General features: G+C 49.7%; 1 protein-coding gene across 1 annotated transcript; it reads right to left on the reverse strand.

The window, feature by feature from the left end:
- Positions 1-36816: 36816 nt before the first annotated feature.
- SPARC (secreted protein acidic and cysteine rich) lies at positions 36817-60704 on the reverse strand. The gene is made up of 10 exons (XM_040498195.1): positions 60575-60704; positions 49948-50017; positions 48586-48648; positions 47957-48044; positions 46385-46506; positions 44447-44567; positions 41523-41656; positions 40686-40834; positions 38467-38615; positions 36817-37999 (listed from the first exon to the last, which is right to left on the reverse strand). Exons 2-10 carry the CDS (start codon positions 50002-50004, stop codon positions 37971-37973), a joined length of 912 nt encoding a protein of 303 aa, XP_040354129.1. The 5' UTR covers positions 50005-50017; positions 60575-60704; the 3' UTR covers positions 36817-37970.
- Positions 60705-60948: the final 244 nt, after the last annotated feature.

Here is a 60948-nt window from a genome sequence, read left to right on the forward strand (position 1 = left end):
CAGGCTCTTGTCCAGCAGAAAAAAGAGTGAGTCACTTCTCCCTGTCACTATAAGCCAAAGTTCCAGGCTAAATGTTAGTTTAGTTAGTTGGCTGTGATCGGGTCACAGGCCCGTCCCTGAGCCAATCACAGTGACCATAGGGAATTCAGGGCTCTGATGGGCAAGGCGGGTCTCAGACCCAACACTGGAGCAGAGGTTGGGTCATCTGCCCCAGACCACTGGTCAAAACTGAAAGTCAGAATGGGCTGGATGTCTCATGGAAATCAGGTATGGAACCAGAGGAAGTGGGGGTGGGGGGGGGTGGGGGTGGGGGTGGACACAGGAGCAGCCAGAGAGCTTTGCAGTTTCCAACACAGACCTGCGAATTAGGAAAACCAGGGTTTCTGGCTCCTTTTTGCAATGGGAAAAACTGTCCTAGAAAGGCAACATGACATGCCCAGAGCCATTTAGTTCATGGGTGGTTAGGATGAATCCTGGTGCATCTGGGCTCCCGGTGTTTCCCCAATCCAAATCCTGAGCTGACCAACAACTGGTCAACCCAGGGACTGTTCAGGAGCCACGGGGCGTGGGACAAACTAGTCAGAGAGACCACCAGGAGAGATCGCTGGTTCCACATAGTCTTTTTTGAAGCTCCTTTACCTCCGTTGTCTTATCAGCTTCACACTACCCTTTGAGGAGGGCAGGCCCAGAGACAGGTCCGTTCTACTGAAGGAGAAGACAAGACGATGAGGGGACACCAAGACAGAGGAGTGCTGGTAAGTTCTATCATTTTTCTAGCACTTACATTGTGCCTGGCCCTGCATTATCTCAGGCATCTCTTCACAACACTGTGAAGAAGTTACTGTTGGCACTGACAGGTAGCTCAGGCTCGGAAAAGTTAAGCAACTTGCCCAAGATCACACAGCTAATAAGAAGAGAGGCTAGGGGCACGTGGGTGGCTCAGTCGGTTGAGCGTCTGGCTTCAGCTCAGGTCATGATCTCAGGTTCATGGGTTCAAGCCCTGCGTCAGGCTCTGTGCTTACAGCTCAGAGCCTGCTTCGGATCTGTGTCTCCCTCTCTCTCTGCCCCCTTCCCTCTTGCGCTCTGTCTCTCTCTTTCAAAAATAAATAAACATTAAAAGGAAGGAAGGAAGGAAGGAAGGAAGGAAGGAAGGAAGGAAGGAAGGAGACTGGGGCTTGAAGCAAGTCTGTTTACAACTAAATGAATGAGCCTCCATTCAAGCTGGGTTCTTAGCAAAAGCAGACCTGCCTACTGTGAGCTGAAAAGCAAAGTGGTAGACATTTGGGGTGCCTGGACAGCCTGGCAAAGGCAAGATGAGTGTCAGGAAGGCAGCCCCAAAAAAGCATCAACAAAGAGTCAGTCCTTTTTTCCTTCCTCATGACCCCTAGAATCATGCCCCCTCTACTTTCCTTCTGGGTCCCCCCCACCACCACCACCTTATCTATTCATGACAGCTTCAGCCCAAAAGACTGTCCCCCAAACTCCTGGGATCAACCCAGGAGAAAGGATTTGGCCTGGGAACCTCGGAACCTGCATTTGAGTCTATCCCTAACTCACTGGGCGAACCTAAGGATAGCCCCCTCTCTGAATCTCAGTTTCCCCACCTGTAAAAAGAGCTAACTGGACTCAGTCATCTCCAAAGTCACTTCTGGCTCCAGCCAGAATCATTGTCTCAGGTTCCAAGATTTCTCCACCCCTTGCCACAGCTTCAGATTTCTTGCCTGGGGGAAGAACCCAGGCAAGTTGCTACAATTCAGCTCTCTGGCAGCAGAGAGGCAGAGAGGCATGGCTCCCAGCCCAGCAAGGAGGTTTACCTAACCTCAGCAAGCTGAGCAAATCCCTGAGAACAAAACGGGGAGAGGACCTGAAGAGGGAGGGGATCCAATGAGTCTATTCCTGCCTTGCTGAGCCAACTTTAACCCTTTCCACTCTCCCCCAGCAACAGGAAGGGGAGCAGAGATTCAGGGCAGGCCTTCAGGGCAGGGCATGCTTGGGCTTCTAGCAAGTGCTCTGCCCCAAAGCCAACTTTCCCTAAGGGAGGCCTCCAAGGAGCAGCTGCTGCGGGAGATAACTTTTGTCCTTCATAGACCGAGCTGGAAAGAGCTGGGAGGAGCCCCCACTCCTTCATTTGCAAGTCAAGAGGCTGAGGCCCAAAGACAGGAGTAACTTGCTCGACTCACAGGGAGGAGCCCAGACCAGCACAGTGCCAAACATATAGATTAATAAGATTCGTTGAATGGCAGGGACTTAGGCCTCCTTGACTATATACCATATTGCCTTTTAGAATTCTTAAATCAAAGTTTCCATCCCCAAATTAGAAGCAGATTGTTGAGGCCTGTCCATAAATTCCTCACTTGAACCTGCAGTGACTAATTCACCCATGAGTGTGGGATCAAACCCACCGTGGCTATTAAAAATTTAATACAAAGCCCCAGTGCCTTGGGGCTGTGATTTCTTATTAGCCCTGGAACAGGGCGAAGCCTGCATAATCAGTCAGGCTGAGCCAAGAATGCAAAGAGTCTCTTCCCTGAGAAGCTCTCTGGGGGAGCACTCTTCCCCTCTGGGGGAGCATTCTTCCCCGCTGGAGGCATCCTGGAGAAGACCTTCCTGAAAAAGGAATATCTTTTTTCTGTATCAGCCTTTAATCACAGGCTGAGTGGGGAGCTCCCCAGCTGAGAAAAGTATGGATTAATACAGATCACACCCCCTCCCTAAACCCCTGCCCCTAACATCTCCTCCGTACAACTGACATTTCACCCTTAACGTGAGGCCGACTCCTGGGTCTCCCCAAAGCCTGTGTGTGACCCACAGGGGAAGAAGTGGATGGGGGCCCAGACTATTGGTGAATTGTAAGCAGGGGGCATATTTTTGAGTTGGGAAAGCAGCCAGACTGCATCGAAATTGGGCTCCTGGGCTCCTAGCGCCAGTGAGGGGGTGCAGACAGGAGGGGGCTCTGGGTGACCTGAAGATGGCAAGGGGCGATGCAGCCTAGCTGCCTTACCTGCTCGGACTGGCGACACATGGGGCTGATAGGATCATAGAGAGCAGGTGGCTTGTGAGCCCTGGGCCGCCTTCCTGGCCCAGCCTCCCTGGCAGGTCCTTGGGAGAGATACAAGCTCTGTGCCTGGCATTGTGCTAGGCATCAGGGGTAAAGTAACAAAAGCCACACGGTGCCTGTCCTCAAGGACAATGACAAGTAGGAAATACAAAGGTCATTTCAGTTGTGCCCAAACCCCAGTGCTGAGCTCTTTGGCAAACCAGCGTCCCACAGGGATCGCTGAGCCTTGTCTGTTATTCACCAGACACATATTAGCTGCATCCCTGTCTCACGAGCACATCCAATCCAGCAGTGAGCGCTCTCGGCTCTACCTCCAAAACGTACACCCGGAATTCCACCAGCCCCTCTGCCCTTGACCCAGATGCCATCTTCTCTCCCGTGGACGGCTGTTTCCTGCCTCCTCTCCTGTCTCCCTTCAGTCTAAGAAGCAGCCAGAATGACTTTTTTCTAAGATGTTAAGTCACTCTCCTCCCCAAACCCACCATGAACATCCCATCGCCCCAAACATGAAATCCACACTCTGTACCATGGCCCCGGACAAGACCTTCATCCCCTACATCCTGCCCACCAGACACCCTCCCCCTCTGCACAGGCCTTCTTTCTCCTCTTTGAAGATAACACACTCGTTTCTTTCTCTGGGCTCCTACCCTTGCTGTTTCTCCCTGAAATCTTTGTCTCAGCTCACCGTCACTCAGATCTCCACTGAAAAGTCACCTCCTCAAAGAGGCTCCCCTTGACTACTCTAACCAAAACCCCTGCCATGGCTCACTCTCCATCACGTTCCCTTATTTTTATTGTTACCGTACTTACCAGTCACTGAAATTATCTTATTTGTTTCTATGTTTATTGTCTGTCAATCTCCACCCACTAGAAAGTCTGCCCCTTCAGGGCAGGATTTCTACCTTTATTTTTTTCATCACTGTTTACATAGCCTCTAGAACCCAGGGCCCAGTAGGGTCTGCAAAAAATGTTGTGACCTCATTAAATGACTTGTGTGATTCTCAGACATACGTTTTGGAAAGGAACGTGGAACTTAAACCCATCTACCTATTTATCAGTCGGGGAAATAGCAATACAGAGAGAGACCAGGATTTACCCAAAGTCATACGATCCATTCAGTCATTCATATAAACTAATACATGGGTAAGAGGAGGCAGCCATGAGGATATGAGAGGGACAGTGAGTGCCAATGTCCTGAGGCAGGACCGGTATAGGAAAGCAGGTAGGAGATGAGTGAGGAGGAGAGACCTGTGAGGTGAGGTGGCCAGGCAGCCAAAAGCCAGGTCGTGTAGATGCAGCTTGGGTTTTAGTCCCCCTGAAGCAGGAGAGGGGGGAGTTATTCCACCCACTTGGGTAGGGTGCTGACAAAGCACGGAATTTGGGAGACCAATCAGGCACCCCCGAGAAGCCCAGAGTGAAGATCCCAGGGCTGGGCAAGTCCCCCTGGTGTGTTTGCAGGGCGCCGCCCATCTGAGCTCCACTTCGGCTCGAGTCTGCACCCAGAACTCAGCTAGTGTGAAGGCAGCGATCCCTGCTCAACCCCATCACCACTACTATGCCCCACGTGCCAAATTGCCACATGGCTGCTTACTCATACCACAGGCTTTGGACCAATTAAGTGAGCAAAGAGGGTGGTTAACAAGGAGTAAACAATCTAAATGCCCATAATTACACCCAGGCTTTGCCGTAATACGTCGAAGCCGAGAGGTGGGAGGGGAGCCAGAGGGAAACAGGGGGTCTCCTCTCCTTTGTTCTGTATGGTCCGCCCCACTGAAATTTCTTGCCCCCAGCCCACCCCGTCTCACACTCTGATATGGCAGTCTGCGATTTTCTTGTTTCTTCATTTTTTTTTTTTATTCTGGTGGAAGAGGGTGTGCATGCTAGGTCCCGAGCACTGGTATCACAACAGAACACAGCAAAGTGCCCGCCCTTGTGGAACCGCCACTGTAGTCAGAACATCGACAGGCACACAAATAACTAGGGAATGCATACGTGCTGCAAAGAACACCGATGTGGTGTAAGAGAAATAGGAGGGCTGCTGGGGGTTGGATGTTAACTCATACAGTGTGTTCAGAGAAGGCCTTCTGATAAGGTGACATGTGGACAGAGATGGGAAGGAAATCAGGGCTCGGCCATGTCGTCACCCAAGGGAAGAGCATTCCGCGCAAAGGGTGTGACAGTAACAAAGACGCTGAGACACGCCTGCACCCGGAGGCCAGCATGGCTGCAGCAAGAGAAGCCACGTTGTAGGACCATTTGGGGTTACACAGCTATGGCGGGGGGCGGGGGGGGGGTGCGGGCAGAGTGGGTTCCAGGTAGGCAGAACTGCACGTGGGAATCGCTCGGGAGACAAATGCCTTCTGTTTTTCAAAGGACTTACCTTGTTTGATCCCTAGAACACAACCGTAGGGCTAAGAGGGGTAGATTTCATTTTCCATTTCACAGCTGAAGACCTGAAGCTCTAGAATGTCTACCCGTTCAGCCAGGATCCCTACCTTTCGGGTCAGATCTGCAGCTAGTTCCTTTTGACACGGTGCCATTGTGAGCTGGCTCTCAGGCAAGCCTCTGATTGGGTTACAAAGTTCAAAGCAGAGTGAGGTGAACCAGGTTGCCAAGCAAGATACAGAAGGCTCCGTGGGGTTTCTATATAGAGTATTAACACATCCCATAAGGCTGTAGTCATCTACCCAACACGGCTGAAAAACCTAGCTCTTGTCTTTTGAAGGAACCTTTATAGAAACACTGAAAGTTAGGGGCCCCCCGGGTGGCTCAGTTGGTAAAGGATTAAGTGTCGGACTTCGGCTCAGGTCATGATCTCGTAGTTTGTGAGTTCGAGCCCTGCATTGGGCTCTGCACTGACAGTGTGGAGCCTGCTTGGGATTCTCTCTGTCTCCCCCTCTCCTTCTCTGCCCCTTCCCCGCCTGTGCACACACACTCTCTCTCTCTCTCTCAAAATAAATCAATACAGTTGAAAAAAAGAAGCATTAAAATTAAAAAGAAAGAAAAAAGAAACACTGAAAGTTAGAATCATGTTCATGTCAGATCCTAACAATATTTCTGGAATGAAATTCTTCTCAAGCATATTTGTCCTTTGGAATCTCTCCAAGAAGCTTCGTGCAGAGTTCCAGATAAAGAGAGCAATCTAAAAAGTGATATGAAAGATTAAATTGATTGCCACCCAGAAGACCAGATTCCCCTGCAAGAGACACACACACAGATTTCATGAACATTTCCACAAAATTTTGTCTAGATTTGCCATTATTTGGGATTTGCCTCTGTGCCATCGATGTTTACTGAATTTCTAATATGACTGTTACTGTCATTTTCATTATTCAGTTTCTATTTGTCACCATATCAAGTGAAAATAACTAGATGGGCTGTCACAAAATTTGGCAGGAGTGTTTATAAGCATCTTGTATAAAATATAGGCTGTGTAGGAAACAAATTTTTTTTTTTTGCAGGGCTCAGATGGGGTGCATCTCAAAGAGCAGGGGAATCATCTTAGACATTACCAGGGTTGCTGATCAAGACAGACAAGCCACAGGGGGCGCCCGAAGCCTGCTTGGGATTCTCTCTCCCCCTCTCTCTGTCTCTTCTCCACTTGTACTCTCTCTCTCTCTCTCTCTCTCTCTCTCTCTCAAAGTAAATAAATAATCTTTAAAAAAGAGCAATAGAGAGAGAGAGGCCACAACCCTTAGGAAACTGTAGAAAGAAACACAAGGAGGGATTTACAGTTTAAGTCCCATATTGCAAGTCACAAGAGCAGACGCTCTGAATCACAGGCGTTGATTCATGATAGGGCTGGTTATCCCATGGGCCACTCCATGTAGCATGATCCAGGGATCTATTTCTTTTTTTTTTTTTTTAACGTTTATTTATTTTTGAGACAGAGAGAGATAGAGCATGAATGGAGGAGGGTCAGAGAGAGAGGGAGACACAGAATCTGAAACAGGCTCCAGGCTCTGAGCTGTCAGCACAGAGCCCGACACAGGGCTCGAACCCACGAACTGCGAGATAGTGACCTGAGCTGAAGTCAGACGCTTAGCCGACTGAGCCACCCAGGCTCCCCTCTTAATAATACTAATGATACTGACAAGCAGCACAGGGACCACACATCCCCAGTGGGCCTCCCTTGGAGCATTATACCCACGTTACAATGACTGGGGAGCATTTCTGTTTAGTGTTGAACAGTGATTCTCAAGCTTTGTGGTGTCTGACTGCTTTACACTCTTACCTTGTTGAAACCGAGAAGAACATTCTAAGCATTTACCTGGCGATTTATTTATTTATTTATTTATTTATTTTAATGTTCATTTATTTTTGAGACAGAGAGACAGAGACAGAGTGCAGTGGGGTAGGGGCAGACACAGGATTCGAAGCAGGCTCCAGGCTCTGAGCTGTCAGCACAGAACCTGAAGCGGGGCTCGAACTCATGGACCGTGAGACCATCACCCTGAACCAAAGTCAGACGCCTAACCGACTGAGCCCCCCAGGCGCCCCTACAGGGCTATTTATTTTAAAAAGTCACAATAAACTCATCATATTATCATAGAAGTATCCTTCAGAAAATATTTCCAAAATTAAAAAATAGCGAGAAGAGTGGCATTGCTGTACATTTTTTTTGAATGTCTGCAAGAGACACCTGGATTCTCCTCTCTACTTGCTAGGATATCACAAGTCATGTAGCTTCTGGAAATTTCAACTGTGTACTCATGAGAAAATGAGAGGGAAAAAGGCAAGCCAGTTCTTAGTAATAGTGAAATTTATTTCGACCTTGTGGATCATGTTCAATTGTCTCTGGGATCCCAGGGGTCCTTAGACCACTCCATGAGAGCCTCTGGTGTAGTGGTTGGAGCCAGACTGCTGGGACTTTGGGGGAGGCATTTAACCTCCCTGTGCCTCAGGACGCCTGAGGGGGCTCAGTCAGGTAAGCATCCAACTTGATTTCGGCTCGGGTCATGATCTCTCGGTTAGTGAGTTCCAGCCCCACGTTGGGCTCGGTGCTGACAGTGTGGAGCCTGCTTGGGATACTCTCCTCTCTCTCTGTGTCTCTCTCAAAATAAATAAACATTAGGGGCACCTGGGTGGCTCAGTCAGTTAAGCGTCCAACTCTTGATCTTGCACTCAGGTCGTGATCTCACACTTCATGAGTTCGAGCCCTGCATCGGGCTCTGTGCTGACAGTGCGGAACCTGCTTGAGATTCACTCTCCCTCTCTTTCTGCCTCCCCCGCTCTTCTCTCTCTCTCAAAAATAAATAAATAAACATTTTTTTGGAATGCAAACTGGTGCAACCACTCTGGAAAACTGTATGGAGGTTCCTCAAAAAACTAAAAAGAGAACTACCCTACGACCCAGCAATTGCACTATGAGGCATTTATCCACAGGTGTGCTGTTTCAAAGGGACACATGCACCCCCATGTTTGTAGCAGCACGACCAACAATAGCCAAAGTATGGAAAGAGCCCAAGTGTCCATTGATGGATGAATGGATAAGGAAGATGTGGTATATATATGTATACAATGGAGTATTACTCGGCAATCAAAAAGAATGAAACCTTGTCATTTGCAACTACGTGGATGGAACTGGAGGGTATTATGCCAAGTGAAATTAGTCAGAGAAAGACAAAAATCATATGACTTCACTCATATGAGGACTTTAAGAAACAAAACAGATGAACATAAGGGAAGGGAAGCAAAAATAATATAGAAACAAGGAGGGCTACAAAACAGAAGAGACTCATAAGTATGGAGAACCAACAGAGGGTTACTGGAGGGGGTGTGGGAGGGGGATGGGCTAAATGGGTAAGGGGCACTAAGGAATCTACTCCTGAAATCATTGTTGCACTATATGCTAACTAATCTGGATGTAAATTTAAAAAAATAAAAATAAATATTTTTTTTTAAAAGCTTTAAAAAATAAATAAACATTTTTTAAAAAAACACAAAATTAAAGACATAGAGTCTCAAGAGTTAGGTGTTTTCTGCCCAGAGTCTGGTTCTTCTTAGCTTTTAAAGAAACAACGACAATAATTGCAAGAATGACTCACAGGTATGGACAGCCTGCTGTGTGCCCGAACCATGCTAAGCCCTCTGCACGTATGGTCCCGCTCACAGCAGCCCCCTCTGCAGATAATGATGTTATTTCCACTTTACACACGGGGAAGCTGAGTGCTTGAATGGCTCTCTGACATCCCACAGCCAGTGAGTGGCAGAGCATCACAGTGGTGTGGCTCTCAAGGCCTAGGGAGTAGAATGCCGACTGGAGCGGGGAAAAAGAGGCTGGGGAGAGAGGGCAGCAGTTTGGGGCACTGGGCAGCAGAGGAGGGCCAAATGCAGGTGCTAGAAGTTCAATGTCCCTGGGGATGCACACAGGCGAGCCAAAGGAAAAGGCTGCTGACTTCTTTTCTTTTTTTTTCTAAGTGTTTTTATTTATTTTTGAGAGACAGAGTGAGCATGAGCGGGGGAGGGGCAGAGAGAGAGGGAGACACAGAATCTGAAGCCGGCTCCAGGCTCTGAGCGGTCAGCACAGAGCCCGAGATAGGGCTTGAACTTGTGAACCGCGAGATCATGACCTGAGCTGAAATTGGACGCTCAACCGACCGAGCCACCCAGGTGCCCCAAATGCTACTGACTTCTTAATTCTGGGACTCGACACTGACTCAGGCCACCAGGTGCAGATCCTGAGCACATCTCATTTTACAAGAGGGAACACGGAGGCTCAGAGAGGGAAAAGGCCTTACCCAAGGTCACAAAGCAGGGTAGAGCCTAGCTCAGTCACTTCTTCCACCCCCGTGATTTTGGCGCTGTGCTGAGTGCCCCTCTTCTGACTGAAACTCACACACTTCCTCCAGTTCTCCTGAGTCCCTGCCTCCCTGCAGAGAGGTGGCGTGGGAAGGAGCAAAACATGGCCTTCACTCCAGGCTTCCCCTCCCAGGGCCCAAGGAGAGAGCCGTGGGGGCATGACCAGGCCTGCGGTGACCGCCTGGGGTTCTCCACCACTGATGTCCCCCCCCATAAAGCACTGTTAATGAGAGCAGATTACAAGGGCTCTAAAGATAGAGGGGGCCCTTTGATGGCTGGGGTAGGAGCTGGCATGTGACGAGCCCCTTCTCTGTCTTCTCTTGCACACCCTTTCACCAGGGAGCAAGCTGGCACAGGACGGTGCCCACAGAAGCATCCATCACCCAGTCAGCACTGGGGCTCCAAGTTGGGCTTCTTTCTACCCCCCCAGTTCTCCACCCCAGCTACCATCAAAATGACAATTTCTGATGCCAGGCAGCTTGGCAGAGTTCCCCAGCCATTCCAGACTTAGGTCTTAGAGGAGATTTTGGAGAGAAGCTCCAACATACCCCTAAACCCCCTGGAGAACAGATCAGGGCTCCGAGGATCGCTATGCATCATCCCTACGTCTGGTTAACTTTTCGCTCTGTGGTGAGAGGGCTGATCTAGTAATAATCACTAAGATGTATTAAGTTCTTAGTCTGGTACCAGCACGGTGCTATGGGGCTACATACCTTAATCCCCAGATTAAGAGATGGGAATTACCCGAGTCCATATTTTAGTCGCTTAGCACAGTGGTTATCAAAGTACAGTCCCCCACCAATCTCACCAGGAAGCGTGTTAGAAACGCAAATTCCCAGGCCCCTCTGCTTCACATGGAATGAGCAAGGGGTCCAAGGTGGGACAGGACCAAGTGGTCCAACCAGGAGTCAGACCCTGTCCCGGCTGCTCTGAGGCTCGCTGCCTGTGTCCTGCCTTGCCCATGTCCTTTCCGTGTGGGACATCATGGCTGAGAGAGGCTGAAAGGAATTTCAAAAGGACAGTGTATTCCCTGGGGCTCTGTTTCTAACTGGGAAAGATTGGGAACAGCCTAAATGTCCACCAGTGCCTGGCTGATTAAATCAGCTATTGGGCACCCACGTGATGGAACGCTGTACAGCTTTTTATAGAAATTGAATGGGAAAGGATTTTATATACACTATGGGATGACCTCCATATTACAGTATTAAGTAGTAAAAAGGTAAATGCACAGCTATATATATACATATATATATATAGAGAGAGAGAGAGAGAGAGAGAGCACTACCATTTGTGTAAAGGACAGAATTTGTAAACCAATTTGTTTATACACACACATACACACACACACACACACACATGAGTCTCTGGGAGTAAAGATTGACAACATAGATATGCCCTGGAGGTGATAGGGAACAGGTCTAGGAGGGGATTGTCCACATGGCTTTGGTATGGGTTACCTATTCCTATGATAACTAGAATGCAATTACAATGGAAAAGGTCATCTGGTGTCCAGTCTCCTCACCTGCACGGCGGAGCCTTAGGACCAGAGAGAGACAGGCAGCCGCCCACGGTCACACTGCTCACCAGTGTCAGAGTGAACACATCCAGAACCCAGGCAGGTCGCAGACACCATTCTGTTCTGTCACTTTGCATCTTGTTATACTTTCCAACTTGCCCCAAACAGTTGAAAGAATAATACAAGACACTCGAATGAGCCCTTTACCCAGATTCATCACATGTTACATCTTGCCCCCTTTTCTCTACCATTGTCTTCTTTGCATATACCTTTTACAAGCTGTGTGGCGTGGGCAGGTCCCTTCACCTCTGACTCTCTGTGTCTTCATCTGTAAAGAGCAAGATTATTGTGGGACCCAAATGCGGGACATAAGAAAGCATGCTGCAAAATAAAGGAAGCAAGATGCTAACCTGAGGAGCTATTAAGGGCACAAAATGATGCCAGGGACAGTCAGCGCATATGGGACAACTTGCTTCTCACCAACAGCCATTCTTTTAATTCCAAATGTAGTGTGGCTGAGTCCCTGCAGATGTCCCTTACTTATTAAAGGGACATAAACTGTCCTATCCTGTGAGGCTTTTGCTGACCTCCCTTCCCCCAGGGCAGCACTGACTACATTCCTTGCTTAGGGGTCTGCTTCCTTCACTAACAGCTGATTGAGAGCAGCGACCATGCATATTCATTACTTAACCCGTAAACCTAGGACACAGTAGTAGTGGTGGAGAAATGGACGGATGGATGGACGGATGGACAGATGGATGGATGGGCAGCTGAATATTTTCAAAACCCAAAGGAAACATAAGTCGATTTCAAGATAACACTTCTTGGAGAAGATAAGTTTCAACTTCAAGGGCAGGGAGGATTTTAGCCAGGGAAAAACAAAAGTTTAGAGAGGAGGCAGTGTTTGGGGGAGGTGAGAACAACCTGAGCTGAGACTTGGGGCAGGAGAGCGCAGGTACATGGCCACAGGTGTTAGCGGTCTGGGGTGGACGGAGCCCCAAAAGGGCCGGGGTCCGAGATGCAGGTGCAAAAAAGTAGAAGCAGGCAGTGGCAGATCTTGAAAGCTGGGCAGAGGTGTCTGGACTCCTCCACTTTGCAGGCGGTGGGACACCACGGGTTTTGTGAGGGAGGAGGGACCTGCTGTAGCTGAGCTCCCTGGCGGCATGGGAAAGAACGGGCGCTGGCTCTGGGACTAGGCCTCACCACTCGCTGCTGTTGGCCAGGCCTTCCTGAGCTGCCCAGAAGCAGGGTGAGCAGGGTTCCCAGCCGGGCCACGCAGCTGCACGGGTGCACCGTGCCTCCCTGTGCTGTGGGGCCGGCTGTGGGAGGCTGTGGATCCTTCCGCAGGGGAGGCCTCCCCCCACCCCATCCCGCCCAGCGAAGGGCTGGAGAGACACCAAGTCTCCCGGAGCCCCCAGGCATCCGTCCATCCAGCAACCCTTCCCGTCCCCCATTCCCCAGGGCATACCAACAGAGCCGTCTGGGCTCCGGGGTCAAGTCCTGATTCGGGGTGGCTGTGTGACTCGGGCTAGTCCCTGTCTCTCCCTCACAGGCCCTGCATTTCACAATGCTGAGAAGTAACTGTCACCTGGGATACAGTGAAACGATGCCCCCAGAGTTGTGCAACCCAGCAGCCCTGCCCCTGCTGTTTCCTCAGCTGTACACGTGAGGACGACGCTTGGCACGGAAGATCTCCCCAGGGCACCCCAAGTCTCCCTGTGCGGCAGCCTAAGCAGAGTTTTGGGGTGCGGGGAGGAGCTGGGGCCATGGCCTTTGCCCGATACCCCAGATGCTGAGAGAGAAGGCCTCGGCACTGGTGGATAGCCAACCCCCTAAAGCAACGGTGACGTCCTCCTCCCAGAGCCAGACCTGGATCCGCACCCCTGACCCCATCCCTCCTTCCTCTTTCCAGCTCTGTATAACCTCTCTAGCCAGGTTGCCTGCAGGAATAAACCAGGGAGAAGAAAATACATACCTCACGGGGTCATTGTGAGCATGAATTTAAGTGATGCGAGTCAGGCCCTTAGCAGAGCCTAGCACAGAATAACAGCTCAGTAAGCACTATTTTTCTTTTTTTTCATATAAAATAAAACGACTTAAATGTATCCACCCTCAGGCATTCTCGCTTTGACCTACCTCAAGTTCACAATAAGGTGTGTTAGGGATGGCCTCCGAACAGAACTCAGATGTCCGTTTGAGAAAAGTGCAAACGGGGTTCTGGGGAGTGAGAAAAAGAAAGGCAGGACACTTCCCTGTCCCACAAACAGAATGTCCCCATTCTTCTGATACATTCTACACGTAGACATGGCTACCCAAGGAAGTGGGCCAAAATTTAAGTTAAAGGAATGAAGCGCTAACTGTGAAATTCCAGGTAGGACAATGCACCGAGGCTTATCGTGCTGGCCCCCCAAAGTCAGGTTCTGGAAATGGCATATATAGGGTCCAGTCCTTAGGCTGGTCCCAACTCAACCTTCCGTGGGAGGACGGGAAAGAGTCAGCAGGGAAGACTTAGGGCCTTGGTGTCTTGCTGTCACCTGGGAGCTGCTGACACCCTGCTGAGAATCAAGCCCTGTCCTGCCCAGGCTGCTGGATGGAAGGAATGGCCAGGTGTGGGGCCCACAGGTAGAGAGGAGAGTTCCATCTGGACTCTGGAGATTCTTAGAGTAGGAAAACCAGCAGGCAAACATCTGAGGAGCAGGTATGGCTCCTCAGACTTTCGAATCTTAGACATTTTTTACATAATTAGAAAATAAACAACATTGTCCATTAAAAACCAATATCGGGCTGGTCTGAAATTCACAACACGTGGTCTCCAGTCCTGACCCTGCCACCAGATGGCATTTTTGTAATGTGGAACAAGTCTCCCCCCCCCAACCCCCCCACTTTGAGCCTCAGTCTTCCCCACTCTAGTGGGGATTCCCTCCTATTCTAACAGCCTGCAGCTGTCAACTTGGTGCCAACATTAGAGCAGTGGGATTATCGAGGCCTTTGCATTTTGCTTGTCATTTCCCTATTTTCCATTGTTAAGAGTGTTCTATTACTACTTTAGATCTGGGAGAAAGGCCACCACAGGAAAGTCACCCCTTTCTCTCTCCTCTTCCTCAGCAGGAGGCAAACCCCGTGGGCGGGTTAAGACAGAGAGACCCCACACTCCATCAGCCACTCAGCGGGTCGCCTGGCTGATTCTGTGATCCCACAAACCTGGGGCCTCAGGTGTCCAGAAAGCCAGAGCTGCTGTGTCTCACAGAGATCATCTGGTGTCCAGTCTCCTCACCTGCACGGCGGGGCCTTAGGACCAGAGAGAGACAGGCAGCCGCCCACGGCTACACTGCTCACCAGTGTCAGAGTGAACACATCCAGAACCCAGGCAGGTCGCAGACACCATTCTGTTCTGTCACTTTGCATCTTGTTATACTTTCCGACTTGCCCCCAAACAGTTGAAAGAATAATACAAGACACTCGAATGAGCCCTTTACCCAGATTCGTCGTATGTTTACCTCTTGCCCCCTTTTCTCTACCATTGTCTTCTCTGCATATATCTACACACACGTCTATTTTTATCTGAACCGCTTCAGAGTAAGTCAAAGACAGCACACCTCAGCACTGCCGTGTGCACGGAGAACATTCCCTTACAGAACCGCAGCGTAAGGATCAGAATCAGGAAATTTAACTTTGATACAATACCATTATTTATTTAATCCACAGTCCATATTTAGATTTTCCTACTTGTTCCCCCCTCAACCCCATCCCCCCACCCCCCCACCCCCCGCTCAGAACTGGTTATTATTTTTACTCATTACCCCGTGCCCAAGCACCCCTCCCTACCACCCCAGGCAACATGAATAAGACCTTTTATCCTTTCTTTCCCACTCACCCCCCACCCAGCTCCCGCTTAATGCCCCTTCCACTGCCCTCTCGGCTCAGGCTTGCCCAGGCCAGACAGGACGGGAGGTGCTGCCCTGAGCCCTTAAGCTCTCCTCCTCTGACCTGGGAGCACAGACACTTGTACCTGGGCCTCCAGCCTGCCCAGCTGGGAGAGTTGGGTGCAGGGTCCCATGGAGCACACCCCAGTCCTCAGTCTTGCTCCGTAATGCTCACCGGCCCGCCCTGTCCCGAGGGCCAAGGTAGGCACGGCACATGGGCTGTGCTGAGCAGCTCAACTTCTATCCAGTTCTAGAAACACACCCCACCCCCACGAAAAATCTGCTCACTCCAAAGTGTGTTTCAGGTAAGAGAGGTCTGTGACTGGGCAAAGAGCAAGAAGGAACTTTCTGGGCCCCGGAAATGTTCTGTGTGTGAGTGGTGGTTACAGGGATGCACACGTACGGAGAAGTTTGCCATGCTGTGCTCATGTCGTGTTGACTCCCCACTCTGTGTCTGTTTCAATAAATAGTCACATCTCAGGGCGCCCGGGGAGGCTCAGTCGGTGAAGCATCCGACTCTTGATCTCTGCCCGGGTCACGATCTCACAGTTTCGTGGGTTCAAGCCCCGCGTCGGGCTCTGTGCTGGTAGCACGGAGCCTGCTTGGGATTCTCTCTCTCCCTCTCTCTCTGCCCCTCTCCAACTTACGCTGTCTCTGTCTCTCTCAAAATAAACTTAAAAAAAATTTTGTTTTAAATAAATCTTGTGCACGCACGTGCGTGTGTGTGTGTGTGTGTGATCAAAAATCAACAAGGTGAAACACAGCACTGTGGAGAAATGGAGAAAGCTCCTAGAGGAAGGAATAGCTTCTAGTCATGTCCAACCCCCCTGGAGTAGGTGCGAACCACCACTGCGTAGACACCAAATAAACTGTTGCGTATACGAATGAATTTGATACTGTGACCATATTTCCTAACATGGGAAGGTGTTTGTGATACTTTGTTAAATGGAATAAACAGGTTTGGAATAGTGTGGGAGAATGGTCCCGTTTAGGGGAATACTTATGTTTGTATATTTTTTAATATCTAGTCTGGAAAAGTGTACCAATTTTCTAATAAGGGGTCTCTCTGGGTGAAAAGATAAGTACAATTTCTCTTTTATTCTTTTCTTTTTTTGCTTTGGACTTAAACGTTTTTCATAGCAAATATGAACTATTTGAGTGAAAAGCAAATACTTTTTTAAAATTTTATGCATGTATGTATTTTGATTTATGTCCAAATTAATTAGCATATAGTGCAACAATGATTTCAGGAGTAGATTCCTTAGTGCCCCTTACCCGTTTAGCCCATCCCCACTCCAACCCCTCCAGTAACCCTCAGTTTGTTCTCCATATTTGTGAGTCTCTTCTGTTGTTATATTATTTGTGTTTCCCTTCCCTTATGTTCATCTGTTTTGTTTCTTAAAGTCCTCATATGAGTGAAGTCATACGATTTTTGTCTTTCTCTGACTAATTTCACTTAGCATCATACCCTCCAGTTCCATTCACGTAGTTGCAAATGGCAAGATTTCATTCTTTTTGATTGCCGAATAATACTCCATTGTGTGTGTGTGTGTGTGTGTGTGTGTGTGTGTGTGTGTGTATACCACATCTTCCTTATCCATTCATCCATCGAGGGACATCTGGGCTCTTTCCATACTTGGGCTATTGTTGCGAGTGCTGCTATAAACTTGGGGGTGCACATGTCCCTTCGAAACAGCATACCTGTATCCCTTGGATAAATGCCTCGTAGTGCAATTGCTGGGTCGTAGGGTAGTTCTCTTTTTAGTTTTTTGAGGAACCTCCATACTGTTTTCCAGAGTGGCTGCACCAGTTTGCATTCCCCAAAAAAGCCAATACTTGTCAAAAATTATCCATAAAGAGGGGCGCCTGGGTGGCGCAGTCGGTTAAGCGTCCGACTTCAGCCAGGTCACGATCTCGCGGTCCATGAGTTCGAGCCCCACGTCAGGCTCTGGGCTGATGGCTCGGAGCCTGGAGCCTGTTTCCGATTCTGTGTCTCCCTCTCTCTCTACCCCTCCCCCGTTCATGCTCTGTCTCTCTCTGTCCCAAAAATAAATAAACGTTAAAAAAAAATTAAAAAAAAAATTATCCATAAAGAGTGCCAGGGAAGCAGTGCACGTCCTGAGCATGGTGGGGTTCAATGTGAATCTCTAAGGGAGGGTGGTAGCAGGCAGTGTGGCCCAAATTTATCCAACCAAACACTTTGTGGGAATTGTTGCCCTGAAACAAAAAAGATAGGATTCTGGATCCCTGATAATTACACGGCGCTGTCACATCAATATGGAACCACTTGTGCCAAGCTTCTTTATAAACAGGAGAAACAAAACTTCTGTGTGTGAGCTATGATTATTCGGCTTTTTTGCTATGCACTTGAGCTGAAGTCTGGTTGATACGAGTTCACACAGTGCCAGGCACGTACGAGGTGGTCGAAGATTGAACTGCTGATGTTTTCAGCTCTCTAGTGGGGCACCGGCTTCTTACCCCCAAACAGAAGCGACTTTCCCAAGCTTTCCACGCAGGGTTCCTGACGTGCTTGCTGAGAACAGACGGATTCCTCCTTTCTCTAAGCTCCAGGTGAACAAGTCAAGCTCTGGGGCTGCAAGCCGAAAGCCTGGAAGAAATCCCAGGCTGGGCATGTCAGAACCAAATGCACGTGGACTTGATGGAGCCTGGAGAGTTTCTGAAACCGCAACTGCCCAGCTCACATGGGGATGGTCCCCCCTGAGGGCTGAGAGCCACTGGCTCCCCGAGCAAGAGAAAAACTTAAACTGAGCGCTTATGCCCTCCATAACATCCCCTCCAAGTGGCCGCCCACTCTGCATCTGAGTACATGGTGCTGGGTGTTCACTACCTTCCCAGACAGCCTGGCCCTCCTTCATGAAGGCGGATCCACAGCAAGTTCTTTCTTATGTTGAGCTGTGGCTTCCTCCCTTCGGACCCTGGCTCTGCCCTCCAGTTCTGCACAAAGTTGTCCTTTCAAAATCACTCAGACGTCGTCGGTGTTTCTCCTTAATTAAAATAATAATAACAACGGCTACCGTTCAGGTGGTATTTGTGGTGTGCCGACACTGGGCTAAGCACATTACGTGTCTGATCGCGTTTACCCCTCACAATAGTCCCGCAAGGGGAGAGATTTCTACTGGCCCCATTTTACAGATGAGAAGCCTGAGTCTCCGGAGAAATGAAGAGCCTTAGACCTAAGGCTGCTCAGCCAGGAAGTGTGCAGAGCTGGGCTAGGAGCGTGGGACTCTTCAGAGCTGAACCACTGCACTTGGCTACTTCCTCCGTGTGCCCCCCTCCACACACACACCCCAGAATCCCTCTCCAGCGCTATCCGCACGGACAACTCGGCAGTGTAGCAACAAAAAATTCCCATGTGGTTCAGGAGGGCCCAGAAATCTTTCCGGCAATTCTACCCGCCTCTCCCCTGGTTCACCCACCTCTCCCCACCCTCAGCACCTCCTAACCCAGCCTTCAGTGTCTCCTCATGTTACTCCAAAAGTCCCCTGTTGTAGGGTGGGTGTGTTGTTTTTATCCATCCAGCCGGCCTTCCTCTCTCCATTTCAAGTAATTCTAAAGGGCCTGTCGGTCCCAGTGTGCCCCCCAACACTACCACCATGGCCACAGAACTCAGGCTGAGCCAGCTTTCTGTCTTGCCTGCTCCGGCACCAGTGATCGGAACAACAGTCCCACGACCTGACTGTGGCCAGGGAGAATCTGTGGCCCTTATGGGGACTTTGGGAGAAAGAAACTTTCCCCGCCCCCACGGACTACTGGATTAGCACAGAAGAAGATATCAACCTGGAGACATAAGCCCCTTGTGTTAATGTCCTATTGCTATGGTAGCAAATTACCGCAAACTTGGTGGCTTGAAAGAACATACATTTATTATCTTATAGTTCCGGAGGTCAGAAGTCCTAAAATCAAGATGCCGGCTGGGTCACATTCCTTCCGGAAGCCCTATGGGAGAATTCATTTTTTTGACTTTTCCAGCTTCTGGACGCTGTCCCCATTCCCTGGCTTATGGCTTATTGCTCCGTCTTCAAGGCCAGTAGGGTGGCGTCTTCAAAGCACTCTCTCTCTCTGTCTCTCTGACCTCTGCTTCTGTCATCACATCTTCTTCTTCTTCTGTGACCTTTCTGCTCCCTCTTAAAAGGACTTTCATGATTACGTTGGGATCACCTGGATAATCCATGATAATCTCCCCATCTCAAGATCCTTAACTTAATCATATATATAAAATCACCTTTAGCATGTAACAAACACATTCACAAGTTGAGGGTTAGGACATGGACATCTTTAGGAGGCCATCATTCAGCCCACCACACCCATCCACGTGGAGGAAGCTTAGCAGCAACGAGAGAGAGGGGCCAACACCAACAGGCAACGAGAAAAGAGCTAAGGCATAGAGAGAAGAGAGCCCTTGATCCAGCTATGCCTGAAATCCCAGCTTGTTGGTTACATGAGCCAATGAATTCTTTTTTTGCTTAAGTTCATTTGATCTCAGTTTCCGTCACTGGCAACTGAATTCATTCTGACTGCTATGCATGCTACCGGCCGGGATTTCCCTCACCAATTTAGCTCTTTAAGGGTGAGCTTGCTGAGTTATTGCCATGATGATCTGGTTCCACAAATCCAAAATTGACACCCATGGTACAACACATACACATAGATGTCTGGGGAAGAAGGAAGACAGAATAGAAAAATTGGATTTACCCTGGGAACTGAGGTGGAATAGTACAAAGAGCACTGCACGGGGAGTCAAGACACTTGGGTTTCATCTGCAGTCTGGTGGGCGAGATCCCCGACACCAAGCACCAAGCTGCTCTGGGCTTCCCCACATCATCGTTCCGAAGGATTACGTGGTTGAACATTACAGCTGCTTCCCATTCTAACCTGCTATGTTCTCTAGGACGCGATTCCATTTACAGAGACCTTAGTGCTGAGAACACCGTGGTTGCTCTGTGTTTCTATCACACACAAAGGCATCACACCAAAGGTGATTGACAAGGCTGGGCTTTTGTGGTACATAGCCAGGGGCAATCACTCTAACTCTTTCCCATCTCCTTCTCATCCAGCTTTTGGCAGCAAAACAATGACTTTGAGAGAAAGCCAAGGAGGAGGGAAGGAAAAGAGACAGCTGTTTCAAAAACAAAACAAAAAAAAAATCACACAGGGGCACCTGGGTGGCTCAGTCAGTTAAGCATCGGACTCTTGACTTCAGCTTGGGTCATGATCTCGAGGCTCACGACATATCAGACTGGGATCCTCCCTCTCTCTCTGTCTCTCTCCGCCCCTTCCCTGCTCACTTTGTCTCTCAAAATAAATAAATAAATAAATGACACATACATGCTTATAAAGCCCACCTACCAACAGCTGCCTATACTCCTGACTAATTCACAATCCAGGCAAGGAAATATTCTATACTTGCTTAGTACGTTTCTCTATTGTTAGGTTTTATTTTTTTTGTCAGTAACAACCCACTAATTTAGGGAATTTTAAGAACAAAGTTTTATGGGGTTTCTTTCTTTCTCCTTCCTTCCTTCCTTCTTTCCTTCCTTCCTCCTTCTTTCTTTCTTTCATTCTTCTTTCATTCTTCTTTCTTTCTTTCATCTTTCTTTCTTTCTTTCTTCCTTCCTTCCTTCCTTCCTTCCTTTTTAAGCAAATCATAAATTGATCAGATCTTTAAGGGCCTTCCTGGCACAATCTGCTTAAGCTTCTTGAGAGTGTGTCGTCAGGGGAAGAGGCCAGAACAGAACCCTGGGAAGGGCCTGAGTGTAGCAACAGTTCCACAAAGAGCAGATACAGCCCATGCCCCGACTTCAGCATCGGGGCAGAGGGGAATTTGGGGCCTGGAGGGCTCTGCTCTGCAGGTGCCTGTAACTGCTGCCTAGAGGGGTGTGTTCTGTGAAGGAGGTGTTGCACTTCTGAGGCTACAAAGTAGCCGCAGAGCATTGCCCTTTGCCCTCTTGGGACAGTCAATTTCCCCATCGGGCCTTAGTGTTCTCTTCTGCAAAATGAAAATATTTGACCGGAAATCAGTAAGAGTCTTTCCAGGAGACACAAAGGGACTTCTGGAGAGCGGGTAACATTCTGTTTCTGCAACTAGGTACTGATCACATGGATGTGGTCAGTTTGTGAAAATGCATTGAATTGCACACGTACATGTAGGATTTGTGCATGTAATTTCTGCATGTGTACTTTGCTTCAATAAAAAAGTTTACCTAGGGCACCTGAGTGGCCCAGTCGGTTGAGCATCTATCTGACTTAGGCTCAGGTCATGATCTCACAGTTCACGGGTTTGAGTCCCGAATGAGGCTCTCTGCTGTCAGCACAGAGCCTGCTTCGGATCCTCTGTCCCTTCCTCCCTCGGCACCCACCACCCGTTCATGTGCTTTTTTTCTCTCTCTCAAAAATAAACAAACATTCGAGAAGTTTACATAGACTGGGGCACGTGGGTGACTCGGTCGGTTGAGCGTCTGACTTCGGCTCAAGTCATGATCTCATGGTCCACGAGTTCAAGCCCCGCGTCGGGCTCTGTGCTGACAGCTCAGAGCCTGGAGCCTGCTTCAGATCCTGTGTCTCCCTCTCTCTCTCTGCCCCTCCCCTGCTTGCGCTCTGTCTCTCTCTCTCTCTCTCTCTCAAAAACAATAAACATTTAAAAAAATTTTTTTTATTTAAAAAAATTTTTTTAAAGTTTACATAAAGTACAAAAAGGGGGGAAGTGTGTGTGAGTAGATGTGAAGCAGATGGAAATGGGTTGTGTAACAATGCAGAAGCCAGGACAAGGCAAGTCACAGCTCCTGCTCTCAGAGCCAAGCAAGTTAGGGAAGAGAAGGAGTCCGGCCAAAACAGTCATCACAGAAGTGAGAAGTATTGTGCCCTTTGGACGTAGTTATTTGTTTTGTTTTGTCCGGTTTCAGATAGGTTTTCGCATATCCACGTCTGATAGAGCGAATTGACTGAGAGTGGGGTGAGACACGACTCTTAAAGTTCTCCAGAAGAGCGCTGCTGAGGTCTGGCGCTGGATGGGTTCTGGGTTATCACAGCCCACGAGCAGTCGGCTCCCTTGCTCTGCCAATTCAGCTGGTGGCAAGAAGTAGGGGAAAGGGCAAGTCCCGTGGGACCTTCTGGAGGTTGGCTTGACCTTCAAGCAGTGGTTGCTATATCACCATCACACCTGAAGGAGTCACAAATAGGGGCACCTGGCCGGCTCAGTCGGTAGAGCATGTGACTCCTGATCTTGGGGTCACGAGTTCGAGCCCATGTTGGGAGGTGGAGTTTACTTAAAAAATAAAAATTAAAAAAAAAGAAAAAAGGGCGCCTGGGTGACTCAGTTGGTTAAGTGTCCAACTCTTGATTTCAGCTCAGGTCATGATCTCATGGTCGTGAGATCAAGCCCCGTGTTGGGCTCCATGCTTACGACTGTCTCTCCCTCTCCCCACCCCCCACCTTCTCTCCTCCTCCCCTCCCTCTGCTCACACGCTCTCTTAATTAATTCATTCAAAGGGTTTGTGAATAAAGTATCAATGCAAAGTGGTTACGGTTCACTAACTCTCTAAACGCGCACTGAGCACGTGCCCCGTGCACCTTCAAGGGGCAAGGGACAGAGCAGTGCACAGAACAGATATAAATCCCTGCCCTTGGGAGGCATCCACGATTCACTAAGTCACTTAATAGTTTTGAGGACTTGTTTCATTTTTTGTCTTTAGTGTGTGATAAAATGTAGCATAAAATTCACCATTTTACCATTTCTGAGTGTATAGACAAGTAGCGACAAGTATATTTTACCTTGTGACGCAGCCAGTCTCCATAACTTTTTCATCTTGCAGGACTGAAGCTCTGTACCCATGAGATGACACGTCCCTTTTGCCCCCTTCTCCCAGCCCCTGGCAACTCCTGTTCTACTTTTCTGCGTCTATAACATGAGGGGAGCGGACCATCATGGTGACTCGAGTTCCGCCCAGCTCCGGGCTTTTATCTTTTATCGGGGTACCCTGTTGTGTGCTCAGCACTATGGCTCTAAGGAGCTTGAGGATGAGTCGGGGGGAGAGGCCAGGCATCCAGTAAGCCAGTGGTGATAGGGGGCTGCCTGTGCGAAGCCGAGCGTGGAAAACAGCCTTCGGAGTTCAAAGGAAAGAAGCTGCCGTGGACTGGAAGGAAGTTTAGGGGAGCCCTTAAGAACAGATAAGCGTAGAATAGGGGGAGAAGGAAAAACTCTCTGCACTTTGGAAGCCTCTTCAGCCAACCTCAAACTGAGCTCAGGAGGCAGTTCCTGGCCTTACTTCCCTCCATGGAGAAGCAGGTTGAATGGAACCAACTTGCCAACAGAACCAAGGGATGCTCAGGACCAGTTCTGCTGGTGACATTATTTTTCTCCATTGAGTTTCTTGTAGGTGTTGCTAGTCGTTGACTGCAGGGAGCCGGGTGTGGACAGTTCTGAGCTTTCGGGCTAGAATATCAGGGTCTTGCTGAACTTGCTTGTTTTCTGCCTGTTCCAGCTGTCCAAGCACTAGCGATAGACCCCCCCGGGTGTCCCTTACCCCACCCTCCAGGAGGGATAAATGAACGGGGGCTCAGATTGCGTGTCCCAGCTCCCTGTGAGGTGCCTCTGATGCAGACCGTCCCCGCGGCACAGGGGTGATGGGCAGGGTGGCGTGGGGAGAAAGGAGGTGACCCTCGCTCTCCTCAGCTTTCTAAATGCCATCTGTTCCAAAACCTGAGCCTTGCTTTCCGCTACACCCACAACCACCCGTGGGACTGGTTCTCCCCGGCACAAACAGCCCTTTGTTTGCTGCTTGCATTTGTTTGTTGGCATTTGAACAGTTCTCTGTGGTTCACATTCGAGGCCAGCCTGAGGCAAAGTGAGATTGGAGGAGTTCGGCTTGGGTGCCGTACCTGGACATAGCCTGGACCCCCAAATTTCCCCTTTGTAACAAACGCCGCCACCACCACCCGTGGGATTTTCTCCCCACTCAGGGTCCCACTCTTCACTGTTCCACATCGACTTACCTTAGAGACCAATCCCTTCTAAGGGATGAGATTCCGATCAAGTATTCTGTTTTGATAGCAGCCTTCTTCAGACACACTACCCTGATTCAGGTGAAAGACAAACGGCTAGGAATTTCGAGCATTGTGACGGGTTTCTCGGGGCAGATCGGCCACCCCTCAAAGTGCATTGCCCACTTCATTCTTTATTTAGACAACAAACACACTGGGGTACACTGGCCCAGAAGGATGGGGACCTGAGTTCTTAGTCTCAGCTCAACTACTAATGTCTTTTTCTCCTTTGGGAAAGTCTCAGCTTTCCCATTATTACAGTAATGGAGCTGGATTGGGTCATTCCTGCCAGCCCCGTCATTTATAAGCCTGTGCAGGCAGGGAGGGCTAAAAGCATGCGCCGACCCCAAAGAGAAGTTCTCTGTTTTTTCAAAACTTCTGAAACCAGGGGACACTAAGTTTCCTCCGACCCTAACTCTTTGCTCTCCGCTACTTGGGAACTATAAAGCATAGCACTTTACAGCTCAAGGGTGTTGCCAACCGCCTTGATTCAAGTCAACGTCTGTTCGGAAGAAATTGTGAACGTCCATAAGGTGCCAGGCATTGTGCTGACTCCGTGGATACAAGCTTACCCCGCCAGCTGCTGGAAAAAGAAAGAGCATGTTCAAAAGGAGCAGAGCTGGCAGATGGGACTTTGAATATAAGTTGGAAGTGAATAGAAAGACCTCATGTCTGAAAATAAGATGGGCATTCAATAACAAGAAGCAGCCAATCTTGGGAAGGTCTAGAGGCAGCCTGTGCAAAGGCCCTGAGGTGGAAACTAAGGCCCCCAGGCCCGTTTGGGATCAGAAAGGTCAATGTGTTTGCAACTTAGTGAGCCAGCGTGATGGTAGACATCAAGTTAAGAGGAAAATGAGACTGGATCATGCAGAGAGATTTATGGGTTTTATTTGGCATATAGCAAGAAATCATTAGTTGGTTTTTTTTCACATGTTAAAAAGATCACGCTGGCTGCTGTAGTATGGTCATCGGCACCACTTTGTACCTCTCCTGGGTACCATTCACCACATAGTCAATGTAAACAGAGCCCCCTGGCATTGTGCAAGGTGAAGCAGCCCCCATCGTCCTCCCCAGTCCCCACAAACCTTCAGGGGCTAACAGTCCTGATGCTAAGTGGCTTTGGGATGGAAAGGGTCAGAGATTTCCTCAGGGGTTTGGATGATGCCAATCCTCTGACATCTTTGAGAAGGGAAGGGGGACCCTAGCCCCTCCAGTGTGTCTGCCCTGATCCCTGTAAACACCACTTCCCCCAAACCCTTTCATCTGACACCCTCTAAGCCTTTAAGCAGCGTGTAACTCCGTCATCTCAGTGCCCCTTGGAAGGGAGCAGCCGGCAGATGAAGCGATTCTGGGATCCAGGCACTGAGGAATTCGGGGCCTCTCAGATTTCTTGGCAGGGGTTACAAGTACCTGCAGAGACTCTTCTTCGGCACAAGTGAAAATAATTCCTTCCAGGGGCAGAAAAAGGCGTGCTTTTGGCAAAGGCCTTCACAAGATGTTATCTCAAGAGACCCGCATGGGAGCCCTTGGGAGGGAAGGCAGAAGTTGCTAAACCAGGTGGGAAAAATGGATGGGCAGGCAGGGAAGGACTCAGAAGTTTCCCACAGCGACTCGGCAACTGGGGAGGCCTCACATACTTTCCACCCTCCTGGGACTGGAGGGAAAGGGCATTTAACTGTGGGACATTTGTGTTATGGAGTGGTATACAGGCACGGGCAGGAAGGAGGTAAACACACATCAGTGCTGTGGAAAGATTATTGGTGATACTGTAAATCAAAAAACAAAACACAGAATAAAGTGTTGAGTATAATCCAATCTGTGTGCTTTGCTGGCTCAGTGGGGAGACCATGCGACTCTTGATCTCAGGGTTGTGAATTCGAGCCCTGCAATGGGTGCAGAGATTCCCTAAATAGATACAATTTTAGGGACACCTGGGTGGCTCAGTCAGTTAAGTGTCTGACTCTGGATTTCAGCTCAGGTCATGATCTCACGGTTCGTGAGTTCGAGCCCTGCGTTGGGCTCTGTGCTGACAGCGTGGAGCCTGGAGCCTGCTTCGGATTCTGTTGTCTCCCTCTCTCTGTCCCTCCCCCATTCACCCTTTGTTTCTCTCTCTCTCTCTCTCCTTCAAAAATAATAAATAAACATTTAAAAATAAATAAATAGATAGATAGATAGATAAAACCTTTTTAAAAAGTATATATGCATATATATGTACACACAACTATCTTTGCATATTATAATATTTCTCCAGAAAGATATATAAGGAATATTAACAATTTGTTTACTCTAGGAAATGAAATGGAAGCTGAGGAGGAGACATTTTTTTCCCCAATATATGAAGTTTATCATCAAATTAGTTTCCATACAACACCCAGTGCTCATCCCAAGAGGAGGAGACATTTTAAACCCTTCTGCAGAATTTGGAGTTTTATGTTTGGTAGGGTTTTGCCGTGTATGTAATACTCTCCTTAGAAAAAGAAAGTCAGGGGCTCAGAGAGGGGAATCGTGTGGTATTGTGGTTCCTGCCAGGGTTGGACCCAGGACCAGGTCCGCTGGCTTCCCTCCTTCTCCTCTAGCACACTGACTTCTTTGCTAGGCTCGGGAGCCAGCCTTGGGCACCGGAGGGCTCAGGTCCCTGGTGTCTGTCCCACGGCTGAGGACTGGGGAGGTGACGATGACGTTTCTCAGAGCACAGGGGTGATGACATTGTGGGGGTTGGGGTTTCTGCTTCTTGAATTCCTTTCCAGACTGTGCCACCAAAGTAGACACGGCACAAATCTCCCATCCCTCTTCCCCTCTGAGACTCAGTTTCCCTCACCTATAGAATGGTGTGCAATGGGGGAGTGGGGCAGAGCAGCGGACCCCTCAGTGTCCTGAGAGAGGACAGGCCGGGGGCTCCCGTCGGGCCTTTGAGGTCCACGGCCGGCCCAGGAGCGCTCATTTCTGGAGTCAGGCCGCCCCCTGCTGGCCTCGGGTAGCGCTCAGCAAGCGTCCAAGAAAGAGGTTCTCCCGGTGGTGTATCGTCGCCAGGGTTCCTTTTGGAGTTGTGGGGTCAGTCACGAGGGCACAGCTGGCCTTTGAACGGGCTGAGACCAAGAGAGTCCTGCACCGTGAGGAATTGTCCCACGTCCCACGTGGCTCTTCAGGGAACGGATGGAGAAATCCTGTTTCTAAGGATTTGAGCCCGGAATCTAGCTCGCCTTTGCAAACGTGAGCAAAGCTGTTCGGGCTTTTGTTTGTTTTGTTGTCATTTTGCTTCGTTCTGCTTTAAGATACACTGAAGTGCTGTGACCCTGTGAGTTGATGGATGCTGGCCCTTCGCTTTCTCTGAACTTCACGGAGGTTTGTCCATCCCCGCCTCTGAAAGTCACGTCCCCAGTGGCACTAATGCCGTCACCATTCTGACCTCCCTGCACCGCCTGCTTTTGTAGCCATGTCCCTCGGCAAATATGCAACCAAAGAGATCTGACGGGGCACCTGGGTGGCTCCGTCGGTTAAGCAACCGACTCTTGATTTCAGCTCAGGTCACGATCTCACAGGTCACGATCTCACGGTTCGTGGGTTTGAGCCCCGGGTCAGGCTCCGCACTGATGGTGCAGAGCCTGCTTGGGATTCTCTCCCTCCCTCTCTCTCTCTCTCTACCCCTCCCCTGCGTGCTCTCTCACTCTCTCTCTCAAAATAAATAAACTTTGGGGGAAAAAAAGAGACCGGAGACTTAACAGATGGAGAACTAAATATTACTAAATTAGAGACATAGGCAATGTGGAGGTTTGGTGTGGTGTCTTTTTTTCCAGCTTTATTGCAATAGTATAGACAAACAACATATGTAAGTTTAAGGGGTACAATGTGATGATTTGATACATTAAGAAATGCTTTACTACAATGAGGCTGATCAACACTTCCATCCCCTCACAGAATTCCCTCTGTTGTGTGTGTGGTGATAACATTTAAGATCTCTCTTAGTATCTTTCAAGTATATCACACAGTGTTGTTGATTATAGTCACTGTACCGTGCCTCGGATCCCCAGAATTTACTCATCACAGAGCCTGGCATTTATACCCGTTGACCAACGTCTCCCCGTTTCCCCCATTCCCCTGCCCCTGGCAACCACCATTCTACTCTGTTCCTTTGAATTTAGCCTTTTCAGATTCCAGAGATAAGTGAGAACCTACAATGTTGCTCTTTCTTTGTCAGATTTATTTCACTTAGCATAATGCCCTCAAGGTCCATCCATGTTGTCACAGAGAGCAGGGCTTCCTTCTTTCTACGGCTGAATAATATTCCATTGTATTTATCCATTCACCCACTGATGGACACTTAGGTTGTCTCTATGTCTATGTCTATAATGCTGCAAGGAAAATGCGGATGCAGATATTTCTTTGCAATAGTGTTTTCCTTTTTAAAAAAAATTTTTTTTTAAGTTTATTTATTCTTGAGAGATAGAGAGAGACAGAGCATGGGCAGGGGAGGGGCAGAGAGAGAGGAGGAGACACAGAATCTGAAGCAGGCTCCAGGCTCCGAGCTGTCAGCACAGAGCCTGACGCGAGGCTCATGAACCCTTTGACCTGAGCCGAAGTCGGATGCTTAACCGACTGAGCCACCCAGGCGCCCCCGGATAGTGTTTTCATTTCCTTCAGATATATACACCCAGAAATGAAGTGCCTGGATCATATGATAGTTCTGTTTTCAATTCTTCAAGGAATTCCCATACTGTTTTCCACAGTGGCTGTGCTAATGCCATTCCCACTCACTAATGCTAATCACATTCCCACTCACAGAGCCCAAGGGTTCCCTGTTCTTTATATTCTCGCCAAGGCTTCTTATCTCTCGTGCTTTTGATGACAACCATTCCGACAGGCATGAGGCGATATCTCACCATCATTTTGATTTGCATTTCCCTGATGATGAGTGATGTTGAACACCTTTCCATGTTGAACATCTGAACGTCTTCCTTGGGAAAATGTCTATTCAAGTCCTTTGCCCATTTAAAACAATTTTTAAGCTTATTTATTTATTTGAGAGAGAGAGAGAGAGAGAGGGTGTGCATGAGTAGGGGAAGGGCAGAGGGTGAGAGAGAGAGAGAGAATCCCAAGCAGGCTCTGCAATGTCAGCACAGAGCCCAGCGCAGAACTCAATTTCACAAACCATGAGATCATGACCTGAGCTGAGATCAAGAGTCAGATGCTTAACCAGGCTCCCCTTTTGTCCATTTTTAAATCAAAAAAATTTTTTTTCTATTGAGTTGTATGAGTTCCTGATATATTTTGGATATTAACACCTTAGATGGTTTGCAAATATTTTCGACCATTCTGTAGGATGCCTTGTCGTATTGATGATTCTTTTGCTGTGCAGAAGCTTTTTACTTTGATGAAGTCCCACTTGTCTATTTTTGGCTTTGCCACTTGTACTTTTGGTGTCAAATCTAAAAAATCTTTGCCAAGACCAATGTCAAGGAGCTTTTTCCCTGTATTTTCTCAGACTCCAATGTCTACCTACATTTTTCCCTTGTTCCAAGGGCTTTCCCTATTCTGGCCTTGCCCCACCATTTATTCATTCATTCATTCATTCAACAAATAATTGACTGGGAGAACTGAACATGTTCCACGAGATGTGCTCAGGGAGAGGGGCAATAGCGATGAGCAAAAGAGATCAGGTCCCTGTGTTCATGTTTCTTACATTTTGCATCGGGGTGGGGGGTGTCAGGCAACAAAAATGAATAAATATGGCAATAATTACAGGCGGTGATCCTCGAAATGAAGGACAGAGCATGGGAGTAAGAAGGGTAGACAGCAAAGGCCTCTCTGAGGAGCTAACATTTGAACTGGGACCTGAGAGTGACGAAGAGGCGGTCACTAAGGAAAAGCTGGGAAAAGAGGGTAGTTCCAACAGAGGGTGCAGCAAGTGCGAAGGCCCTGAGGCACGGCAAAACTTGGCATGTTTCAGAAACACAAAGAAGGCCTTCGGCTAAGGTATAGTGACTGAGTAGTGATAGGAGATAGGGCAAGAGAGGTCATTTATCAACACCAGCTATGAACAAGACACAGCCCTAGTCGCCTGACACTTACTCTCCCATTTGCTCAGACTCCTTGCTTCCTGACTGTGAGGCTGACCTCTGCTTCTCTGAATCTTTCCCACCCTGCAGGACGAAGCCCTGCTCATCTCACACCAGACTGCAACTCTTAGACATGGAGGGCAACCAGTCTGCATCTGGAAGTGGGCATCTCTGTCCACCCTCTTGCCACCTACATCACAGATCACCCCTAAAATGCTCCTAAGTTTTACAAGTATTTTCAGTGAAATATTTAAGTTAGAGCAATAGAATAATGTTTGTATTCATATACTTCCTGTCTGAAGAACTTTATCACCCATCCATATTTGCTTCAGTTCTGTTTTTGTTTCTTAACAAATCAAATACATTACAAATACAGGTGAACCTGAGTGCAGGTCAAAAGGGCAGATTCCAGGGCCCCAGACTGGATCTACGCAAAGAGAATCTCTGGAAGTAGGACTAGGAAAGTGCTTTTTTTTTTTTTAAGTTTATTCATTCATTTTGAGAGAGAGAGTGCGCAGGGGGAGCGGCAGAGAGAGAATCCCAAGCAGGTTCTGCACTATCAACGCAGAGCCTGATGCAGGGCTCGATCCCATGAACCACAAAATCATGACCCAAGCCGAAATCAAGAGTCAGGCGCTCAACCAACTGAGCCACCCAGATGCCCCCTGGGAATGTGCTTTTTAACAACCCAGCCCCCTCCACCTATGCATCATGAAGATGGGCAGTTACTGATATATATCAGTTAAAACCTGCCCCATCTTGGGGCGCCTGGGTGGCCCAGTCGGTTAAGCGTCCGACTTCAGCCAGGTCATGATCTCGCGGTCCGTGAGTTCGAGCCCCGCGTCGGGCTCTGGGCTGATGGCTCAGAGCCTGGAGCCTGTTTCCGATTCTGTGTCTCCCTCTCTCTCTGACCCTCCCCCGTTCATGCTCTGTCTCTCTCTGTCCCAAAAATAAATAAACGTTGAAAAAAAATTTTTTTTAAATAAAAATAAAAAAAAAAATAAAACCTGCCCCATCTAAGCAGCTACCTTTCTTCCTTATAGCTAACCCAGGGGGTCTCAATCTTTGCTATGTATCAGAAGCACCTGGGGAGCATACAGACATTTATTCACTTATTTACTTATTTATTTCTAATTGAAGTGTAATTAATAGGTAATGTCATATTAGTTTCAGGTGTATGACATACTGATTCGACAATTCTGTACACTACTCAATGCTCACCACAAGGAGCATAACTGAGGAATTCCAGTTATCAGTGCAGATTCTTTCCTTGCCCAGGTTCCTCCCTAATCTTGTAAATCAGACCAGGACAGGGAGGTCAGGCAATTCTATTACCAGAACATTGAAGGTGGGCTTTTGATGGTAGCATGAGTTGGGAAGGACCCATCTCTTTGAAACATTCTATCTGAACCTTTAAAACATTCCTGGGATCGTCAAAGACAAGATTCATACATCCTTCCACTTGCTCTCTCCCAGAAAATGTCAACGGATGTGTCCCATGCCCCTGCTGAACGCTGGGCAGAGCTGCAAGCAAAAGACGTTAGGGATGAAGGAGCCCTGACCCATGTCTGGTCTGCAGTCGAGCTCAGACATTAACTCAGGGGATGGACTTGCAGTCGAGTTGCCAGACTGAGCAAAAGAAAAGACCAGACACTGTTTACACTTGAAGTTCAAGTACCTAACAAGTGATTTTCTAGTAGAAGTATGTCCTAAATTTTGCATGGGACATACTTACATTTAAAAAATTATTGGGGCACCTGGGTGGCTCTGTCGGTTAAGCGGCTCTCTTCAGCTCAGGTCATGATCTCATGGTTTGTGAGTTCGAGCCCCACATCAGGCTGTCTGCTGTCGGCATGGAGCCCGGTTCGGATCCTCTGTCCCCCTTTCGCTCTTCCCCCTCCCCCCACTTGTTCCCTCTCCGTCTCTCAAAAATAAATAAATGAAAATTTGTTATTGTTTAAAATTATTCATTTCTGGGCACCTGGGTGGCTCAGTCAGTTAAGCCTCCAGCTTCGGCTCAGGTCATGCTCTCACAGCTCATGGGTTCAAGCCCTGCTTGGAGCTCTGTGCTGACAGCTTCAGATTTTTCGTATTCCTCTCTCTTTGCGTCTCTCCCACTCATGCTCCTTTCTCTGTCTCTCAAAAATAAATAAACGTTAAAAAAAATGTTAATATTATTCTTGTTTATATGAAAACAAGTTTAACTGGGAATACTGTGTTTTACCTGGAAACTTTACCCAACAGAGTGTCTTTCATGCCTGTGAACCTCAGCTTCCCCATTTGGAAAATGAGGGGTTGGGCTAGATGCCTTCCATGGGTCCTTGTACAAGGCTTGGATGCCACTGCAGTCCGTTCAGACCCATCCCACAGCTCCGAGAGCCTTTCTCCCAGGTCCCGCCAGGGGGCGCCCTCACCCTCCTCAGCGGCCTGGCGGGCTGTGGCTCAGCCAGGAGACAACCGGTCCCGCTGGCTCTGGGGACCATCTGGAAACCAGGTTGTGAGGTCTCGAAGGTCCCAGGGACTTACTCATCCCTAGGACAGCCTGTTCCCAAGGAAAGAAGGGGAGATCTCACAGACTCTGATAAAGGCTCTGAAGATAAAGACCATTTCATTCCGCTCCCCCGCTGTTTAGAAGCTGAGACTGGACCCCCAGAGGGGGAGACCCTTGTCCGGCTCACACCAGTGGCCTGGAAACTAGATTCCTGTCCCCCTAGCCGCGGCCCCTTTACCTCCTCAAGGTGCCTTATTTCTCTGTTTCCTGTTGGACACGCCTAACTCTTGCAGTCCTGTGGCCAAAACCGTTACACCGGGGAGCCCAGCACAGCCTGACATGGGGGACACCTGGGAACCCCTTTACAGAGGGGGTGTGGCCTTGAAGCAGGAGCCCTTCCAACTGAGAGGGGACTGGGGACAGAGGAGCAGTCTAGGCAGCAGGGCAAGAACAGGCCCCTCGCAGTTAAGTTGAAAGTATTCATCTGTTTATCATTATTGGCTTCCGGGATGTCAGACGAAAGGACCTATGAGGCGGAGACCACTATCATCAGACAGGACACGAGCTGAGTGCTAGGTCATTGCCCGAGAAGGGCTCAATCCAGTTCGGAGGCAGATACCCAGAAGGAAGGAGCCTTCTGTTACCGGGGACTCAGATGGTCTCCAAAGGACCCACACTCTTTTTACTGCAAAGAGGAATGGCCCAAAGGGAGGGAGACCCCCACTCCGGCCTAGGAGATGATTTTAGGAGAGTTACAGATTTGGCATCAATTAACATTCAATGAGCTATTATTCAGTTCTCTTTGGGGCCATCTGATTATCAAAGAGAAATCTCTTAGATCTTTTCTTTTAATAAGAAAGAAATAAGCGCCTGGGTGGCTCAGTCAGTTAAGCATCCGGTCATGATCTTGATTTCATCCCAGGTCCTGATCTCACAGGTTCGTGAGATCAAGCCCTGCCTCAGGCTCTGCACTGACAGCATGGAGTTTGCTTGGGATTCTCTCCCTCCCTCTCTCTCTGCCCCTCCCTCACTCACACACTCTCTCTCTCTCAAAATAAGTGAATAAACTTGAAAGAAAAAGAAACAAACTATCCTTCAAGCATGGAACACATTCATAATTGCATAACATTGTTTTTTCTCTGTGTTTATATTTTTACTGTATTTATCTTTAAGGTTCATCTCTAGTAATGGTAGATGATACTGATTTTCTACCTAAGGTAATGAAACAACTTCCTTTAAATGTTAATTTTGTTTGTTTTGTTTTAAGTGATTTGATTTAACGATAGGGAGAACACAGGCAGAAGAATATAGAAACACTGCCTTGAAAGAGTCTGGATGCTGGGGGCCCTGAAGGCTGATGAACTGTGAGGCAGCCAGCAGGGGTACAGCCCTGCCCCGCCCTCCCTGGGGCCTTGGGTTGACTCATGCCTATGCCCTTCTGCTGCTGCCTTTCCCTTGAGGACATTTGTGTGTGTGTGTGTGTGTGTGTGTGTGTGTGTGTGTGTGTTTGTATTAGTATAGTAATTTGAAAATAGTTTCAAATAAGACGGGGTGGGGGGTGTGTGGGTGAAAACAACTCTGGGCTTGGCACCTGAAGACCCAGCTCTGTGGCCCATTCACTTCTTGGGCTCTGTAACGAGAGAATTGGAATACCAGCCGGAACTATCACACTAGCACGATGAACGTGTGTAAACTTTGAAATGTGCTCTGTGGACTTAAACTGTCATTATCTCCTTCCAAAATCAGAGTGCCTTTTTAAAAAATGTTTGTTTATTTATTTGTTTGTTTATTTATTTTTGAGAGAGAGAAAGAGTGCGCAGGGGAGGGGCAGAGAGAGAAGGAGACAGAGGATCCAAAGCGGGTTCCACACTGACAGCAGAGAGCCCGATGCGGGGCTGGAACCCACGACCTGTGAGATCATGACCTGAGTCCAACACTTACCAGACTGAGCCACCCAGGTGCTCCCAGAGTGCTCTTTTTAAAGCAAATCTAATCCTATTTGTCTGTCTGTTTCTCTGGTTTAAAACCCTCCAATGACTTCCCATTGCACAAAAAATAAAATCCAAACTCCGCACCATCACTTACAAGACCACATGGTCTGGCCTCTGCCCACTTTTTTTTTAAATTTTTTTTTAAATTTACATCCAAATTAGTTAGCATATAGTGCAACAATGATTTCAGGAGTAGATTCCTTAGTGCCCCTTACCCATTTAGTCCATCCCTCCTCCCACGCCCCCTCCTGTAACCCTCTGTTTGTTCTCCATATTTATGAGTCTCTTATGCTTTGTCCCCCTCCCTGTTTTTATTTTAGTTTTGTTTCCCTTCCCTTATGTTTATCGGTTTGGTCTCTTGAAGTCCTGATGAGTGAAGTCATATGATTTTTGTCTTTCTCTGACTAATTTCACTTAGCATAATAGCCTCCAGTTCCATCCACATAGTTGCACATGGCAAGATTTCCTTCTTTTTGATGGCCGAGTAATGCTCCATTGTATGTGTATATATATATATATATATATATATATATATATCCCACATCTTCTTTATCCATTCATCCATCAATGGACATTTGGGCTCTTTCCATACTTGGGCTATTGCTGAGAGTGCTGCTATAAACATGGGGGTGCACGTGTCCCTTCGAAACAGCTCACCTGTATCCTGTGGATAAATGCCTAGTAGGGCAATTGCTGGGTCGTAGCGTAGTTCTACGTTTAGTTTTTTGAGGAACCTCCACACTGTTTTCCAGAGTGGCTGCACCAGCTTGCGTTCCCAGGGCCTCTGCCCACTTCTTCAGCTTCGTCCAGTATGACTTACCCCTCATTTTGTGCACCAGCCATGCTAGCTTGGGACTCATCATGCCCCCCATTTACCTCAAGGCCTTTGCACATGCTGTTCCCTCTGCCTGGAATGCTCTTTCCCTGCCGTCTCCCTGCTCTCTCCCTACTCCACACACTCACTCCCTTCTTTTCCTTTGTGACTCATCTCAAATTTTCTCAAGGAAGCCATGGAACAGCCCGGTCCAATAGACCTTTCTGCAATGATAAAAATGCTCTAGATCTACCCTGTTCACTCGGTAACCACAACTCACATGTGGCTAACAAGCACTTGAAAAGTGTCTGATGTGCCTAAGGAACTGAAGTTTTAATCTTAGTTAATTTAAGCTTCAATCTAAGTGGCCATGCATGATGGGTAGTGGCCACCCTGTGGGACTGTGCAGCTCTAGAATACTGCTTTGCCCACCCCCCCGCCTTTGCACATACTCATGGTTTCTCTTACTCTTCCTTTACTGCACTTTTCATTCTTCTTGTAATTTATATTTGGTCCTGCAGTTGTTTAATCTATTAGGCTCTACATTCTAGAACAAATGCTTTGTCTGCTTTGCCACAATTGAGTCTCCATCACCGGGCATGGGACCTGGTGCATAGTCGGTATATCATAAATGTTTGTTGACTGAATGAATGAGCAGATAGACGGATGGATGGATGGATGGATGTTGGAAGGAGATAGTTGCTTAGCCTGGTGTTTCTGATTATGAAGTGCAGTAATGAAGAAGGGTCAGCACACAGGTCATAAAATTAAAAGTAAGCTAAATTTGTGCATATAGGAATCATACATTCCCTGTGTACAAATACACCCCTTGCATATAAATAAGCCTGTGTGGCCTGCTTCAGATTCTGTGTTCCCCCGCTCTCTCTCCACCCCACCCCTGCTTGTGCCCTGTCTCTCTCTGTCTTTCAAAAATGAGTAAATATAAAAAAAAAAAGTTAAAAAAAAAAAAAGACTGTGTGTACCAAAGCCTAGCAGTGTCTTTGCAAAGGTCGGCAATTGCACAGTTGTGTGTAGACACGTCCGCCCATGGGTCTGCGTATCAGGGTAATGAGGTGTCTAAGACTGAGACACATGCAAAATCACTCAGGTAGGCAGTTTCTAAGTCGTTACTTTTTATTTTGAAAGATTTGTCAAACTCCCCACATCATGGCGAGGGTTTGCAAGATTAATGAGAAGCAGCTTTTTCATGAAATGCTTGGAGGTGAACGAGTTCTCAGCCTGTGAGATCCGACCATCCCATTGACTTTGAAGTTACTCTTGACTGATAGAAGGAAAAAAGTGGGGAGAGGGAGAAAAGGAGGGATGTGCTAGAAACCGAGGGAAAGACCTCTTGTGACATCTATCTAAATGTGGAAAAAAAAAATTCACCAACCACACTTCTATTTTACAACTTTCTACACCTCGCTCTAGACCTTGGCCTTCCTGGTCGAAAGCACCTCCCAGTCCTGCATTTCCCAAAGACATCTAGGAGGGGAGAAGCCCTGCACCGTGTGGTGACCCACCCTCGCAGGGCCCTGGCGGATTCCAGAGAGCTGATGGTCCACCCCGGCTCCCAAAAGTTTGGACAAACAGCCTAACGTGAAAAGAAACGGCACCGAAAGATGAGGGGGACTTGGTGCGGAACTGGCGTATGCGAGAGTTTAACATACTTTCCTAACACAGACTCGGGTCCTTTCTCCCAGCAACAGCCTTGCCACCTGCGGTTCTGGCTGGCGGGTTCCGCACGGCTTTCTCCCACTAGGCCTCCAGTCCCAGAAACATCCTTGCCAGCATCACGTGCCTGTTACTTCCCTTTCCCACCTTCAGGCCATGAGGGGAAGAGCCCCCCCTGGCAGCCAATACCCTGAAATAAAATGAACACAAAGACTACCGTGGTGAGCGTTAGTTTCAAACAGAAGAGGAGAGAAAATCTGAAGACGCAATGTGTGTTGAAGGCAGGCTTGAGCAGATCAAAGTTCCCACCCACACGCCACTAAGACAACGGGGGACACCGCAAGGGGCGAGAGAAAAACGGGGCCGTTAGGGGGCGAGCAAGAGGCAGTGAGAGCAGTTACACCTAAGAATGTCATGACTTGGGTTACAATTTCCATTTTTAGCACCGTTAATGTATTCATGTAAATCTATATTAGCACCTTGTCCCCAGGCAGAACAACAAACCATCCAAACATTTTAAACTTTGGGGGAAACAGGAAGGGGAAGATCAGAGAGGGAGGCTCCGGAACTGCGGAAGGAGGCAGGCGTGGATTTAGATCACCAGATCCTTGTCAATATCCTCTGCAAAACAAGACGAGAGAACAGAGTTAGAGCGTGAGGCCCTGTGCGGGTGAAGACGGGCTTCCCGAGGAGTCGGTGGGTCCCCCCCATCCGCAGGCCAGGGGTCAGATGACCAGCCCAGGGTCACCCAGGAACGTGGCGACTGACAACCTTGGTCTCCCTGCCCCTGTTCCTGTCACTGACACACACTGCCAAATTACACTTCCTGTCTCCTGTCTACGTGCCTGCCGGTTCCCAAAATAGGGCTAGGCACAGACTGAGTGCTACGCTTGAGGAAGGGAATGATAAAGACGGCCAGATGGACAAGAAGCCACCTGAGAGAGCAAGGCCCGCCCAGACAGGGAGAGCAGACAGGAGTTAACTAGGCACAGAGAGCAGAGCTGGGTAGAGAGGACGGACCCGCAGATGACAGAGAGCAGAGGGGAGGCGGGGAGAGGATGCAGGGGCCCCTTTGCTCAGACACTCACGCTCCTTGATGCCGAAGCAGCCGGCCCACTCATCCAGGGCGATGTACTTGTCATTGTCCAGGTCGCAGGTCTCAAAAAAGCGGGTGGTGCAGTGCTCCATGGGAATGAGGGGTGCACGCAGTGGGGCCAGCTCCGTGTGGGACAGGTACCTGTGGGCAGGAGACGGGGAGGGCCTGAGGTGTCGGAAAGCCCCACGCTCCAGGAGAGACAGGAGAGCGAGGCTGCCCCACAGGGCGGAAGGAAGGGGTGTGCGAGCGGAGCAGGAAGCCAGCGTCCTGGTCTACCCCCTCGCTCTGCCGCTGACCTGCTGTGGGACTGAGAGCCGGCAATGCCTTGCTCTGAGCCTCGGTTTCCCCTCCATCAAAGCGGGGAGAGTTGACCGTAACGGCTAAGGGCCCTTCCGGTTCTGAGATCCCATGGGTTCATAACAGGGGCCTCTTGGTGCATTTGTTTCCTTATTGGCTGAGGATCGGGGCGCAAACACTTAAAGTGAAAATCTTCTGCTGTTGGTAGATCAAAATCTGATATGAAACAACCGTGCGTGTTTCCAGGGACACACATGTCTATAGCGACAAGTGCCTAGAAAAAAGTCTAAAAAGAAACACACTAAATGGTGACAGTGCCGCGTTCTGGGGAGAAGTGGGACGGGGCTGGGATTGGCAGGACGGTCAGAAGGACTCTGACCTCCACAAGAGCTTTCACTTTCTGTACCTGGTAACGTGTGAGAGGGAGGCCTTTTGGCTTCTCTCCCGCTGTCCATTCCCTTTCCTCCAGCCGGCCTGGACTCCAGAGCACCCGTATGAATTTTTTCCTTATTCTCCAGAGCCCTCAACCAGTTGTCCGCAAAACACTCTTCCCCAAGGAGCCGCACTGTGACTCCAATTTTCTCTCTAACCCCCAGACTCCCTCACGCCACCCAACTCGTGGAAGGAATCACACAATGTTTCGACTGGAAGGAACATCCCCTCCCCTTCTGTTGTATATGGGTGGGAAAACTGAGGCCCAAAGAGGGGCAGGAACTCAGGCAAGGTCACCGTGCTGCTCTGGGACAAGAAGAGCGGGGGCATGGGCCCCCTGGCCCAGGCTGGAGCACTTTCCCAGATGCACAGTCCTGCGGCCCCATCCGGAAGCCTCTCTCCCGGTGCTTTCATTGTGATGGGATCCAGTGGCTCAGTCTGAGCTTCAGATGTCCCCCCTGACTTCCCCTTTCGCCTCCACAGTGAGCGACTCAGTTGAATCCCAGCCATGGAGAGAGCCTGGGAGAGAAGCAGCAAGGAGGTTCCCAGAGCTCAGGAGACCCCCCCCCCTTGGGGACTGTGGCCAGGGTGGGTGGGCTCCAGGCACAGACGAGGGGTGAGCAGCCTCACCCTGGGCCCGGTGTCCTCCCCCAGGCATGTGAACGAGGTGGCCCTCCATTCCGGGCTCCCCCGAGAACACACAGCAAGAGGAGGCCACAACGCTGTGGTGAGGGTCCTGACAACCACTGCCCGGCCTCACGTGCAGCCGGCCACCCACTTATACCTTCTGGGGGCCTTTTTACTGTTGTCCTTCGATTGTGAGAAGCAGGTTGTCACCCAGAGCGTGAGCTTCATGGGGGCAAGGACCACATCAGCTCTGATCACGGTTAAACCCCCTGCCCGAACAGGGCTGAGCACATAATAGTTGCTCAGTGAGTGTTGGGTCACCGACAGCTGCGTGCCTGTTCTGCCGTGTGGTTGCACGGCACGTCAAAACCTATCTGGAGGACAGGGAAGAGCAATTCAACAAGGGCTTGCGGTGTGGATGGGATTGGTTCTGTGGAGTTTTTTTTAAGAAGTCCCAGGTTCAGTTTGCCCTCCCGGGGCTGCTGGGTCTCAGGTCTTTTGCTGAAGGACTGTGAGCACACAGGCCAGCCCACCTCCGCCCCACTACCCCACGGAGTCTGAGCTCCTTTCCAGCTCACTCTCCCTCAACTAGTGGATACCCAAGGCCGGTGCGCACAGGGCTAAGGAGGGATTTTTCAATTCCAGCTGACTCCCACTTGTTCCGGCATGAACGTGTATTATGGCTTCCTTCCTGCTCGGCCCCTACACAAACTGTGGGACTCCAGGACTGCACGCAGCAGTCTGCAGAGTTTTCTGGCCATACCCAGTGCACCTCCCAGCCCTGACCCATGACTCTGCGTCCTCCAGCACCGAGCCAGAGCAGCGCCCCATGACCCTGAGGGCCTGAGGCCTTACCCATCAATGGGGTGCTGGTCCAGCTGGCCAAACTGCCAGTGCACAGGGAAGATGTACATGTTGTAGTTCTTCTCGAAGTCCCGGGCCAGCAGCTCCACGGGGTGGTCTCCAGCCTCCAGGCGCTTCTCGTTCTCATGGATCTTCTTCACCTGTGAGAGCAGATGCTGCGTGACAAAGGGTCCAGGGGAGACCGTCCAGGCCAGGGAGGGCCCCTCCTCTTCCGACAGTAGGCCGGAGCCGGAAGAGGCCAGCCCAGGCCAAGTTTCGAAATGAGGGAAGGCAGTGGCATAGATGGGTACCAGCATCTCACCCACAAAAGCGGAGGCCTGGGGTGATCTCAAAGCGGTCTATCTGCCTAGAGCTGTCCCACCAAATGCACCTGGGGACTGTGTGAAAATGCAGCTTCCTGGGCCCGGATTCACAGAGACACTGACTCTGTGGGCCCGAGATGGGGCTCGGGAATCTGCACGTTATCGGTACTCCAAGTGCTTGATATGTCCAGTAACGTTAAAGATCCACAGATTCAGAAGGAAAAAGCAACTGGGCCGTTTGTGCTCCTTTTGTTTAACACTGGGCCAAACAAAGTGAGCAGGTCTCTCTATTACAGAGCTCCTCGGGCTTTAAGACGTGAACGTGTATTATCAGCCTCCAAAGGCAGCGAGAAGCCGGCGTCCCAGCGCCCAGAACAAGGGCACTCGTCAGCGCCGCGGTGTAGGCTTACACGTGGGGGCCTAGTTCTAGGGATGGGACTGGATCTCAGCCAGCCCGGGGCCAGGAGCCACCTCGCTCAGTGCCAGGCAAAGGCCTTGGGACAGGCTGGGAAGAGAGAGCACTTACTCGCAGTTTCTGCTTCTCGGTCAGAAGGTTGTTGTCCTCGTCCCTTTCGTACAGAGTGACCAGGACGTTCTTGAGCCAGTCCCGCATGCGCAGGGGGAATTCGGTCAGCTCGGAGTCCAGGCAGGGGGGGATGTCTAGGGTCCAAAACACCAGAGTGGTCAGCACAGACCCCGACTCTCCCTGCCCGAGGGCCAACGTGCTGGCTGGACCACTCTTCTCACCCAGGGCCTCCTCCTACAGCTATCTCAATCGATGACCTGGGCACAGTGGCTCGGCCTTCCTGGGATGGTTTCTCACACCACAGTGAGCAAAGGAGATTGTGTGGGGGAAGAAGGTTCCACTGAGCCACGTCTGCTCCTCCCTAGGCCTGATCTAGTCTGCTGAGGGAAATGGTTCACTCCAGTGACTCCTGCACTTTTCTGGGTGATGGGGCTCTGAAAGCAGAGGTCCAGGTCCCACGCTGGTGATACCAACATTTGGGAGGTGTTTGAGCTGGGAGGTTGAATAACATTATCCACAGGCCCAGCTTAGCTTTGGCGGGGAGGTCAGTAATACTTACCCACCAGAACATTCTTCATGATGATTCCATCCTGATCTTTGGAATTTAGAATCCCAGAATGTCAGACCAAGTCTACCCTCTTATCGGACTTATCAAAGGTCAGCGTGGGGCAGGGGGAGGGCGGAAGGGGCTTGCTCAAGGCCACGTTATCAGAACCTCATCCACCATCCCTGGCATATGGTTGCCCTGGGGCTTAGAGTTCTGTCCTTCCCTCATCCCGAGTCTAGGGAAAGTCCCCTCTGTGGTTAGGACAACTACCTTCTCCACCACCAGCTGGGGAGTGGAAGGGAACATCTGTGGTGGACACACTAGGATTTGGAACAAGTGAGCAACACACCCCAGAGGACAGAAAGAACCACTTTGGTAAAAGGCCTCTTGGCCCACTCCTCAGTCTCACTGCCCAAGGATTCCTATCAGCATTCCTCCCCAGCCTCCTGAGCCCCATAACTGGGAGCATGGGGCTGACCATGGGAGAACCTGGTTTTCTCCTCCACCTTTCTGAACCCTGCACACCTTCACGAAGCAGGTGAGTGGCTCTCCCCAGTGCCATCTGGTGCCAGAATGTACCAGAGACACCACATGGGTGTTGTCTTGGAGGAGGATGTGGCCTTGGGTGTCTGAAGTGACAAGGAGACTGCCAATGCTGAAAGAGGCACCTGGGCCAGTGGGATCTGCACCTGGAATCACTAACAAGAAGCTAGACAGTATCCTGGCATCCCTTCCCCCAACACCTGACTCCCAGGTTTCTAGAAGAAAGTGGTTAATCGTAGGTCTTAAGTGGGCAGACGGGAATGTGATGGAGTGAAAAGGCCAAGGATAGGGCAACGCTGAGTAATGGGGCCTGAAGGAAACTGACTGGCATGCCTCATATTTTAAAGCATTCAAGTTCAAATACAGTGAAACCTTGGATTGCAAGCGACTTGTTCTGCGAGTGTTCCATAGATGAGCAAGCATTTCTGATACAGTTTAACTTGATAAGTGAGTGATGTCTTGCAATACGAGTAGTATGTGTTGCTGAACATCACGTGATCGCAACTGGGCCAATGGGTCTTCTCTGTCTCTCTCTCTCTTTCTCACTGTGGGATTGTGGGTGATTGTCTCCCACGCACAGATGCTGGGTCTCAGGCCACAATGTTTGGCAGAAATCAGTGATTTTTCAGAAGGTTGGAAGGTGCCCCCAACTGGCACTAGCGTGTTTTTTGTCCCTTCAAAGCACCTATGGACAGCCCTCCGCTGTTCCATACAAGAGTGAGCTTAGGAATGTTCTGCTTCATTCTGGGTCAGGCTGCCTGCAGATCAAGACCCTTTCCTCGGCTGCCTTGTTGCCAGTTACATTCGATACAGTCTATGACAAGAGTTTGTTAATACTGTACTGTAGTCAACATCCCTGCGAGTGTATACAATGGCCCCCATGCAGAAGAAGATTCCACTGAGCCAATAGAGAGCAGTGATTCCGTTAGCGATAGTGAAAGTCGCCCTACACAATAAACTTCCTCTCTCTTGTCTTCCTCACACCGGCCACGAAGGTTTTCAAAGGTAAGTGAAGGTTAATTTGTTTATTTTTCTTTAGATTTTATATGTTCTTTGTTATTTTGTATTATATTACAGTATTGTAATCACTTTACATGAATATTTTTGGGATGTGGAACGAATCATCTGAGGTTCCATGATCTCTTACGGGGAAATTCGCTTTGATATACAAGTGCTTTGGATTACAAGCATGTCTCCAGAATGAATTATGCTCGCAAACCAAGATTTTACTGTCTTTTAAAAACACTTTATAGGCCCAGAGAGAACATCATTTTTGCTTTGCCATATTGAAGCACTAAAGATTTGGGTTAGCCCTATAGAAGAACATCCTCATCAGTAGAGAAAAGGAAGGGTTGTCTTGGATGCTAGTGGAAGGATCCAAAAATCCTCCCTGACCTCCACAACTGCTCAGTCCTTCCTGGGAGGTGTCCCGAATGCAGAGCCGAGAGGCAGCTACTCCTAGACAATCATCCCATTTTATAAATGGCAATCCTGGGGCGCCTGGGTAGCTCAGTAGGTTCAACATCCGACTCTTGACTTCGGCTCACGTCATGATCTCATGGTTCAGGGCCTCGGCCCTACATCAGCACAGAGCTGTTCGGGATTCTCTCTCTCTCCGTGTCTCCCCCTCCCCTACTTGTGTGTGTGCACATGTGTCCTCTCTCTAAATAAGTGAATAAACATCTAAAATGTAGTAAATGGCAATCCTGAGGCTCATAGAGGGAAAGAGACTCGCCCAATGTCACGAAGCACGGGGGTGCAGAGCCCGCATCAGCGCCAGCTCAGTGCTCTCTCCCCGAGATGAGGCACTGGAAGAAGCCAAGGACAGACTCACATTTGCAAGGCCCAATGTAGTCCAGGTGGAGTTTGTGGCCCTTCTTGGTGCCCTCCAGGGTGCACTTGGTGGCAAAGAAGTGGCAGGAAGAGTCGAAGGTCTTGTTGTCATTGCTGCACACCTGCAAAGCATAGAGCACAGAGGGCCACGCCCTGATTCCCAAAGCCCTTCACTGGCCCCACCATCCTTGCCCATTTCAGAGATGGGGACACGAGGGGCCAAGCAAGGAATGTGATCAGCCCAAGGTCAGGTGGTGGGTTAGTGCTGGGGCTGCAACAAGAACCCACTCTGTGGGCTCCCGGGCCGATGACGAGCCCATGGCGAGAGCCACTGTTGGCCTCTGAGCGGAGGTACAACTGAATCAGGCAGAGATATGGGAAACAAGCCTGGCAGATGTGGAAAGGAGGAATGAAAGATGGGGGGTGGTGAACAGGCAGAGTACAGAAAAAAGTTAATGCAGAAAGCCTGGGACTGTCATCTTTAGCAAGGCCCGCTTGCGATGTTGGCCCTTGGCTGGCATCTGGGAACTTGGCCGATAAACAATTCCCTGCACCTGCTATAAAACTTTCCACAGATGATAAGGGTGCCTCACTGAGCCTAGGCTGCTTGTACAAACGATACGATTTGTGCTGAACATCTGCTTTCCTTCTGGAAGTCTGGAATTCGGGTACGTGCTAGGCAGAGGGTGCCTACGTGACTAGCGCTCAATAAAAACTTTGAGTGCCGAGTCTCTAATGGGTTTCCTTGAGCAGAAACATTGTTCACACGTGGCTGCATCTTTGTAGCTGGGGAAAGAGTGCATTTTGTGAGACCCCCTCATCCGAGTGGAGAAAGCAAGCAAGCCTGGGCCTGGATTCCTCCAGGCTCTCCCTACATCTTGTTCCCGCGTGATATACTGTGTATCTTTAATATGTCACTGTAATAAGTCTTAGCTGTGAGCACAACTGTACATTGGGTCACGTGAGTCCTCCTAGTGAATCTCTCTCTGCACGTGGGGGTGGCCAAGCAGAGATGCCGCGGGGTGCATGAGGACTGTGGCAGGAAGTATCTGTGTTAGGAGGCAGGGAGCCTTGTGTGGAACCTCCTGTACATACTCACTATGGCTTATAGATCACCGCAGAGGGAGAGTTGATGGGCACTGGTGACCAGTGGGATGGGAGTAAAGGGGTGAGGAGGAGGAAAGACCTGACAGTGATGCTAAAATTTGGAGCCCAGAGGATAAGTTGTATTGGGGAGAGACTACTGATGGAGAACCCGGATGGGAGGTTGTGGGAACAATGCCGGTACCAAATATGCTGAGCTAGGTCATCACTAACACATCGGTTATCATGAGTGGGCACTCAATAAATAATTACACGGATGGATCGATGGATGGTTGGTTGAGTGAATGAGTCCTATTAGAGGCAGAATGGATGGGTTGGAAAGCTTTTTTTAAATAGCATATATTGGGTACTAAGTACAAAGCACTACCTAACAAATATCCACAACCACCCTATGAAATAAAGACAATCTCTATCCCCATGTCAGAGATGACAAAGCTGAGACTTGGAAAGCTTCGACATCTAGCTAAGATCTCACAGTTGACACGGGTGGAGGTAGGGTTTGAAGTCAACCTTCAGTCTGACCCCAGAGCCCACATTTTTGGATGCTTTGCTAGGCTGCTCCCAAGCACTGAAGTCCCTATCTCAGTGTCCGATGTTCTTGATATGTTCCCTTCTGGATCTGGCACAGAGCTGGGAACCTGACGGTGCCGAATAAATCCTTGTCGGTTGCTGGAGAGACATGGTGACGGGACAGAGCCTTACCTCCACTCTCCTGCTGTGACCAGCGTGGGGACGTCTGAGACTGGAACTGCCCCACAGAGTCACCAGGCCACCAGTGTTCTGGGCAGCCACTCCATGTTTGCTAAGGCCCAATCCCCCAACCCCCGGCCCTTACCTTCTCAAACTCGCCAATGGGGGCAGGGCAGCTGGTAGGGTCCTGGCACACGCACATGGGGGTGTTGTTCTCATCCAGCTCACACACTTTGCCATGTTTGCACTGGTGGTTCTGGCAGGGGTCTGGTAGAGTACAGGGGCGTGTAGTTAGCACCGCCCGGTCCACCCGAACCCAACCAGACTGATCCCGGGGCACAATTCCTCTCCTGGGGCCCCCATTCTGGGCTTTGGGCAGCCCCGAGTCCTCCTTTCTCTTCTGCTGAGCCCAGCAATTGGCATTTAAGGGAGAAATTGGCTCAGTCTGGGGATTAGAGATTCAGTGTGAGGTCAGGGTCGGGCACATTTTGGGGGCCTGCAGGCTTCGTCTGGGACCCAGGAGCCCTGGATACCATATGACTCCCTTGAGGACCGGAGCAACCATTTGTGTTCTCAGCTCTGTTCCTCAGTGATAGTGAGGCGTTTGTGGATTACAAAATAAACTGTCTAGAAGGATGGAAAATCAGCTGTTGTCATGGAGCCAGGGAGCTGTGAGGCCAAGCAAAACAGACTTGAGTGAGTGGCTGTAAAGGAAAAGGGAGAAGAGCCTTGAGGCCCGCAGTGAACAATAGAGCCCAGCTGTGTCTGGTAAACACCGGACGAGGGTGGGCCTGGAGAGGGGAAGGAACAGACCCATTAGATGCCCCTCTGCTCCGACAAAAATTCTGTGCCCTCAGGATGACAGCTCAATCTAGCCATTTCCTCCTGGTGCTTGATTTGGGGTATTTTAGTCATTCTTTATTGGATGCCTGCCCTGCCAGGCAGTGGGCCAAGTGCCCTTGCGCTTTATCTCATAATCCTCCGACAGCCGTGGGGCGAGGGTCTGCATCTTTGTCATCCCTGGGTTAGAGGTGAGGAAGCGGGCTCAACGGAGCTAAGGCTGTCGGAGGGCACTCGCAGAGGGAGTTGGCAAGTTTAAAGGCAAGCCTACGTGGGTCTGCCTCCCAAGTCCACGCTCTTAACCCCTTGGGTCGGAGATGCCAGCACAGTGTGCCGGAGCCGATGGCCCCAGGACAGTTCGGTCCTTCCGGCACGAAGTCCAAGGGTAGCATTATATGAGCTTTGTCGGGTTTCCAGGCCTTATTTCCTCACGGCTGTGTGAAACGATTTTCACATAAGCTAAGGAGTATAAAAGCTCCTGGAGGTCTGTGCCCGTGTGGGACAGGGGCTGAGACAGAGGTCATCGAGGAGCTCGGGGACCAGATGTGACCTGCGGCCTCAGTGGGAACGTGAAGCCCAACTTTGGAATCAGGGCGGACAGCTGTGAGGGGAGAAGGCCATTTCTAGCTTGGGAACATCCTTTGCTGAGACCCACAGCCTGGCTATAAACAGATCATTCCCAGATTCCAGAGAATATTCCCAACCTTTGAGTCAACACTGTTCCTCCTCCACAGCCACCTCCCCCCCCCCACCCCGGGGGGAGGACCTCACCCTGAATTTCCTTGGGAAGGAACCTCACGTAGGCTGTCCCCACGCCCCAGGCTCGAGCAGTGGAGTGCATAGCCTGGATGTGACAAGACGCGAGAAAGGGACCTACTTTCAGCCACCACCTCCTGTTCGGCCTCCTCGGCACCTTCGTCAAATTCTCCCACTTCCACCTGCACGGGGTTGGCTCCCACAGGTCCCTGGGGGTGGGGGGAGAAGAGTGAGTCCAGTGGCCCCTACCCGCAGAGGTAAAGACTGGAGGGGACTTGCTCGGGTGCTTCAGGTCCCACGAGAGGAGAGATGAGCCGGAAAGGTGTGCCAGGCCCAGGGCACACAGAGAGCACAGATGCCAGCGTCAGAATTAAGACAGACTCCTACAGGTCCACCGAGGTGCCTCAGAGGCCCTGAGGGGTGTCAGGGCAGGAGGGGCACCGAGCCCGCCATCCCCACCAGCTGTGCCACAGCAGCTCCCCTTTGTGTTTAACGTATGGGGAGACTGTGGGTGATCACCTAAGAAAAATCGCCCCACAGCTCAGAAAGAAAAAATTTCAAACTCACAGCTCCCACGTCCAGGGTTTCACTGAACGAGGAACATTCAGGAATGCGTCAGGATTGGGGGATACACGGCATTCACCACGGTGCTATGCGTGCACACGGGAAGGGGCAAATGTCCCGTTCCAGGATCGAGACTCCCAGCACCCTGGTTTTTCCAGTGGACATCTGGGGACCCTACCCACCTACCTCTGCCACCTCAGCCACGGTTTCCTCTACCACCTCCGTCTCATCGGGCAGGGCTTCCTGTTGCTGTTGGGAAGAGAAAATGGGGTGCAGGGAGGTCAGGGCCAGCTTCACCTCTGAAGCGCCTCCAACCTGGGGAGCTGGGAGAGCCGCTCCCTGGAGATCACGAAGGCTGTGCCTCAGGGACTGCCATGGGTAGGGTGATGAGGGCAAAAGGGAAGCCAAACACAGGGGCCCTGTGGAACGCTGGAGCACCCCCTTTATATATTTTCTATCTGGGGTGTCTCTCCCAATAAGATTCAGCTTGGAAAAGCAGGTTCATTGCTTCGAACTCCTATGAATCTGGAAACCACTGATGCAGACCGACTCCCTTCATCTCATAGATTGGAAAACTGAGACCCACCGGGGCATGAACACCGCGAATCTTCACAGATGTCATTATCTTTTCCGCAAGTATGATGTTCTTATGAATTTGTTATTCTTGCCATGTCAACTTGGAGTAGGAAGAAGCAAGGTAGCATACAACTCTGAGGTGCCTGGCTGGTTGGGGCTCCTTCTTAGCAACGGCTAACCCTGCCAGATCTTTTGCCAAAATGACCTGCCGGAGTCCACAGTCACTCACACCTCCTAGTGGAGACAGGCCGAGGGAACCCTAGGTTGCAAGAAACTGTTTGTCTGCCGCACCCTTCTTCCCCTCTCTTCCGGTAACGGCTTCCGGATTAGCTTTGAATGTCCACTGCTGGCCCTCTGCGTGCAAGTCTAAGTCTTGGAGGGACGGTCTGTCAGTCAGGGTGCTCTACACGACCCCTGGCCAAGAAGCAGGCCCAGGACCCAAGCTCAACTGGATTGGTTCTCCTTGAATTTTTTTTAGATCGTCTTGGCACGTTTTCTCAAGAAGTGAAACCTTTGGAGCAGATCCATTCAAATGGCAGCATCTCCGAGACTGTTCTCACCTCCCAGATCCTGGACCTGTCCTTCTCCAGCCCTCCCCAAGGCCTTAGAGTTCATAATCTATCCCTGTAGATATCCTTCCCCCTCCTAATGTGGTGAGACGGGAGCCTGTTGCTTGCAACCAAATAGTCCTCACTGACTTGAAAACTAACCAGCCCTCTCTCTGTGGGTGCTAAAAGTTCACCTTCTCCTTACATGGAAATCTCTCTTCCCTGGACTCTCCACCCAGGGGTCCTCATCTTAATTTTTCTCCTGAGCTTATTAGCGTAAGAAAAATCTTTTTTTTTTTTTTTTTTTTTTTAATAAGGCACAAAATGAGATAGGGAAGCCCTCGCCCCTCCAAGTATCCAGGGCCGGTAGAGTCGGTGACTCTGATGGAGGGAGACCGAGTGGATATGCTGTTTGAGTACTTACAGGAGCTGCCAAGGCCCTCCCGGCCAGGCAAAGGAGGAAGAAGATCCAGGCCCTCATGATGCTGGGAATCCTGCAAGGGGACGGAGATGGAGAACTGAGTGAGTGGGAGGCTTCTTGACGGAAAGCCCCTTCTGAGCTGAATTCCTGTGATATCTGAAATAAAATTTAGGTGGTGCATGCAAAGGGATAATGGAAGGTGCCAGAGGAAATTGCTTTTATTCCATTCTCTTCCAGTTCCGACTGTATGAGGAGAAAGTCTCAGTTTGCTGCTAAGGTGTCTTCGATACCTGTCTAGCACTCCTCTCTCTTCCTTTTTCTTTAAGTTTATTTATTTATTTTGAAACAGAGAGAGAGAGAGAGAGAGAGAGAGAATGAGCAGGGGAGGGGCAGAGAGGAAGAGAGAGAGAATCCCAACCAGACTCCACTGCGACGTGGGGCTTGAACGCACAAACCATGAGATCATGACCTGAGCTGAAATCACGAGTCAGACGCGCTTAACTGACTGAGCCACCCAGGCTCCCCGCTCCTTTTTAACAGAGAGCAGGCCTCTGGCTCAGAGCCTCCACAGGAAACTATATCCAGCTGGAATTCAACAGAGTTGTTTTGTCTTCTTTGTGTTTTTTTTTTTTTATAGTTTCCTTCCATTTATGACAAAAAACAAAAGATTTTTCCGCTTACGGTAAAGATACAAAGTCTTTTTTCCTGATACATTTATTTAAGTTTTTAAAAATTTTTTCATGTTTTTATTTATTTTTGAGACAGAGAGAGAGAGACACAGCATGAGCAGGGGAGGGTCAGAGAGAGAGGGAGACACAGATTCTGAAGCGGGTTCCAGGCTCTGAGCTGTCAGCAGAGAGCCCGACACGGGGCTTGAACTCATGGAGTGTGAGATCATGACCTGAGCTGAAGTTGGATGCTCAACGACTGAGCCACCCAGGTGCCCCCATTTATTTAAGGTTTAAAAAAGTAGCTCGCCAAAGGTGGTTGGCTAACTAGTCAAGTTTGGGCAATACTGAACCACGTCGTCTTCAGGGACCCTTAATCCCCGATGTTACGGAATTCTTTTTTTCCCATCCTCCAAACCGTCCTCCTCCTACTCTTTTTCCTCCTCCTTTCTACCCTCCGAAAGAAGGGGGGAAGTTAGTAGGCAGAGACCTCCTGCCACTTTGAGACAATGAGATCTACATTCTAAAAGAAAGAGGGGTGCCTGGATGGTTCAGGCATCATGCTCTCTCTTTCTCCCTCTCAAAAATAAATAAACATTAAGTAAATGAAACAAAGAGCAATAGTCTTGGAGTGTGACCAGTGGACAGCCACATCTGTCTCCATTCTACCCAGAAGGGACAGCACTTCTCTGGATCCCCCAGGGAAAGTATCCAAATGCTCACTTATGTTCATGTTTTCTCTTCTTTCCCCCTCACAGCTGAAGGATGTTAGCTGAGATCTAGAAACTTCTCCTGCCCTGGTCGCTGCTAAGACCTCATCCTCTGGATGCTAAACGCTTGGCTCCAAAAATCCCATGACTGAAAGGGATTTGGAGGCAGAATCTTCTCTGATGATTCATTGCCAAAATGCCATCCCTCACGAAGGAACTGTGGTGGGCACGTTTTATTTCTTGTTCTAACTAGATGGACTTCTATTCCCAGATGGCTTTAGAAAGTTCTTCCTTATATGGATCCAAACTTGCCTCCCTCCAACTTCTGGTCTACTCTGTTCCTCCTCCTGTGGCTACGCAAAAACAAGAATTCTCCTTCTGCCTCCAAGCAGCGTTTAGTCAAGGTGGGCAGCGGCCGTGTCTTCCCTCTTTTGTCCCCACAAACGTCTATATCGGGCTCGTCATTCCTAGTTCTTTCCAAGACTTTACAACTGGCCCAGCTCCTTGGAGGTACCCTGGCATCATGGAAAAAAAACAAACACGCAGCTTGGAATTCAATGCCAGGGGATCCTGATCAGCCTCAAAACAACCTTGGTTATTGGTTAAAATCACTGATCCTCTCCAGACCTTGCTTCCCCTTCCATTAGTTGTGAGGGTCAGACCAGGTAAGCTTTGAGGTTGTAGGCTGGGTTCTTAAAATGCCCTTAAAATGTCACAGGCACACGCTGGTCTTGGCATGTGTCCTCACCTGTGGTATAACCCGTCTTCCCTTGGACTATGGTATTTGGACGGTAGAAATAGGCAGAGGGAGAGCAGATTCATAATGGCCCTTTATTGTACTAAAATCCACCTAAAACCTCACCTCTTATTTCACGGCGTGTGTATGAAATAAAAGTAATAGAAATTTAGAGGAATCAACCTGGGAGCTTGGCATTGCTTCACCCTGGCTCCAGCCCCCAGACAAGTCCAGTCTTCCCTTTCCAGGAAATTTTTAGAATGTTCCTGCCCCACACAGTTGTATGCTTGTTTCCCCACCACCCCCCCCCCCCCGCCCCGCCCCAGACCTACAAGTGGAAAAATCTCCCTGTTTGCTTTCCCATTTGAAAGATACAAGCAAGACAACCCCCCACATAGGATTTTATGAATGGAGCAAGAGAGAAACATCAGTGAAGGACTTGTCTGGGGCTGTTTGAAGTTAAAGGGTCAAAGTGAGACTGGGAACTAGAAGGAAAAAAAAAAGGTGTTGTCTGGGCTCCAGTGACAGAGAAGTCATGTCATCGGAGAACTACCCGAGCCAGGACTGGGAATGTAATGAGCTTCCGACTGAAAAGCCAGGAAGGCCAGTATCTCCAGTCTGTCCCTCATGTAAGCAGAGGAACCATGTTCCTTCCCCTCCTTGACAAGGGAAAGGTCTATTGGTCAGCTCTTTGGTCTGTCCTGCCTCTCGACCTTCCTGCATTTCTTTCCTAGTGGCACAATCACCCTTCCCGCCGCTGGTTTTGCAGCCAGAACCAAAAAATAGTTCTAAATCTTGTAGTGCCTTTAGCGTCTAAAGGGCTCACGTATGCACTGTTCCCCTTGGAGCCTGTGCTGTGACAGACGGGCAGACACGGCACGGGACGGCTTACAGTCCCACTTTCCTGATGAGCCTGCGGTTGAGAGGAGGAAATCGTGCAACATTCAGGCCTTTCCCAAGTCAAACTCCCCAGGCAAACTACCTTCTTGTGGAGTTGGGTTGGGCCTATTTAGGGATTATGTCTGGTGGGGGAGTGGGGGAGAAATGCAGAAAGTGACAGTGTTAAGAGAATGACCCAAAATCTTAGAGAAAGCGTGAATTTCCAAAATTTGGGCTCCTGCCCAGTGCCCAGGGCTACATCACCAGTCCCAGAACCCTATGCCTCCAGATGATGGGCTGAGAGGGAAGGGGGATGTCTGGACTATTCTTCCTGCATGGCCACACTTTCTACACGTGCATAAGATCCCCGAGGCTCTCGGAAACAGGTCTGGCAAAGGGTCCAGCCATCCATCCCGTAGAGCTGATGGGGTGCAACAGTAACCCCAGTGAGGTCAGAACACAGAGTCAAACCCCAGCATTCAGAACACATCCTCTGCCAACCAAACCTAGATCCGGTACGCCCAGTGAAAATATAAACAGCCCTGTAGAAATGACTGGTATCGAATGAAGACTCGCTCCTTTGTATCTCTTTAGCCGGTGGTGATGCAGATGTCTATCCTTTTCAAAGTGTTTTCACAATCCAGCATCCCGCTGGGGGCTCAAGTCATGTCTTCCTGCCCCGTAGTACAGGTGAGAAGGTGAGGCCCAGAGAGGGGAAGACATCTTCCCAGAGCCCCAGGCAGTGAGCAGCAGGGCTGGGTGAGGACCCAGGCGGCCCCGCTCCACCCCTGGCGGGCTCTTCGTCTCACGGTTTCCCTTGGCAGCTGCTACCTCCCAGGTGCTCACCTGAATGGAGCCCAGTTGGGCTGTGAACTGGCCCGAGTTGCAGGGAAGGAAAGTAGCCTGGGCCAGGGGAGGAACAGGAGGCGTGTTTCCCTTGGCTTGGTGGTCACCAAATGCAGACACTGCTCACTCCCACCCCACCACCGCCTCCTCCCCCTGTTCCGTACATCAAGTCCCTTCCTTTTTGCCTTTATTTGCTCTGGAGATGGCTGAAAACCCGTCCGTGGCTGCCAGCAGGACCTGAAGCTGAGGTCACTCCTCTCTTTAGAAAGACTCCGGGGATGGAAAAGTGGAAAAGTACAGCCAGCCCCCCAGTTCATCTCCCTCAAAATATAAAGGGCCTCCTTTGGGCTCTCCTTGGACACTGAAAAGTCCCTTGAATGTCAGCACAGGGGGGACATCTCAGAATCATGGAGCCTTAGACTGTGGGCCTTGGAATCATAGGCTCTTAAGAACGTGAAGCACAGAATTTGAGCTGTAATCATCAAATCTGATTTGAAGAGAAAGAGGTTTATGGAGCAGGGCAGTCTAAGAGAACCTTCTGGAGATGATGCAAATATTCTCTACCTGCAGTGTCCAACGTGGTAGCTATGGTTGGCGAACCCTTGAAATACCGCCAGTGTGGGCAAACTGAATTTTTAATTATATTTCATTGTAATTAATTTAAATTTAAGTAGCCACATGTGGCTAGTGGCTACCATATCGGAGTGGTTACACACTTTTATAGAAACGGCAGAACAGAAAGGTAAGCTCGTGGGCTCTGGAGACAGAGCGTACAGATTCAAATCTGCCGCTTAGCAACTGTGTGACCTTCGGAAAGTAACTTTCCCTCTCTGGGCCTCAATTCGTTTCTCCATCGGTAAAACGGAAATAAAACACCTACCTACCTTGAGAGGCTCACGGGTGATTTATATGAGAGAATAGAAGTAAGCAGTGTTGTTTGCAAGAACACCCAAGGATCCCAGAATATCTGTCCCCCCCTCAAGAATCCAGGGCAAGAACCCCAGCTCTTTGCCTGTGGCCTAGGGAGAAAGGGTGTCAGGGTGGAACAAAGGAGGCATTGCTCCTCTTGGTCAAGGGGACACTATTCCAGCCTCCAGAGAACACAGTGACGAAGCCTGGGCCCCAGGCCGGCCCCTTCGTTGGCCTGCTGACGCAAACCAAGCATCTCTCTCCCACTGTTTGGCTTGGAAACAAGGGTTCCAAAAACACACGTTCCTGGTAAACAAGCCTAAAGAGAGAAAAACAAGTCTGGAGGCTAATAAAGGAACCCCCTCTGCGAGCCAGGCCCGCCAGAGAGCTGGGACTTGGAAGGAGGGCCGGGCCAGGCCGGAGACCTGGCACTCACACCAGGGAGAGAGCACCGCCACTCAGAGGTGGTCTCGTGACACAGAAGTCGGGAGTCCTGGGACTGCGGTCTTGGCAGCATTGTTCCCAGCTCACCGTGCAAACTTAGGGAAGGCTCCTTCGCTCCCTGGACCACACCTGGCCCTGCTCATGTGCACAATGAGGAGGTTGTTTTAGATCAGTGGTGCTCAAAATTACATAAGCCCTTTCTTTCAATGAGGTCTTCTGCAAAGTCCAATATTTGAAGCAGCTAAAGGCCTTTGGCATTTGTTGAAACATGAAGGCGTTTATCTGTTCAGTGAATCAGCGTGAAATTAAAAAAAAAATAAAAGGAGGCAAAAGTGATGCTGAGAAGGGGGCTGAAGGTCCTACACACTCGGACACCCCTGAGACATGTTGGAGCATCTCTGGGTTCTCCTATAAACACAGTTTGCAAACCCTGGGGCAGCGTGGTCCCTACGGTTTCTATGGCTCTGGCTTTCTAAGTCAGCTCAGGCAGAAACCTTTCAGAGTATCACCCCTCCCAGCCTGTCCCTGGACTCTGCTTCCAATTTTAATGTTTCTTGCTAGAAGAGAAGAATCTAAGGGAAACTCAAGCTCAAGCCCAGAAGTGAAGAGGTTCTGGGGCCGCTCTGAAGTAGCCCCAGAGTCTGGGACTGGGATCAGCCTGAGATTCCATAAAGGCATCTAAGATGCCACGTTTCACTGTTTCATTGTGGTTAGGAGAGGCCCCCGGGGTGGAGCTTCAGGCTTTCCTCCTTGGCTCCCTCTAGGGGCCACTGCTGCAAATGGGGTGACCACAAATGGAGGGGATGAGAGCTCAGACTGTCACATCCCTAGGATAGTAAATACATGGTGAATATGTCTCCACATGCTCCTCCAGTGCATGTGGCAGACATTACTAATCAAGCACAGGATCTTTTTCCCCTAAAGTGCAGCGTGGCGTCTAAATCTTGAACAGGGTTCTTCTAGCAGCCACTGCCTATGGATTGGTATTGGCAAGCCATGCGAAACCTCTCTGCCATGCTTCTGATTTGAGAGACAAAAGGAATTGAGGCTCAGAGAGGAAAAGTAGCTCACTTAAGGGTCCCACAGCAGGCGGGTGTCAAAGCTTAACTTCCAGATGTTCAGAAACCTCCAGATGTTTACCTTGTTTCATTTCTTATTTCATCTGATCAGTCTGGGATCCTCATGCCATGACTAATATAAGATGACCCAGAGGGATCCCCAGATAAGATAGGCTAATAACCAGTTTCTGAAAGAACCCAGTTCTGGACACAGTTGGTATCTCCATCCATATTTTTTCTAAGACACTGAGCTCTATGTCTTGAGAATGGGGGCAGAACTAATTTCCTACCTAAGCCATCTCTCCCTCCTGGATAACAGGAGGCTGTTTTTCTAAAGGATTCTGCCAAGTCACTGCTTGCTGCCTCTGGCTCTGCTCAGCCCAGCCATCCCCGAGTTGAGGGTTGGGGATAGGATCCAGGCCGTCTGCTGTAGAGAAGAGGTGGCTTCGTTAATTCCCAGGGTTGGCCGAAAGCTCAACTCCAGCCCTCTCTTACCTCCTTTAAAGACAGGATAGGGAGGGAGCCAGCAAGAAGCAAATGAACAGCCACCTATTAGCCACATTGTGCCGTCCTGATGGCATAATTCCCTAATGAGGTCTGGGATAGGCCATTGCTGGCCAGCAAAGGAGAGAGAGAAAGTACTGCTCCTCACTTATCATCCACAGGGCTTGTTGCCTGTACAAACATGAAACCAAAGTGATCAGATGAAAACAAAAAAAGAAAGAAGAAAGAAAGAAAGAGAGAAAGAAAGAAAGAAAAAGAAAAAGGAAAAGAAAAGAAAAAGAAAAAGAAAAAGAAAAAGAAAAAGAAAAAGAAAAAGAAAAAAGCGAACATTTGGATATTTCCGAACATCTGAAAGTTAGGCTCAGACATCAGTTGGCTGTGTGACCTTGAATGAGTTATCTTCCCTCTCTGATCCTCAGTGTCTCTATCTGTGAAGTACAGCCAGCGATTTGGTAATGTATGTGTGTGACATGTCTACCTCTTTGTCATCGTCTGTAGTTATGTGTGGCTACGCACAACAGTGTGTGGTTGCAAATGGTAGTTGTGTGTGTGTGTGTAACGGACAGTGTGTCTGTGTGTAAGTTACGTATGGCCCTGAAGACCATGTGAAGCTGTGTATGTGTGTCTTTGTGTGTCCACCTGGCTCAGAATCTGTCTGTTTCGGCCTGTGGAAAGAAGGGTCAGAGTTTGTATGTGCATCAAGGTGCACACCTGGGACTTGTCTATGCTGTGTTGTGAGCCAGCATACGGTTCAGGGAGAGGTATGTGAGAGTATGGCCTTCTGTCTTTGCTCACGTGTGGAGGCACTTATTTTTAGCTCTACCAGTGGGGGCCTGTTGGTAAAAGCCGTGCTTAGAATCTGCATCCTCATGGGTTCGTGTCTGCCCCTGTTTATCTCCGCACACCTACGTAAATAATCTCAAAAGCCACATATTCTCCTATTTACCTCACATCCTGAGCGCTTGCCTTTCCACCATCATCCTTTCCTATTTATAGTTTATTTTCATCAAGGAAAGCTGGCTCTTGTAAATAGCAAACCCCAGCCATGCTATTGGTTGACAAGTCTCCTCGGAGGGATAAAGGTTTTAGCAGGACTATTATGCAACCCAAGATCCCGTAGCCCCTCCTCTCTTGTTTCCTTTTCAAGTAGGCAAACGGGGGTGTTAAAAGTGTAGGCCAGTTATTCCTTCTCATGAAGGCAACCTCTGGGATTTAGGTTTGCAGGCCCTTTCAGAGCTGGAAGGGCCCCGGGAGACCATCTAGCTGCCCCATTTGACAGATTAGGAAACTAAGACCCAGAGAGGGGAAGGGTCTTACCTAATGTCACTCACTGTGAGTTAAGACTCACCTCTACCATAGCCTTGGCCAATGCTCTTTTCACACTGGGGGGTACAACACTTTTGGGAAATATGAAGGTGCCCAAATCAAAATGGATTTAAACAATATTTTGCTTAAATTGTGCCTGTCAGCACTTTTAGTAAAGAGAAGTCATATACAAACCCAAGATGATGGAGCTCCCGGGCCAAAAAAAGCTGGAAATGATTTCATTAAGTCTCTGGATGCCATAAATTTATCAGTTCTAAAAACCCATTGCATTAGGTGGGAGGACCACAGTTCACCAATTGCTTCCTGTGTGTCAGACCATTTCTTCCACAGGATAGCCCTTGGAGGTGACGGTTGTTATTGTTCTTTAATCAAGGAAGAAACTGGGGCTCAGAAGGGAGAACCCGATTAGTTCAAGGTCAAACGGCACCCCGGGAACAGCAGCGGAGCAAAAACTCTTCAAACACCCAAGTCAGGGAGGCTTATCACAGCCCCACAGCTGCCCTGGGATTCTGGGAGATCAGCAGGGCAGGACCTAGAGTTTGCTGTCCTGGTGTCTGGGGATTGAGTGAAGGAGGGGACATTCAGACGGAGCCTGAGGAGCCTGACCCTGACGTTCTGAGTCTTTCAGTGTCTCCTCCCAGCCAGCAGGCAGAGACCCTGAAAAAAAGGTTACCGTGGCAACTCACATTCCTCCCAGAATGAGTCACGGCAAAGAAGAGCCTTTCTGTGGGTGGGACTTGGAGAAAGTTTCAAAAGTTGATTCCTTCTCCAGGCACCCCTTCCCCCCTCCTCTCTCCCTCGGCAATTCGCCGCCTTCAGGCTTTGTCGATGTGGCAGCTGAGCACTCTGAGTTAACCCTCTCTTCCCCCAACCACTCTCTTTCAAAATTGTTTATCCTCCTGCAAATATACATCTGCTTCCAGTCCCACCCACAATCCATCTCCCACGTCGTCATGCCCTCTGGCTATCTGGGGGTAGTGCATCCATTTGAATGAATATATGTTAAGACTAAAGGCTGTGAATACCCTTGTTCTCATTCTTTCTCTGTCTCATACACACACACACACACACACACACACACACACATACACACACACACACTACTGTACATATAATTTTAAGTGGCTTGCAGATGCTTGAAGCCCATTCAAAGGCCCGTCCATGGATTCCAGTTTAAGAGAACTTCCCTAGAAAGTTTCAGATGACGTCAGGCACCCAGAAGACCAAGTCCAGTCTTCTTACTTTACAGATAGGGAAACGAAGTCCAGAGGACTCACTTACCTAAGATAACACATAGAATGTGTGCTTTAAGTCTGCCAACCTACTTCTTAATTGCTTCTAGCACTTCTACCATCAGCACTTGGAGGTGATAGAAATGTAACCCTAGAGAGTTGCTGGTGGAAACATTTTCTCCATGTGTTCTGCATAGAATGCTGTCCTTTCTGAAGGAAAATGTGTGCCTCTCTGTTCTCTTTTGGGCAGGCTGGGCTTCCTTGAAGACATGTTTCATCTTAGTGCCCCCTTTATCCTTGATGTGTCTCAGACCCCAGGAAGTCCCCTCATCACCCAGCCAATGGAGCCAGTGAAGGTAAAGACGGTAGAGATGGGAAGGAGGGCATCCAAAGAGGACTTAACATCCTAAAAGGCTAGACACCAGTCCCATGTAGAGTTTGGGCTTTTCAAATAAGGTGGTGTGAGAGAGATGCCCTGGGACTCTCTCTTGCCTTCCCCCTTCTCCCCTTCTTGGCACATCCTCCGCCACACCCAGCCTCCCAAAGGACCCAGGTGTCTTGGTTGGATGATATCAGATGCCTGGGGTCTTCAGATCTACCTACACTAAGGGCCACTGCCAGTGAGTTCCTGTGTTTATACCCCGGGGCAGCCCCAGATGGGAACAATGCCTAACCCAGGAGTGACTGTCTGACGGTGCTATTTCAGAGTGTGTGGGTTGGGGGGGGGAGGGGTCACTGGGGGAGAATTCCAGGGAAACAGGAACCTTCCCAGGGTGCTGATTAAAGGTGGAGACCCCCCCCATTTGCCCTCCAGAGATCAATTTATCTCTCATGCAAAGTCCCTTTTGGAGAACAGAACCCCCGACCAAGAACCCAGTCTAGGAGGTATCTTCTGGAAGGGGGAGCAGGGCAGACTCTGGCCGCCCTCTGTCCCTGTGCAGCTGTGACCAGATCAGATTCCCAGGAAAGGAGGCTGCCACATTTGTGAAGGGAGCAAAGAGGATAGGCAGGCAGCCTCTGAAACCAGAGAGCCAAACACACACACAGAGAAAACACTCCCCCAAAGACACAATGAGATTATTTTCTGCAAACCTAAAAGAGAGACAAAGTTATACCACCTGAAAAGCAACAGGCAGCCAGTCCGCGGCTCCTGCCCTTCGCGGCTGTGGTGATGGAGCCCAAAGGAGATGCGCGCCCCGTCCCTGACCCAGAGACCTCCCAGCCCAGCTTCTCTTTCTGTACACAAAGTGCAGGAGTGAACTAGGGTGTAGGGGCTGGGCACTGGAGAAGGGGAAGGCCGGGTGGGGGTCGTGCGTACCTCAGTGGCAGGCAGGCGGGCAGCAGGCAGAGTGCTCTGGGCTGTGTGAAGGTCTGCAGGAATGTGGAGGGTTTAGAGCCGGGCAACAGGAAACCACTAGGAGCTCTGGGCTGGGTCTGTCTCCCCTCCACCCCTCAGTCCCTCCTCCTCCTCCTCTGTCTCCTCCTTCCCCCCCTCCCCTGCCTCCCCATAGCCAAAGCCGGCTATGTCTTCCAGATTTTTCTTTCTCTCCTTGCTGTCCTGACCAGACTCCCCAACTCTGCCTGCCTCGTGGGTTCTGGGACTGCTGCCTACACAGACTCATGGAGTGCCAGGGCTGGAAGGGTCCACAGGAATCACCAGGAACAACCTCCTCGTTGTTCAGAGGGGAACTG

Source organism: Herpailurus yagouaroundi, unplaced genomic scaffold (assembly GCF_014898765.1).
Source record: "Herpailurus yagouaroundi ecotype Mexico unplaced genomic scaffold, PumYag 29, whole genome shotgun sequence".
Taxonomy (NCBI): Eukaryota; Metazoa; Chordata; class Mammalia; order Carnivora; family Felidae; genus Herpailurus; species Herpailurus yagouaroundi.

What these genes read in the sequence shown, in the direction of transcription:
- SPARC (XM_040498195.1), bottom strand. Translation starts at nt 50,004, where the DNA reads ATGAGGGCCTGGATCTTCTTCCTCCTTTGCCTGGCCGGGAGGGCCTTG. An exon ending in GGAGGGCCTTGGCAGCTCCT is followed by an intron (nt 48,649 to 49,947) that starts GTAAGTACTCAA and finishes TCTTCCCAACAG; the next exon opens with CAACAGGAAGCCCTGCCCGA. An exon ending in CCGAGAAGCAGAAACTGCGA is followed by an intron (nt 40,835 to 41,522) that starts GTAAGTGCTCTC and finishes CTGCTCTCACAG; the next exon opens with GTGAAGAAGATCCATGAGAA.